This window comes from Entelurus aequoreus, linkage group LG06 (assembly GCF_033978785.1).
Source record: "Entelurus aequoreus isolate RoL-2023_Sb linkage group LG06, RoL_Eaeq_v1.1, whole genome shotgun sequence".
Taxonomy (NCBI): domain Eukaryota; kingdom Metazoa; phylum Chordata; class Actinopteri; order Syngnathiformes; family Syngnathidae; genus Entelurus; species Entelurus aequoreus.
The window spans coordinates 33,603,385-33,675,473 of NC_084736.1; the positions used below are offsets into that span (position 1 = coordinate 33,603,385).

The 72,089-nt window shown below is 40.2% G+C and overlaps 2 protein-coding genes and 1 long non-coding RNA gene across 3 annotated transcripts in view; all 3 read left to right on the top strand.

The window, feature by feature from the left end:
* Positions 1 to 1,783: 1,783 nt before the first annotated feature.
* Positions 1,784 to 27,177, top strand: LOC133651522 (cytoglobin-1-like). Its single transcript, XM_062049480.1, has 4 exons — positions 1,784 to 1,918; positions 1,978 to 2,120; positions 20,130 to 20,361; positions 26,486 to 27,177. Exons 2-4 carry the CDS (start codon positions 1,978 to 1,980, stop codon positions 26,636 to 26,638), a joined length of 528 nt encoding a protein of 175 aa, XP_061905464.1. The 5' UTR covers positions 1,784 to 1,918; the 3' UTR covers positions 26,639 to 27,177.
* A 2,411-nt stretch (positions 27,178 to 29,588) lies between these two features.
* Positions 29,589 to 56,640, top strand: LOC133651523 (uncharacterized). The gene is made up of 4 exons (XR_009826428.1): positions 29,589 to 29,798; positions 46,566 to 46,639; positions 54,739 to 54,782; positions 54,854 to 56,640. It is a non-coding gene; the product is annotated as an uncharacterized LOC133651523 (long non-coding RNA).
* Positions 56,641 to 68,165: 11,525 nt separating this feature from the next.
* The window catches only part of LOC133652151 (ATP-dependent DNA helicase Q5-like), a 60,791-nt gene continuing 56,867 nt past the window's right edge, over positions 68,166 to 72,089 (top strand). The window contains exons 1-2 of the mRNA XM_062050578.1: positions 68,166 to 68,312; positions 68,496 to 68,617. Of these exons, the coding sequence (XP_061906562.1) occupies positions 68,201 to 68,312; positions 68,496 to 68,617 (234 nt within the window). The 5' untranslated portion in view covers positions 68,166 to 68,200. The remainder of the gene's footprint in view (positions 68,313 to 68,495; positions 68,618 to 72,089) is intronic.

Genomic DNA, 72,089 nt, shown 5'->3' on the forward strand with positions numbered 1-72,089 from the left:
TGTAACCAAGGAAATGAAACTCAAAGTGACGGAGTAAAAGTAATGTTTCTTCTCAAAAATAGTAAAAAGTATGTTACATTAAAACTACTTTTGGCAAGTACAGTTCATCAAAAAGTTACTCAAGCAAATGTAACGCGTTACTACCCACCTGTGGCTGTCACCTGTAACCAGAAAATGAAACTCAATGTGACGGAGAAGTAACATTCCTTTTCAAAATACTCAAAAGTAAAAAATATGTTACGTTGAAACTACTTTGGCAAGTACAATTCATCCAAAAAGTTACACCAGCAAATGTAGCGTGTTACTACCCACCTCTGGCCGTCACGAGTAAGGAAATGAAACTCAATGTGACGGCGTAAAACTATCGTTTCTTCTCAAAAATATCCATCCATCTTCTTATGCTTATCCGAGGTCGGGTCGCGGGGGCAGCAGCCTAAGCAGGGAAGCCCAGACTTTCCTCTCCCCAGCCACTTCGTCCAGCTCCTCCCAGGGGATCCCGAGGCGTTCCCAGGCCAGCCGGGAGACATAGTCTTCCCAACGTGTCCTGGGTCTTCCCCGTGGCCTCCTACCGGCCGGACGTGCCCGAAACACCTCCCTAGGGAGGCGTTCGGGTTCTCAAAAATATTCAAAAGTAAAAAGTATGTTACATTGAAACTACTGTCAAGGACAATTTAGCCAAGAAGTTACTCAAGTAAATGTAGCGCGTTACTACCCACCTGTGGCCGTCACGTGTAACTAAGGAAATTAAACGTAATGTAATTGAGTAAAAGTAAAGTTTCTTCTCAAATACTCAAAAGTAAGTGTTTCATTAAAAGTACTTTGGCAAGTACAATTAAGCCAAAAAGTTACTACAGCAAATGTAGCGTGTTACTACCCACCTCTGGCCGTCACGTGTAACCAAGGAAGTTAAATTCAATGTGACAGAGTAAAAGTAAGGTTTCTTCTTCTCAGAAATACTCAAAAGTAGAAAGTGTTACATAAAAAAACTTTGTCAAGTACATCCATCCAGCCATCTTCTTCCGCTTATCCGAGGTTGGGTCGCGGGGGCAGCAGCCTAAGCAGGAAGCCCAGACTTTCTTCTCCCCAGCCACTTCGTCCAGCTCTTCCCGGGGGATCCCAAGGCGTTACCAGGCTAGCCGGGAGACATAGTCTTCTCAACGTGTCCTGGGTCTTCCCCGTGGCCTCCTACCGGTCGGACGTGCCCTAAACACCTCCCTAGGGAGGCGTTCGGGCATCCTGACCAGCTGCCTGAACCACCTCATCTCGCTCCTCTTGAAAAGTTACTCCGGCAAATGTAACAGAGTAAATGTAGCGCGTTACTACCCACCTCTGGCCGTCACGTGTAACTAAATGGTAAATGGGTTGTACTTGTATAGCGCTTTTCTACCTTTTTTTTAAGGAACTCAAAGTGCTTTGACACTATTTCCACATTCACCCATTCACACACTGATGGCGGACACTAAGGACATGCCCAATTAAACAAAAGCCTGTCCTATTTCTCCCAGATTGTTTAATTTAGGTGTGCTTTTACGTTTACGTCGGTAGGGGCTTTGCGTGGAATTGGCTATGATTCCAGGTTAATCTCCTAAACTGTCAAGAATGTGTCTTGGCGTAATCTCACATTGTATCCCTGACAGAGGATTTTTTTTTTTTTTTTTTTGTGCAACTTCTATCTCATGTTTTCTTTAAACAGCAAGTGAGGTGGGCAGAGGGGAGGACAGGAGAGGGAGAGCGTGAAAGCGAGAGTACAGAAGCTCCTCCTCGTTCTCTGCGTGTGTTTTCTTGTGTTTTCTCAGCCCGCTCCTCACTCACACTATATCGCTCAGCAGAGATCCAGTGCCGGGGAGCAAGCATTCTCCTAAAGCGGGGAAAGGGAAGCAGCTCGATCGCCCTCCTCGCGCTCTTTCACCAGGAAAAGGTAGAAACGGAGTGTTTATTTTTGGCGGGGACGGATATATTTCTGCATGTTGTTGTTAGATGGAGAGGATGCAAGGAGAGGGAGAGGTGGACCACCTGGAGCGACCGAGTCCGCTGACTGAGAAGGAGAAGGTGATGATCCAGGACTCCTGGGCAAAGGTCTACCTGAAGTGTGACGATGTCGGTGTGGCCATACTCATCAGGTATTTACTTTAACCCTCCTGATGATGACTATATACCGCATTGTAGGGCTGGGCGACATGGACGAAAAACTGTCGGGATGTATAGATCGGTAGGTCGTGAGTTCAAACCTGGCCAAGTCATACCAAAGACGATAAAAATGGGACCCGTTACCTCCCTGCTTGGCACTCAGCATCAAGGGGTTGGAATTGGGGGTTAAATCCCCAAAAATTATTCTCGGGCGTGACCACCGCTGCTGCTCACTGCTCCCCTCACCTCCCAGGGGTGAACATGGGGATGGGTCAAATAGGTTAATTTCACCACACCTAGTCTGTGTGACAACCATTGGTACTTTAACTTTTTAAACTTATTTTTACTTAAATTCGATATATTTTCCGGTGAAAGTATACATATAAAGATATTCATTTTTGAGCGATATTCAGTGAAATTGAAGTGAATGACAACTGTACTGTAAACACTTTTATTAACCCAGTTAGTCTAGATGGGTATTAACAGCACAGAAAATAAACTAAGTAGCACAATTACACAACATAAATAAAATGGAAAAATATTATTTCTATTTCAAATAAATAACATAGCTGTGCAAATAATACATTTGCAGGCAGGCACTTCCTGGTTCGATGACCCGCCCTATCTTGCCTCTGATTGGCCTATCCCTAACCAATCGTGACTCATCATAGTAAACGACCAACCAATCATGGATATTCTCATAGTGCAAGTACATCTTGGAAGGAGGAAGGGGAGGGGTTTAGTAGCCCATGGAGGGGGATAACAAGGAACACAACAGATAAGTGCCGAATGGTCATTTTAACGTGATATAAATTATATCGATATACCAGTTAATTTTATTTTTTATGCTGCTTTGCAAGACCCGTGTCACATGACTTCAAACTTGACACCTCATTGGCTGCTTCTTAAACAGGATCGATTGCTTCAGTCTTAATTTACCGGAAGAGAGTCTTGCTTTTTGAAGCAACATATTTTTACACTGAATTTTTATACACTAAATTATTTTAAACTGAATTTTAAAACACTGAATTTTTCTTCAATGAAATTGTGAGCCTAATTTGATGTATAAAAAAAAAAAAAAAAAAAAAACTTTAAACAAAATTTAAACACAAAAAATTCAGTTACATAAAAACAATGTCAAAAAAAAGCTTGCGTAATTAAGACACAAATTGACCTGGATAGATATCAGCAAAAAAATATCTACTTGCATTTCAACTTTCGATACAAGCAGTCCTGCAGCATGTTAACATGTGAATGTCCTCCAATAAGCACACAAGTTCTTCTATTTTAGCCATTTACAAAAGGTAAACATGCTAGGGCCAGGGCCCCAGTTTCAAGGGCTCAAGGGACAGACAGCGAAATTTGGATGTTTCGTCAGGAAGTGCCTCCGCAGGTTATATTTCTTTCAAACTTAGTTTACTTAAATACAAAGTAAACACATCAGCTTTCACACTGCACTGTCAATAAATTAAGTATCCTTCCCTCGCTACTCGTTACTGGCGTGTGCAGATAGTTAACAGCATGAAGAAGCAGAAGCTCCTGAAGGTTTTGTTGCGGATTAATGTTCCTCCTTTTGAATTTATTTTTTCCTCATTTTTGTTTCTTTGCACTTTTTCCTTCATTTACATTTGTAAGACTGAAAATATAGACATAAACATTAGGAAAGTATAACGTGTATTTGACATAATATCCATTGTGTATTTTACATATATAAAATAGGTGTTAATACATTCACACAAACTACAGATGTTTACACATACACAAATTAAACGTCAAACATTGCACACAATGAATGTGACTCGACACAATTAAACCTAAGGTGCAGCGTTATCGCCCTTTACTAGTCAAATTTAGCGCTACATGTATTAAACGAGCTTTGATCGGCAGTTATTCGCAGACAAAACATGACCATGAATACAAAAGACATCACAAAGACAGCAATTTCAATACAAAACCAACTAAATATCTTTATGCACAATATCTACTCACAAATGTTTACCCAGTTCCTTTATGAAGCTTCTACCATTGTTGCTGCTTGTCTGGATCAATGTGTCCGTCGCTTAAAAGGTCCCACTGGAAACAATGACTCGAGCGCTTCATACTTTGTTGGCCAGTCGTTGTTAAAAGTCAGATTTTCGCAATTGATTTAGATTTTTTTTTCTTCTACTCACCCCACTGTTGCTTCACTGTGACACATATGCCTCGCTGCTGCCCCCTGCAGGGAGGCGAGAGCACTGCATACATGATCAACCCCGGTTTGAATAGTTTCATCAAGCCTAGTTGGGTGATGTTTGGCAAGCCAGATGAAAAGCTTTGACGGGCCGAATGTGGCCCGCGAGTTAAATAGGCCTGTGCTAAGCAATTAGCTACGAGTACTAGTGGCTGAGATAGACTCCAGCACCCCCGCGACCCCGAAGGGAATAAGCGGTAGAAAATGGATGGATAGCTAGCAGCTACACGATAGTACACAAGCTAAACGTACATAATAAATGTACCTCAGCGGTTTAGAGCAAGGGTTCTTAACCTTTTTGACCCCAGGGCCCAACTTTTCCACTACAGATGGGGCCCAGGGCCAACTGAAATATTAACACTGATTTAGTAATCTCACTCTGTCAGCCTTGTCAGATGATATGAAAGTATGTGTTAACCGCAAAGATTATTTATTTACCACATAGACCTTGGATCAGGCTGATTAGAAAAATAAGTATATACTGCATAAGAAAATCATAATAAACTCAATTAATAATGAACGTTTCTTAACTAAAGGGTCAATAAAATGAAAGTGCAAGTGAAAATACTGCTTCACCTCTTCCATCATAATGTTTGCACTTAAACTCCTTGATTTTAGCTCCAGACTTCTCTTTGTTTTTTGTCATTACTGCCACAAGTGGTGGAAAAGTGTATTATGGACCACAGCTGAGAGATATTTTTGGGGCCTTTTTAGGGGCATTTGTGGCCCAACAATGGGCCCCATGGTTAAGAAACACTTGTTTAGAGGTGCCATCCAAACATTTGAGGGTTCCTGGTTCGATTCCAGCTTCCGCCATCCTAAAGTCACTGCCATTGGGTCCTTAGGCAAGCCACTTTACCCACCTTGTTTCCAATACCACCTGCACTGGTATACATTTAGCTTACCACCGCCATCTTCCATGTGAAGCGCTTTGAGACACATATGAGAAAGGGCTATATAATTTGTCATAAACAATATTGCAGTGTAAAACAGCACATTTGTCAATATAAACAAGTATAGCCGCATATTATTTACACATACAAAGTCTCAAAGAAGAATTATTTAACAAACGTGTGTGCGTCATTCAATTTACTGCCTCTAAGCCTAACTGCATGAATTATTGTGACCAGTAGGTGTCACCAAAAAGACAATTACCACTCCACATCAACTTAAAGACGGCATAAGTCCTTTCCAGACAGTTAATGATAAATAGGTTAGTACTTTTTATATCTACCATTGTTCTGTCAGATTGATTTCACTCGATTGTGTATGAGTTGTGTTGATCGGATCAATACTATACCGGCCAATACTCTATATGTTGTATCAGGACACTCCTAGTTTTAGCTGCGCATATGGTAACATTAACCCTGTTATGTCATAAGCAATGTCAATAAGCCCACAAGGTTTGTCTTTTCTCTTATTTTAGTCAAGTAATTTACAAAAGCTAAACATGCTAGTCGGAGATAGCAGCTACACAACAGCCTAGCGCACAATGGCGCACAAGCTAGACATCCGTGATATTTGAACAATATTGCAGTGTAAAACAGTGTTTGTCAATGTCAAATAATTACAGTTGCATATTGCTTACACATACAAAGTTGTTAGAAAGTATCCAGTAACAAACGTGTCTGCATTGTTCAATTTCACGCAGTCATGAGCTAAATAACTTCATGAATTATGGTGGCCGCTGGATGTCGCCAAAAAATAGTTACCACCCCACTATTACATATTTACTGCATATGTTCATTCCAGATGGTTAACAATAAATAGGTTAGTGTTTGTTCTGTTTGACCAATTTTACTGGATCAAACCTTTTGTAACATTTTACACTATTAAAAGTATCTACTATGACTTGTGCTGATATTGTAGCGTATCAATGTACGTATACTGTGTGTATATGTATGCATGTGTATTGCAATATATGTATGCATGTATGTGTATTGCTATATATGTACTGTATGCGTATGTATATTTATATAAGTATGTAAAATGACTACAGAAGAAAATTTCCAAAAAATTATAATACATTTAATTTTTTGAGCCCTTTTCTAAAACTAAAAAAAGTTGTACATGGTAAAAAATGAGTGTGTACAATAGTGAATTTAATAAAGCTTGAAAAATCTAAGGGAACCGAACATATGCAGTTTAAAAATGCATTCAGAAAGCAAGAATACAATATAATGTGAAGGATTAAAAATGTCATAAGCTAAAAGGTGTGCGTAACAGCTTGTATTTAAATTAATCTTGAAGTCGGCGGGCAGTGTCACGGATGTGTAGCCAAAGTGTTGCACAAGGAGTGGGCGGCAACACAGAAGGCTCTGTTCCTCCAGGTCTGGTGTTTGGTTCTTGGGACGGTCAGGAAGTTTGCATCATTAGTTCCTAATTAGTTCAAATGTATCGGGTCATTCTGATGTGTCCCTGTTACCGAACGCTACAAAGACTATGTATCTTTTGGAGCTCTGGAGTTCACACCATGTCTAAAAAAAAAATAAAAAAAATAAATAAAAAAAATTTTTGTGCATGTAATATTCTCACTGCTCATAATCCTATTCGTCCAATAGTAGATGCAAAGGGATAAACAATAATCCATCAGTCAGACACCCTTGGCTCTCCAAGAGCTGCCTCCCTTGGAGTAGGGTCTATTCTAAATGCCAGGCTTCCCGCCGTGCCTCCACTCTTATCACATGGCTTTCACGCCCAATGAGGATGTTTTCCTGGCAATCTGCGCCCCTGAATGTTGTTAAGCCGTCATGTAAACATCGTCTAAGAGTGGCCACCATGCGGTCTGCTGCAGTTTATTTTGGAGGGCTGAACAGCTGCTGCTGTTGCTTCACTGGGTAAACTCCAATCAGTCCGGAAAATACTTTTTTGGTAGTCTTTGGATTCATCGCTGACAGCTTTTAGGTCAAAGTTGAAAGGGACGTTGGATGGAATGTGAACCTCGTAACTCCTCCCACTCACCTTTAGTCGCCTATGTATTTACAGATGTGGGGATATATTGGGGCCTAGAAGGGCAACATCAGTAAAAACTCTCAGAAAATCCAAAGCAAGAGCTGCATCACGACTCAGAGCTGTTGATTGACAATATTTACTATTTTTATATTTTGGTGACGACATTGCTCTGCATGGAAAAAAGAAGAATACCCGAGTGTTATCATTAGATAGTATGTTTTGAGTGCCTTATGACTGAAAACTGTATCTTGATGTATGTTTTTTAAATCAGTCGATATTGATCATTTTATGAGCTTTGGCGAAACATATATTAAATGTAAACATTTCTATTTCAAAAGTAATCTTCCACTGATTATAATCCCCTCGGGTATCGAGGCAGAAAGGAAATGTCACTACAAGCATGGAAAACACTCAATATAAATAGTATTAAAATGAAGGTGCAAACATAAGGAATGTGTAAGAAAATAGTACAAAATATGAAAATGTAAACATGGTGAAACCTGAGAGTAACTATTTTCTGCAGGTTTCGTGCCAGGAAGTTGCAGCTGTGCTCTAAAGGGTGAGGGCGGCTAAGGTGGTGTGGTATTAGCGGTCTTGCCTTGCGTCATTTACAGATCACATTGGTCTGACTACGGTCCCTTTGGGGAAAAAATCCAAAAAACTCTCCAGGTGACTTTACCTCTTCAATCCACAATTTCTTCATTTTGATTTTTCTCTTTTCACTCCATGAAGAGAATTAACTGCCAGACAAGCAAACTTGATAGTTTTAAAGCCCTAGAGTGAATGTATCCCAAATACAGGGCTTCCTCAGTAATCTGTTTCAAAGGGGCCATCAAAATTGTATGAAGTCTTTTTTTTCTCCCATAAGAAATAATGTATGTTCAATTGATCCGTTACATGCACTAAGAAAAAATAACATACCTTTACGCAGATTGTCCCTTCAATCACTGATTTGTTGTTCATTATGCTCTTGTAGTAGTAGTGTGTGTATTACATGTTTGCTGTGTGATGTCGCCTCCCCCTATTTGGTATTGATTTGGGACGGCGTTCCTCGTTGGTAGAGCGGCTGTGCTAGCAACCTGAGGGTTCCTGGTTCGATCCTCGGCTTTCACCATCCTAGACACGCATTTGTCAAATTCAGTAAACAAATGTTTAAAAAACAAATGTACATAAAGGTACCGGTAATTTTTATGTATTTTCCGGATTAGAGCTCACTGATATATATAAGCCGCACCCACTAAAATTTTGAAGAAAACATTATATAAAACATATTAGCCTCACCGGACTACAGGCCGCAGATATATACATTGTGAAATGAGTTATTTACACAAATATTTTGTAAATTTTAATGTACATACTTTTATTTTATTTATTTATTTTTATTGTTTCCAAACGGTGTCTGTAAAACAGCTGATCAAACAAAACTGAAATCATCATGGACCCACTAGCTGCGGAAGCTAGCTCTCCAATCAGTTAAACAGATTCGATCACTCCACGGTGACCTTTTGGTGAAGTTACTGAGGGATTTGTGAAACTGAAACCATACAAAAAGAATGTCGTAAGTTATAAATACTGACACTCAAATGTGTTAGCATATTAGCTAATGCTAACATTGCTAGCTTGATTACATTAGGATAGCACGTACAAATATGCACACGCTCTTACAGACATCACACATGGTACGGTTTAGTAAGTAAGAATTGTTTGTTATATTGTAAAACTTACAAATGTTGCTTGGAGTGATGAATGGAGACTCCATACGAGCTGAAATGCTAGAAGAAATGGCGTTGCTACTTCCAGTTGAAAGCTCCATCCAAACAAGGACAATGCAGCCACTGGAGCACCTGCAGTGAGCAAACTCGTCCAAAAGATGGCATCATAGTAAAAACCAATAAGTGTCTGCTTGTTTTTTGGGGGGTTTTAAAAACTGTTGCATAAAAATAAAAAAAATCCATAAATTAGCCGCACTGTTTTGAAAGCTGCAGAGTTCAAAGCATAGGGGAAAAGTATGAATTTAAAGCAATTAGATTACTTGTTGCTAGTAAATGTAACAGTTTCTCACATTGTTATTATATAACACTGTACTTTATAATGATACTTAAAATACTAAGAAATGCAATTTGCTGCAGTGGAGGTGATTACTTTTAACTTAGCGGCTCCACACTGTATGGAGACACATAATTAGCTGCTAGCCACTTGTCAGCCGGGGTACCAGACGGAATCAGCGGTTGTAATCGGCATTAAATGACATAAATCAGCAATGGCCGATTGAATACTTTTTTCACGAAAATGGGTCGATACATCCCTACTTTTAAGCCACCCATCAGTCAGGGAGGCCGGAGGCAAGGCTTGAGCCAACCGCAGCTATATGAATTAACGTGTACCCCGACTTAAACAAGTTGAAAAACGTATTCGGGAGTTACCATTTAGTGGTCAATTGTACTGAATATGTACTGTGCAATCTACTAATAAAAGTTTAAATCAATGGACTAAACGTCTTGCCATGCAATTAAATATTCCGCTCCATAGTTTGTGGATGAAAACCCTTTTGAAAAGGGTCAATGCCTCGGAATTGTGGAGAGAACGGGTTCTGCAGTCTGTCTAAAATGCAACGATAACATTTCCTTAAGGAAAAGTCTAAAAAATGTAGTTGGTTTCAGTGTTTAAAATATCGTGGAAATACATTTTCAAATATTCGGGCTTCATGGCGGTCTCATCCAAGAAGGTTCCCGACCCCTGCACTATAGTAAACGTTTAAGCCTCCTGGTTGCAGATGTTATCTGAAGGAGCCAACTTTGTCGCTGCCTGTGAAATTAAAAAGCCTCTCTGGGTTCAGCTCTGGGGTTCATCTTGAACAGATAAGGGAGGATTAGGACGCCCATGGCCATATCAAATACTAATGAGGCTATTTATATGCAACCACAGGTGGTGCAATTGCAAGCGCCAAAGATTAAACGTCACGGTCCCTCATTAGTTTCGTCGAACTGGAGCTGCACATCCGCTCTTCACCCTGACCAAGAATTTCAATCCACAGATGAAACTCCCTCCATTAGTACATAGAAAATGGAATGTGATAACGAGTTTGGACGGCCAGGTGCTTTGACCCGCGGAGGTGTTGATGTTTCAAGGCCACCTCAGTTGACCCGACTTTGACTTTGTTGGTGTAACGTGCGACAAAGCCAAGAAAACATTAGTTCCTCGTGTGAGAAGGGATGTGTGACGAAAGGTCGGGATTTAGCAGAAAACAGTCTCTCACAGCGCAGGGTAGAATGCCCAGTTTGGATTTCTTGCCAAATCCGATCTTTCAACGTAGTCTTTTACATTTCCAAAAGAAATGTCGAATGTAAATGCGTGCAGACGTGACGTTATGAAGGAACTAAACATGGCCCCGATTCGGGTACCTCTCAGTCATGGCGCATTTGTGGCAAGTTCAAGGATTTTGTGCAATCAGTCAACATTTTCGGAATGGATATGTTGCACGTAGAAGATTAAGAAGGAAAAAGGCAAGCATTTTGTGGGACACTTTCTACGTCTGTTCCGAAAAACGTGTGTGCGAGCAGACGGCGACAGGATTGGTGGGACATTAACATATGTTCACTTGTTTGTTTTGTAACCGTCTATTTTGGCGTAGAACTATGACTCGTATCGGTTTTTGATGACTTCTAGTCGGATCGTCGCAACACGATCCTTCACCTTTTTTTTTGCTCATTTGCATTGTTGGGACTAACGCGTTACTGTAACGCCGTTAGTTTCGGCTGTAACTAGTAATCTAACGCGTTATTTTTTTATATTCAGTAACTCAGTTACTGTTACTACATGATGCGTTACTGCGTTATTTTACGTTATTTTTGTATGTAGTATCGGCTAGAAACAGAAGGTCTGAGTGTTTTATTGCAGCGCTGCAGTGTCGTCCTTCTGAATCTCTTGTGTCACAAACCGGAGGCGCACTCTGTGTGTGTGAGTGTAAACCGTTGGCCAACCAAAAAGTAACCACAGAACACTGGTGTTCTGTGGTTACTTTTTGGTTGGCCAAGCGGACGTGACGACAGGCTGTCCTCACTCAGGTCCGCACGGACCTGGAGGGGGCGTGCCTTAAGTCCGGCTGGAAATCCGGAGAAATTCGGGAGAATGGTTGTCCCGGGGAGAGGCACTGAAATTCGGGAGGGTTGGCAAGTATGAGATATTCTCACTTCTTTTCTTTTGTCGAGCACAAAGAAAAGAACATTCTAGTTAAATGTAAATTGTGTCTTGGATCAAAGATCCTATCTACTGCCCAAAACAACAATTCAAATCTGCCTGGTTAGGCTTTGTGTATGTCATGTGTGCCTTCCTTAGGTGAAGCCAGGTTTACAGCTATGTTGTTGTTATGCTGTTTGTTACTTATGTATGTTATGTTGCAGCTATTTCAAATAGTTTTGTCAATTTGTTCTGGCCCTTGGAAACATATCTTTGTGTTGTATGTAGACCACATTGCTTAACAGAGTTCAGTGATGCAAATGCATGTCAAGTTGATCAACAGATTGTATTATTCCCCAGTGCAATAACAGTACTGAAATGAAGGCTAAAAGGGCATTAATGGGAGCTTTAAAAAAGAAATTTTTTTAAAAAAAGTAACTAGTTACGTTTCACAGTAACTCATTACTTCTTGGTGTAAGTAACTGAGTTAGTAACTGAGTTACTTTTGAAATAAAGTAACTAGTAACTAACTAGTTACTGGTTTTCAGGAACTAACCCAACACTGCACATTTGTCAACTATTCTGCAACCGTCGATTTATGACGTCCAATTGTGATACGTATCGCTATTTGATAACGTATGTCGGATAAACGCAACACGATCGTTCGCCTGTTTTTTTTCTCATTTGTCAACTATTTTGCGACAGTCTATTTTGGCGTAGGATTTTGATGGTTATCGGTTTTTTGATGACTTGGTCGGATGAACGCAACACGATCCTTCACCTGTTTTTTTGCTCATTTGTCAACTATTCTGCAACAGTTGATTTTATGACGTTCAATTGTTATATGTATCGCTATTTGATAACTCATGTCGGATGGAGACGATCCAATTGTTTGCCTGTTTTTTGCTCTATTGTCAACTACTACAGTCTATTTTGATGTAGAGTTTTGATGCGTATTGCTTTTTAGTGATTTCTGGTCTGATGAATGCTACCCGATCGTTCACCCATTTTCTGCTCGTATGTCAACTGTTTTCCAACAGTCTATTTTGGCATAGTGTTATGTCGAGTAATGCTATTTGATGACATTTATGTCCGATAAACACAACACAATCCTTCGCCTGTTTTTTTGTTAATTCGTCAACTATTTTGACGTAGAATTATAATATGTATAGTTATTTGATAACATGTCGGATGAACACAACCCACTCGTTCGCCTGTTTTTTTTGCTAATTTACCTATTTTGCAACAGTCTATTTTGGCGTAGAATTATATGTATCGCTATTTGATGTGTATGTCGGATAAACGCAACCTGATCATTCGTCTGTTTTCTACTTATTTGTCTACTATTTTGCCACCCTCTATTTTGGCTTAGTATTATGACTCGTATCGCTATTTGACGACTTACAGTATATGTCGGATGAACACAACCCAGTTGTTCACCTGTTTCTTTGCTAACATGGTAACTATTTTGCAACTGTCTATTTTGGCGTTGAATTATGACATATCGCTTTTTGATGACTTCTGATCGGATCAACGCAACCCGATTTGTTAATCTGTTTTCTGCTCAATTGGCAAATATTTTGCAACCGCCTATGACGTTCAATTATATGTATCATATATCAAAACATATGTCGGATGAACACAATCCGATTAATCGGCTGGTTTTTTTTCTTCATTTGTCAACTATTTTGCCACAGTCTATTTTGACGTAGAATTATGACGCGTATCGCTTTTTATGATTTCTGGTCGGATGAATGCTACCTGATCGTTTGCCCGTTTTCTGCTCGTATGTTAACTGTTTTCCAACCATCTATTTTGGCATGGTGTTATGTCTCGTAACACTATTTGATGTTTGTCAGATAAACGAAACACGATCATTCGCCCTGTTTTTTTTCTAATTTATCAACTATTTTGCAATTGTCTATTTTAGCGTATAAATATATGTATTGTTAGTTGATAAAGTTTATGTCGGATAAACGCAACCCAGTCGTTCGCCTGTCATTTTTGCTAATTTGTTAACTGTTTTGCAACTGTCTATTTTGGCTTAGTATTATGATGCGTATCGTTGTTTGATGACTTACAGTATATGTTGAATGAACACGACCAAATTGTTCATCTGTTTCTTTGCTATTTGTTAACTATTTTGCAACCATCTATTTTGGTGTAGAATTATTACGCATATCGCTATTGATGTTTGTCAGATAAATTCAACACGATTCTTCGCCGTTTTCTACTCTTTTGTCAACTATTTTGCAACAGTCTATTTTGGCGTTGAAATATATGTATCATTATTTGATAACGTATGTCGGATAAACGCAACCTGATAATTTGTCAACTATTTTGCCACCCTCTATTTTGGCTTAGTATTATGACTCGTATTGCTATTTGACGACGTACAGTATATGTCAGATGAACACAACCCAGTTGTTCACCGGTTTCTTTGCTAATATGGTAATTATCTTGCAACTGTCTATTTTGGCGTTGAATTGACGCATATCCCTATTTGATGATGTACACATACAGTATATGTCGCATAAATGCAACACGATCGTTTGCCTATTTTTTTGCTAATCTTTTCATATTTTGAAGGAAGGTCAGTTTTGTAGCTTCTGTAACAAGCTAAACTGTTTTCAGATGTGTGAACATGATTGCACAAGGGTTTTCTAATCATCAATTAGCCTTCTGAGCCAATGAGCAAACACATTGTACCATTAGAACACTGGAGTGATAGTTGCTGGAAATGGGCCTCTATACACCTATGTAGATATTGCACCAAAAACCAGACATTTGCAGCTAGAATAGTCATTTACCACATTAGCAATGTATAGTGTATTTCTTTAAAGTTAAGACTAGTTTAAAGTTATCTTCATTGAAAAGTACAGTGCTTTTCCTTCAAAAATAAGGACATTTCAATGTGACCCCAAACTTTTGAACGGTAGTGTATATGTATCATTATTTGATAACATATGTCTTATAAACGCAACCCAATCGTTTGCCTGTTTTTTGCTAATTTGTTAACTATTTCGCAAAAGTCTATTTTGGCATTGAATTAAGATATGCATCACTATTTGATAAAGTATGTCCGATAAACGCAACCCGATCATTTGTCTGTTTTCTACTTATTTGTAAACTATTTTGCAACTTTCTATTTTGGCTTAGTATTATGACACACATCGTTATTTGAAGACGTACACACAGTATATTTCGGAAAATAGCAACACGATCGTTCACTTGTTGTTTTGCTCAGTTGTCAACTATTTTTCAACTGTATTTTGGCGTAGAATTATATGTCATTATTTGATAACGTATATGTCGGATAAGTGAAACCCAATCGTTCGCCTATTTCTTTGCTAAGTTGTTAACTATTTTGCAACAGTCTATTTTGGCGTTGAATTATGTTGCGTATTGCTATTTGATGACGTACAGTATGTCAGATAAACTCAACACTATAGTTTGCCTGTTTTCTACCCATTTGCCAACTATTTTGCAACCATCTATTTTGGCATAATATTATGATGCGTATCCCTATTTGACGTACAGCAGGGGTCGCCGATCGCAATCGACCAGTCGATCTTTGGGACCTTACAGCTCAATCACGAAAATATTACAAGAAAGAAAAAAAGTATTAATATGACATTTGTGACACCCGCACCTGGAGGGTGACAAACACGCATTTTAACCCCTGAACACACCCGCAAGCCTTGCCTCTCGCTCTCTTTTCAGCGTCTCATCCAGCTGCTCTCGACACCGTGGCCACACCGCGAGCATGGCCGGACACTTCACCTGCTCGTCTCACGAACGCACATTGCATGACGTGCTCATAAATCGAGTTGCAACAGTGCATTAAGGTTAATTGTTAAAACGCATCGCACATTTTCTAGCATGTGAGGACTTGCATTTTGGGGATGCATCATTGGAAAGACACCCACACTTTCTGGGCAGCAATCAACCGGCTTCCTCTCTCCAGTAATGCGGTACTCTGCTGGAAGTTCTGCCGCGTCTTCCACAAACTGTAAAGTTCCCGTAAAGGCGAGCGGCCTATTGGGACTTGCCGAGGCCCTTCCGTCGGTCAAGGAGCCCACCGTCGTCAACATCACTCAACTGCAACAGGAAGCTGACAAATACTAGAATCTGTGAACATTGCTCCAAAGTATGGATTTTGTGTTTATTTAAAACCCGCCAGGTGAACAGCTGATTTTACTGCTGATGTAAGCTGACTCGCGTCCCATATGTGACCATATGAACAATTTTACTACGGTACTAGGACTATAGTGGCCATAAACCGTTAGCTTCTCCAGCAGGGGTGCCCACAGTGCCATCCATGACTCCTTTGTTTAATTGCAAAATAAAAACACCAACAAAAATTGGGAAAACAACGATAAGCACAATGAGGGGGAAAAAACAAAATGTTGTCATCTATATACGTTAGGTCAGGAAAAAACAGGCCATTTCATCCCTACAAGCCTGTTTCACAGGTTTCCCTGCTCGTCAGGGGATTTTTCTGTATTTTCCCGAAAATTCCGCTCTACCCCGGTATTGTGTGTGTCTCTCTCTCTCTCTCTCTCTCTCTCTCTCTCTCTCTCTCTGTCAGGGGTATATCTTGCGCTGGTTTTTGTCTGAGACCAGATATCTTGGGCTTAAAAAGGTTGGTGACCACTGACGTACAGTATAGGTTGGATGAACCCAACCCGATTGTTCACCTGTTTTCTGCTCATTTGCAACCGTCTATTATGACAGTGTTGTGACGGGTATTACTATTTGGTGGCGTATATGTTGGATGAACGCAACCCGATCGTTTAGACCAGGGGTAGGGAACCTATGGCTCTAGAGCCAGATGTGGCTCTTTTGATGGCTGCATCTGGCTCTCAGATATATTTTAGCTGAAATTGCTTAAAGGCCTACTGAAACCCACTACTACCGACCACGCAGTTTGATAGTTTATATATCAATGATGAAATCTTAACATTGCAACACAGGCCAATACGGCCGGGTTAACTTATAAAGTCACATTTAAAACTTCCCGGGAAATATCCGGCTGAAACGTCGCGGTATGATGACGTATGCGCGTGACGAAGTCAGTTTAACGGAAGTTATGGTACCCCGTAGAATCCTATACAAAAAGCTCTGTTTTCATTTCATAATTCCACAGTATTCTGGACATATTTGTTTAATGAACAATGAAGGCTGCAAAGAAGACAGTTGTAGGTGGGATCGGTGTATTAGCAGCGGACTACAGCAACACAACCAGGAGGACTTTGTTGGAGCGCTAGCCACCGACCTCACCTTGACTTCCTACGTCTCCGGGCCGCCAAACGCATCGGGTGAAGTCCTTCGTCCTTCTGCCGATCGCTGGAACGCAGGTGAGCACGGGTGTTGAGTAGATGAGGGCTGGCTGGCGTAGGTGGAGAGCTAATGTTTTTAGCATAGCTCCGTGAGGTCCCGTTGCTAAGTTGCTAAGTTAGCTTCAATGGCGTCGTTAGCACAGCATTGTTAACCTTCGCCAGCCTGGAAAGCATTAACCGTGTATTTACATGTCCACGGTTTAATAGTATTGTTGATTTTCTATCTATTCTTCCAGTCAGGGGTTTATTTTTTTGTTTCTATATGCAGTTAAAGCACGATGCTATCACGTTAGCTCGTAGCTAAAGCATGTCGCCGATGTATTGTCGTGGAGATAAAAGGCACTGAATGTCCATTTCGCGTTCTCGACTCTCATTTTCAAGAGGATATAGTATCCGAGGTGGTTTAAAATACAAATCCGTGATCCACAATAAAAAAAGGAGAGTGTGGAATCCAATGAGCCAGCTTGTACCTAAGTTACGGTCAGCGAAAAAAGATACGTCCATCACTGTCTCAAGTCCTTCACTGTAACGTTCCTCATCTACGAATCTTTCATCCTCGCTCAAATTAATGGGGTAATCGTCACTTTCTCGGTCCGAATCTCTCTCGCTCCATTGTAAACAATGGGGAATTGTGAGGAATACTAGCTCCCGTGACGTCACGCTACTTCCGGTACAGGCAAGGCTTTTTTTTATCAGCGAGCAAAAGTTGCGAACTTTATCGTCGATTTTCTCTACTAAATCCTTTCAGCAAAAATATGGCAATATCGCGAAATGATCAAGTATGACACATAGAATGGATCTGTTATTCCCGTTTAAATAAAAAAAAAAAACATTTCAGTAGGCCTTTAACACGATAAGTAATGAATAATTCTGTGAGTAATCAGTGTTAAAAATAACGTTCAAAATATAAAACATTCTCATGCATTTTAATCCATCCAACAGTGTTCTACCGCTTCTGTTCAAGAAGTTGCATTAATGGTAAGTATTTTATTTATTATTGGTTAGCTTCAGAATAACTTGTTAAAAAGAATAATAAATGATAAATGGGTTGTACTTGTATAGCGCTTTTCTACCTTCAAGGTACTCAAAGCGCTTTGACAGTATTTCCACATTTACCCATTCACACACACATTCACACACTGATGGCGGGAGCTGCCATGCAAGGCGCTAACCAGCAGCCATCGGAGGCAAAGGGTGTGTCTTGCCCAAGGACACAACGGACGTGACTAGGAAGGTAGAAGGTGGGAATTGAACCTCAGTAACCAGCAACACTCCGATTGCTGGCACAGCCACTCTACCAACTTCGCCACGCCGTCCCTAATAATAAGAGACTTATTATACTGTAAAATGTTGGTCTTACTTAAAAATGCACGCATTTAGTTGTATTCAGGGTTAAAAAATATAATATGGCTCTCACGGAAATACATTTTAAAATATTTGGCTTTCATACATGGCTCTCTCAGCCAAAAAGGTTCCCGACCCCTGGTTTAGACTGTAGTCTCATCGCAAACATATCTGATTCATATCCACATACGAAAGAAGCCTGGGTTGGATTGTAAAAATTCACAATTGCACTGTTCATATTGACATGAAAAAAATCTGATGGGGGGGGAAATCGGAATTGACCTGCAATGTGAACAAGTCTTCTGACATTAGGCGTGAAATGGCGAGACATGCGTATTTTCCTGCCTCAACAGTGCAGAAGTATATTAGATCACGGTTGAAACGACACTTGAATGACTGCAATCTAAGGATGTACTTTACACCAACACCCATCCAAACAATAACGTTATCCTGTTACCATTAGGTTCACGCAGTTGGAGGCCTACATTACTTTCTTTGTGCCAATACCTACATTCCACAGCTGAAACCTGCTGTGAAACTACATTCCTTCAAGCCACAATCATGTGTTGTATTGGATCTCAGGGTGATTTTGTTTTAAGTGTAAATATTGTAGAAAGACCGCTCCTGCCCAATGAAGCGGTCAGCACATTTAAAGGGGAATTGTATTTTTTGGGGAATTTTGTGTATCATTCACAATCCCCATGTAAAACAAGAGCACATGTTCTTCTTTTTTAGCATTCTAAACCGTAAAATATGGCAAGTGCGAGGTGGTTAACAATGCAATTAAGGGAGTAAACTATTCCGCCTTAAGTCCTCTGAAAAAACATGAATATTATAATCTATTTTAATGTCCTTTTGTGTTCTTTGATGTTTCCCTCTTACACATGTTTGTGTGCTATGGCTATGAGGTTTTTTTCCCCTTGGCCTCAGTCTGGACCTCCCATCCAGGGGCCCAGGCTTAGAATGATTTTTTTGTTTACCTGTTTCTCACCTTTTTTGTAATGGGCACCGGAAAATGGCAGACCAGTCAGCGATCCTGTTCTGTCTCCCTGTAATGTTTGTCTGCTCTTGAATGGGATTGTGCTGAAAATCTTAATTTCCCCTCAGGGATTGTTAAAGTATTTCTGATTCTGATTATTAACCAAGTATTAGCGATATTCTTATTATAAGAGCTATTTCAGACAAACTATTTTTAGCGCTAACTAGCTTATGCTGCTATATTGAGCTTCTGCATCACCTCTGAGTTGGTGAAAGTGAGTGACATCCATTTAGAAATTTTTTTATGAAAGATTTGTTGGTTGTAGTTGTCTGCTGTGGACTGCAGATTTAACATAAAGCAGGGGTCTCAGACACGCGGGCCGCAATTGGCCCACGAGACGTTATTTTGCGGCCCCCACCTTAATATGAAACTTTAATGTTAGTGTGGCCCGCGAGCATTCTTGCCAACCCTCCCGATTTTTCTGGGAGACTCCCGAATTTCATCCGCTCCGTCACACAACATAAACACAACAGAACAAATACCCAGACTCCCTTGTAGCCCTAACTCTTCCGGGCTACAATATACACCCCCGCTACCACCAAATCCCGTGGGTGCATCCCCACCGAAAAGTGGAAGATGCAATATTTCTTTGTTGAGCACTGGGGCACCCCGACGTGTCTTATTTCACAGAGAAATTTGCGGTGCACAAGGAATACAATTTGAAACGTCATTATACAACTAGACATGCTGAAGAGTATGCAAAATACCAGGGAGATGAGAGAGTGAACCGGGTTGCAAATTTTAAAACCAGTCTACTGAAGCAACAAGATTTCTTCAAGAAAGCAACCGAAAAGAGCGATGCAGCAGTCAAGACCCCTGACATAAAGGGTTTTAACTTGACAGCCCTTTTTGTTGGATGTTACTGGTGCAGGAGCAAAAGCTTAACTGCCATATCTCATTCCTCTCTCCCGCTTGGCAGACTGTTTGTGAACTTCCCCTCATCCAAGCAATACTTCAGCCAGTTCAAAGACATCAAGGAGCCGGAGGAGATGGAGCGGAGCGCCCAGCTTAGGAAGCACGCATGCAGAGTCATGAACGCCATCAACACGCTGGTGGAGAACCTGGACGACCCCGACAAGATGGCCTCTGTGCTGAAGATGGTTGGCAAAGCCCATGCTCTTCGACATAAGGTGGACCCGGCATATTTTAAGGTAATGTGTATTTTCCGGACTATAGAGCGCACCGGTATATAAGCTGCACCAACTAAATTTCGGGAGCAAACAATAGTTTTCCATAAATTAGCAACAGACTATAAGCCGCAGCACTCGTTGAGGTCTACATAACATGTAATGATGGTTCTTTGGTCAACATTTTGCATAGATTTTGTTTTAGAGACCATCTTCAAGCTGCTTTCCGACTGTTTCTTCAGAATGCATCGTTTTATGGGTGGTTTTATTTACGTGCCGTAGCCCTCCTTCAGGCCAATCAGTCTCCGCCCTGTTGGAATATTTTGACGCTTCAATATTGAGTCTGCTGACAGAAGTTATAACTATTGTATTAGAAATTGCAGCAGTGGAGGATGCATGTGCATTTACGAGCCAGTCTGACCCACAACCGGAAGATAGAGACAAATCAGAATTTTATTGACTTCAACTGATTAGAAACGGCAGCTCCGCGCAATGCTCCTTGGGTAAACCTCTACCATATGAAGATATCTGCTGACGTAACTAAGGCAAAGTACGTCACAAAAGTTTTAAAATTTTACGTTCTGAAATGAGTTATTTTCACAGACATATTGTGTAAATGTTTATTTGCATACCTTAATTGTTTCCAAATGGTGTCTGTAACATGGCAGTAAAACGGCTGATCAAACAGAAGTCATCGTCATGGACCCACTAGCTGCGGAAGCTAGCTCTTCAATCAGCTACACAGACTCAATAAGTCCACGGTGACGTTTTGGTGAATTTACTGAGGAATTTGTAAAAATAAAACCATACAAAAAAATGCCATTGTTAGTTAATACTAACAAAGATACTTGTTAGCATATTAGCTAATACTAACGACGCTAGCTTCATCACATTACAATAGCACGTACAAATATGCATGAAAACACTCCCACAGACATCACACATGGGACGCTTTAGTAAGTAAGAATTGTTTTTGTAATATTGTAAAACTTACAAACGTTGCTTGGAGTGATGAACGAAGAATTCATAAGAGTAGAACCGCTATGGACGGCTACAAGACTGAACAGCGCTTGTACTTCCGGTTGAAAGCTCAGTCTAAACAGAAGGGCAAGGCAGCACTGCAGTGTTTGAACACTTCCAAAACATGGTGCCATAGGAAAAACAATAACACACCTATTCAGTGTCTTTATTTGATTGTTTGTTAAACTGTGTGCATTATGGCCGTCAGAGGAAAAATCCATAAATTAGCCGCAGCGTTTTATAAGCATCACGGTTTAAAGTGTAGGAAAAAAGACGCTTAGAGTCCGGTTTTTACGGTACATTAAGCTAAGGGATTTTTTACCAAAGTCATAGGCAGTAATTACACACAAACACATTTACATGAAGAGACTGATTCTAATGTACATAACATGTGTAGTAGGTAAGGTTGTATTTAAGCCTCATTCCTGTGAGAATCCTGCATTAAGAAGTGGGAATATGCAGGGCAAGCTGCAGTGTGCACAAACAACCAACAGGTAGCATCTGTGAGCAGATCATCTTTCTCTTTCGGACTTAGCAGGCCTTCACGCATTCTTCATTCACGCTTTTAAGTGACTGATGAGGCACAAGCTAACCCAGACCCACTGTAATGGTAGTGTTTGGTCAAATCATCTTTATACGACCATTTTAAGCCACTTTCCAAGTGTCTCTGCTAACAGGCCACCTTGAAAGGTAGGTCTTGTTTACAAGCAAATTAACTCCTCCGCGCTCCGCCCCCTCCAGGTGGTTGCAACTGCGTTTAAGCCCTATCAGCCGTGTTGTAGTTTTAGCAGTAGATATCTGTACCGAAAACTATCATAAGTTAGCACTTTACGCTCCTTGGCAACAATGTAGGATTTTAGCATCCAAGTCAGTCTGCCAGAATATTGCTTTATACAGTTGTGGTGAAAAGTTGTACACTTGTAAAGAACATAATGTCATGGCTGTATTGAGTCTCCAAGAATTTCTACAACTTTAATTTTTTTGTGATAGTGTGATTGGAGCACATACTTGTTACAAAAAATATTCATGAAGTTTGGTTCTTTTATGAATTTATGGGTCTACTGAAAATGTGACTACATCTGCTGGGTCAAAACATGTCCCTTGGCAAGTTTCACTGCAATAAAGCGCTTTTGGTAGCCATCCATAAGCTTCTGCTGGAATTTTTGACGACTCCTCTTGACAAAATTGGTGCATTTAGCTAAATTTGTTAGTTTTCTGACATGGACTTGTTTCTTCAGCAACATGGACAAAGATAAGACCTTCTGTGGTCAGATGAAACAAAAATTGAGCTGTTTGGCCACAATACCCAGTAATATGTTTGGAGGCGAAACGGTGAGGCTTTTAATCCCAGGAACACCATACCTACCGTCAAGCATGGTGGTGGTAGTATTATGCTCTGGGCCTGTTTTGCTGCCAATGGAACTGCTGCTTTACAGAGAAAATGGGACAATGAAAAAGGAGGATTACCTCCACATTCTTCAGGACAACCTAAAATCATCAGCCCGGAGGTCGGGTCTTGGGCGCAGTTGGGTGTTCCAACAAGACCCCAAACACACGTCAAAAGTGGTAAAGGAATGGCTAAATCAGGCTAGATTTTAGGTTTTAGAATGGCCTTCCCAAAGTCCTGACTTAAACATGTGGACAATGCTGAAGAAACAAGTCCATGTCAGAAAACCAACAAATTTAGCTGAACTGCACCAATTTTGTCAAGACAAGTGGTCAAAAATTCAAGCAGAAGCTTGCCAGAAGCTTGTGGATGGCTACCAAAAGCACCTTATTGCAGTGAAACTTGCCAAGGGACATGTAAGCAATTATTAACATTGCTGTATGTATACTTTTGACCCAACAGATTTGGTCACATTTTAAGTAGTCCCATAATAAATTCATAAAAGAACCAAACTTCATGAATGTTTTTTGTGACCAACAAGAATGTGCTCCAATCACTCTATCACAAAAAAATAAATTGTAGAAATTATTGGAAACTCAAGACAGCCATATGTTTTTTACAAGTGTATGTAAACTTTGAGTTTGAGTTTATTTCGAACATGCAAGCATACAACATGATACATCACAATTTTCAGTTTCTCTTTTCAACATGTTCGAAAAGGAGTAGGAAGAAGCAGAGCTTGTTTAATCATACCCCCTTTCTTTAATATAACAGTTGCTAAAACTTTTGTTCACTTCCTGTTCTCAATTTATTCACAATATACTCCATAAGTAATCACAATAAAAATAAATAATTAAAAAATAATTGGTGAAGTAAGTTACATTTCATATGATGACCATGACTGTATATAGCCTGTTTGTCTCCTCTACCTGTAGTCCAGTTAAGCTAATGTATCATTGCATTTGTCAGTCTGTGATTGGACCGTTTCATCGCATGACCCGTTGCCATAAAGTGTAGGAACCGTGACTAAATGTAGTTTTGGGTAAATCCTTCTGTATACTGCCCATCAGACCGTGGAAATTTCTCAGCCTAATTCTGTGCTCCATGTCAGGTCCAGCTATGGTCCTGCTGGGCCTGTGTCTGAGTAGTTTACATGGTCACCACACAGAAAAGTGAAGTAGACGCTTCTTACTTCGAATCATCTAAGATGATTCGATGGTGGAAAGGCCAAGTAGTTCTCCAGCGCACAAGATGTCTAGGATGCCGTCATGGAGGAGTGGAAGAGGATTCCAGTAACAACAACATTTGCCGCTGTGGTCATTTTCATTCCCAAGAGGATTAGGGCAGTGTTAGATAACAATGGCGCTCACACTAAATATTCACACCACTGTGAAGTGTATTGGCTTGTGTCCCTTGCCAAATATTTACACAATAAAGGCTTTTGAGCGGAGCTATTTTCAGAGCACAGTAAAAATCTATACTGCATTCTAAGCAGCTCTTTAAATTTTTCCCCACGTTTGAATGATATTGTATCATCTGGGGAAGTACCGCAGTGATGTGACTCACTTTTATAAGATACTGTATCTCTATTTAAAAATTCTATTTATTTAAAAATTAAAAAGTAGGATAAAGACGCAAACAGGTGAAAGGTAATAGGAAAAAGTTGCAATGTTGACTTATTTTTAGTCCTGTCCAGCCACTTGGACAAATCATATTGTTGATGTACAAAACCCAAAACCAGTGAATTTGGCACTTTGTGTAAATGGTAAATAAACAGAATACAATGATTTGCAAATCGTTTTTAACTTGTATTCAATTGAAAAGGCTGCAAAGAAAAGATATTTAATGTTGCAACTGAGAAACTACATTTTTTATGCAAATCATTAACTTGGAATTTAATGGCAGCAACACATTGGTAAAAATGCCCCTGTGCCAACTTTTTACCACTGTGTTACATGGCCTTTCCTTTTAACACTCAGTAAATGTTTAGGAACTGAGGAAACCAATTTTTTAAGCTTTTCAGGTGGAATCCTTTCCCATTCTTGCTTGATGTACAGCTTAAGTTGTTCAACAGTCCGGGGTCTCCGTTGTGGTATTTTAGGCTTCATAATGCACTACACATTTTCAATGGGAGACATGTCTGGACTACAGGCAGGCCAGTCTAGTACCCACACTCTTTTACTATGAAGCCACGTTTTTTAACCCGTGGCTTGGCATTGTTTTGCTGAAATAAGCAGGGGCGTCCATGGTAACGTTGCTTGGATGGCAACATATGTTGCTCCAAAACCTGTATGTACCTTTCAGCATTATTGGTGCCTTCACAGATGTGTAAGTTACCCATGTCTTGGGCACTAATACACCCCCATACCATCACAGATGCTGGCTTTTCAACTTTGCGCCTATAACAATCCGGATGGTTCTTCTCCTTTTTGGTCCGGAGGACACGATGTCCACAGTTTCCAAAAACAATTTGAAATGTGGACTCGTCAGACCACAGAACACTTTTCCACTTTGCATCAGTCCATCTTAGATGAGCTCGGGCCCAGCGAAGCTGGCGGCGTTTCCGGGTGTTGTTGATAAATAACTTTCACTTTGCATAGAGTTTTAACTTGCACTTACAGATGTAGCGACAGACTGTAATTACTGACAGTGGTTTTCTGAAGTGTTCCTGAGCCCGTGTGGTGATATCCTTTACACACTGTCGTTTTTTGATGCAGTACGTCCTGAGGGATCGAAGGTCCGTAATATCGCTTACGTGCAGTGATTTCTCCAGATTCTCTGAACCTTTTAATGATATTATAGATGATGAAATCCCTAAATTCCTTGCAATAGCTGGTTGAGAAATGTTGTTCTTAAACTGTTCGACAATTTGCTCACGCATTTGTTAACAAAGTGGTGACCCTCGCCCCATCCTTGTTTGTGAAGGACTGAGCATTTCATGGAAACTGCTTTTATACACAATCATGGCACCCAAATGTTTCCAGTTAGCCTGTTCACCTGTGGGATGTTCCAAATAAGTGTTTGATGAGCATTCCTCAACTTTCTCAGTCTTTTTTGCCACTTGTGCCAGCTTTTTTGAAACATGTTGCAGGTATCAAATTCCAAATGAGCTAATATTTGCAAAAGATAACGTTTTCCAGTTCGGATGTCAAGTATCTTGTCTTTGCAGTCTATTCAGTTGAATATAAGTTGAAAAGGATTTTCAAATCATTGTATTGTTTTTATTTACCATTTACACAACGTGCCAACTTCACTGTTTTTTTAGGTTTGTATTTACAAACCACAACAGCGACCACCCTCTCGCACCTGACCCATCAGCCACGGGCGCATGCATCACAAACCTAGGCGATAAAACCACCAGCACCACCCGATCAAATCAAAATGACCTAAATACTGCGACTGACAACTACACAGAGACAAGACCATGGAGACCAGCCAGCGCCAGACTGCCAGTCAGCCCAAACGTCAACATGCCAAACAAGAAGGCAATGTTGACTCTAATAACACAAATATTCCATGCAGGCTTTGTTTTTCTTAAACTGTCATTGGTCACAAAATAACAAATCAAAATCAATGTTATAAATGATTGACTTATTCAAGGCTCCAATTTTGTCTAATCAAATATTCCACAGTAAAACTATTTTATGGGGAAGTTAATTTGGCATGTGACACATGCTAACATTAATATCAAAGTATCACCAAGCCTTGTTTGAACAATTGTCTTGAACGTGTGTCTTCCAGATCCTCAGTGGTGTTATCCTGGAGGTTTTAGGCGAGGTCTTTCCCGACGTCATAACCGCGGAGGCGGCGGCGGCGTGGACTAACTTCTTGGCCACGGTCTATGCCGGTGTCACGTCTGTCTACAAGGAAGTGGGCTGGGCCTCGACAGGGTGAAGGTTTCACTGGGTTACGGTACGGCACCCTGAGACCTCTGACTGTGTGACCTGGTAGCAGTATGACTATAGACCATACATGACTATATAGAACATGACATATCTCCGAAACAATATCGTAATTTTCAGGCTATGGAAGAACACGTTATCTCTCCCAACGCCAGCTGCTTTTATGCACCTGGATCAGACTAGAAGTGACAAAACTGGAAATTGCTGTTACCGCAAAAAGAAAAACCAAACCATTCCGAGCGAGTAAAAGTGACAAAATTTGCACAAAGGACACATTTGAATCGTGGAGTGTGCCTTGCGCCACCAACGTGTACAGTGAATATCCTGACATTAACATGTAAATATCCAACTTTCTTGAACGTTGCGTGATGTTTCGCTCAAGTATGTCACCACTTGTGTTCGCCATGCGATATTACTGCGGCTAGCAAGACATTTTTAAATTTCTAACAATATCCATTGTAGATTTTCTCATGATGACACACCTTTGTATCGATATTTACCAGCATTTTCAAATAAACGCAAAAAAGAGAAGACTCTGTCTTATTATTTTAATGTGTTTAATTAGTGGTTTATGCTGCCAATACATATACCGATCGTCCGTAGGGATGGGTACCAATTACCGGGACCTTGGAATCGATACATGAACATACTTATACCAATTTCCGATACTTTTGTGTGTCAAACACTGTTTTTGATAATAAACTCTCATTGTCTATTGCAGTGGTTTTTCAACCACTGTGCCACGGCACACTAGTGTTCCGTGAGATATTGTTTGGTGTGCCGTGGGAGTTTATATAATTTCACCTAATTGGGTTAAAAGTAGTTTTTGCAAACCGGTAATTATAATCCGCAAATGCGCCGTTGTTGAGTGTCTGTCTGTACTGTCTAGAGCTCGGCAGAGTAACCATGTAATTCTATCAGCAGGTAGCTAATTGCTTTGTAGATGTCGGGAACGACGGCGATGGTTTGCAGGTAAAAAGGTATCTAATGCTTATACCAAAAATAAACAAAAGGCGAGTGCTGCTAAGAAAAGGCATTGAAGCTTAGGGATGGTGATGCAAAACAGAACTGGCTGCAAAGTAAACAAAAGCAGAATGCTGGACGACAGCAAAGACTTACAGCGTGTGGAGCAGCAGACGGCGTCCACAAAGTACATCCGTACATGACATGACGATCGACAACAAAATAGGAGCGCAAGACAAGAACTAAAACACTACACACAGGAAAACACTAAAAAACTCAAAATAAGTCACGGCGTGATGTGACAGGTCATGACGGTACACTTTGAGACGAGCTGTAGTTGCATGGTTGGTTATGGTTTAAATTCATATCAAACAATTGCGAGAACGACTTTTTATTATCTGCTGCTGAGTTTAATTTTTTTGTTTTCTGCTGGTGGTGTGCCTCAGAATTTTTTCAATGGAAAAAAAAATGTGCCTTGTTTTAAAAGGTTGAAAAACACTGGTCTATTGCAACATTTAAAAATTAGCTTTTAGTGTGTCCCGTATTTTCCGGAATACATTTTTGAAGGGAAAAAAAGTCCATATTAGCCGCACCGGACTAAGTCGCAGATATATACATTTTGAAAAGCGTTATTTACACAGAAATATTCTGTAAATGTTTATTTACATACATTAATTGTTTCCAAACGGTGTCTGTAAAACAAACAATACAGTAATGCTAACGATGCTAGCTTCATTACATTACGATAGCACATACAAATATTCATGGAAACACTCCGACAGACATCCCACTTGGGACGGTTTAGTAAGTAAGAATTGTTTTAGATATATTGTAAAACTTAAAAATGTTGCACGGAGGGATGAATGAAGAATCCACACGAGTAGAAAAGCCATGCACGACTGGAAGACGGAACGGCACTTCTACTTCCGGCTCAAAGCTTTAACTAGGCATTCACGCAGCAGCACCTCCAGAGAGCAAACTCGTCCAAAAGATAGCGCCATAGCCCAAACAATAACACACCATTTAAGCGTATTGTTTGTTTAATAAACCATGAACATTATGGCTGTCAGCGAAGAAAAATCCATAAATTAACCCCACTCTTATCAGCCAAAGTTCAAAGGTGTAGGAAAAAAGTAGAGGCTCATAGTCCGGAATGTACCGCAGTTTATGGTGTTTATTTGTTGCCCCCTAAAAAGTTTTAGTACTGTAAGTATTGTACTTTTTACGCATCTTACTTGTAGTTTTCTTTAACAAATTGTGGAGGCGTTAATCGCCATGTAAAAATCGCTAATGCTAATCAGTAGCATGTCAACAGCAAAGCCAATGTATATTAGCGTCAAGCTAATTCATGGATGTATCCGCCCTCGCCTCACATGTCGTGTACTGACTGACATACTGACACACAAACACTTGTTGCTATATTGTCCTCTCCATAACTCTTGTTGATCTATTTATCAACTTCCCGTGAATATCTGCTTACTTCCTGCTGTAACGTGCTTCCATCTACACTTCTTAAACTTGACTAAGCACTTATTTCTTAGTGTAGCTGAGCGGTTAGCTATTAGCATAACTACTCCTGACTTGGTGTGTAACGTGTTAAGCCTCGTCCTACAGTGCTAACGATACTTAAGATATGAATAAAATGCAGTTTATTTGCTGTATTGCAGGTGATTAATATTAACCTGGTGGAGCGGCGCCACACTGTGTATAGAAATACATACATACTTCAAATAGATACAGGTGGCGTTAAAAGGCATTAATCGACATTGGCAATCACATTTACCAAGAGGGAGCGCTCAAGTCTCAATCTAGATACTTTTTAAGAATAGCCTTGTTGTGAGTGCGCTCTTTGTTCCTCTGTGCTGTTCTGACAACATGGCGGTAAAAAAAACCGCCACAGCAGGCGAGTGTTTGCCTCCCGCTCCTGCCAGCCAGATCCAACCCCTCCTTGATCCCGGCTAATCCTCTGAGCTAATCTCCACCATCGGTGAGTCGAAGCCAACTGGAGAGACAGGAATAGTCCGATTGTTACGCCGCAAACTTTCGCCTTTTCCTGTTCGGGGCTCTCGACGCTGCAGACCTGACCGGCAGGAAGGAGAGCCTCCACAGGGGACCATGTGCACCACGCTGATGGTCCTGACCAGCATCGGGCTCATCTTGCGGCACAGATTCTCCAGCAGAATCAACCCGTGAGTACATTCTCTTCTAGTATCATTTTAGCACACCTAAAACTGATGGATGAAGCTTAAAGTACAGTTTAGTCGGGCGGTCCTGTGTGTTTTATTATGAATTCTGCCATGGAGTCCCGTCTATTCCAAATTATTGTTAAACACTACGACAGGAGGGCCCAAACTTTTTGTCTCCAAGGGCCAGAGTGAAAATTATTTTTAACATGCGACTGCAACACGAGTGAGGACTTTAGCCTCGTACCGCCATTAATAGGTAAGGTAGTACAGGCCGTCAGGTTCTATAGTTCTCTTGTTAGCCCAGGGGTCGGCAACCCAAAACATTGAAAGAGCCATATTGGACCAAAAATACAAAAAACAAATCTGTCTGGAGCCGCAAAAAATTAAAAGCTGTATATAAGTGTTATAATGAAGACAACACATGACGTAAGTGTCTATATTAGCCATAATAGCCTACTATCAAACTGACCTTAAGTCTTATAATGAAGGCAAAACATGACGTAAATGTCTATATTAGCTATAATAGCCTACTATCAAAAGTACTCTAAACGTCTTATATAACAGTGAAAAGGTGATCAGAAGGGGTCCAAGAGACACTACAGGGCTGTTTTGAGGTAACTGACTGGCAGGTGCTCATGGAGCCTCATGGAGAGGACATTGATGGGCTCACAGAGTGCATCACAGACTATGTCAACTTCTGTGTTGACTCAAATGTCCCATCAAGGACGGTCACCTGCTACCCAAACAACAAGCCGTGGGTGACCAAGGACATCAAAGCCCTACTGAATGAGAAGAAGAGGGCATTCAATGCTGGGAACAGGGAGGAGGTGAAAAGAGTTCAGGGGCTGCTGAAGACCAGACTCAGGGAGGCCAAGGAGAACTACAGGAGGAAGCTGGAAGGGAAGCTGATGGACAACAACATGAAGGCGGTTTGGAGAGGTATGCAGACCATCACCGGCCTCAAACCGTCGGGGGGTAGGGGGGTGGACGGAGACAAAGAGAGGGCCAATGACCCAAACCAGTTCTTTAACAGGTTTGACACATCGGCTCCGACAAGCTCCCCCCCCCCCCCCCCCCCCCCGAGACATGCCAGCCGGCCCCCTGACAACTTCAGCGAACCAATCCATCCCCACCTACCCTCCTCACAGCCCCCCAACTCCAATGACTACCTCCCCCCACTTAACACCTCACCCTCAACTTGATGAAACCCCCCCTCTCCCAATCACCTGAGACCCCCCCCAGCGAACTAATCCATCCCCACCTACCCTCCTCACAGCCCCCCAACTCCAATGATTACCTCCCCCCACTTAACACCTCACCCTCAACTTGATGAACCCCCCCCCCCCAGTGTGTCTGTCTGCAGAACTGGTGAATGCACAGCTAAATAAGCTACAAACAGACAAGGCCGCGGGTCCTGACTGTGTGAACCCCAGGGTGCCTGCGCCCCACAGCTGTGTGGTGTGCTCCAGCACATCTTCAACAAAGTCCCCACACTATGGAAAACCTCATGCGTGGTCCCCATCCCCAAGTGCACGCGACCCAGTGTGTCGGACTACGGGATGGTGGCTCTAACCTCCCATATCATGAAGACCATGGAGAGGTTGGTCCTGGAACAACTCCGCCCCACCTGGACCCACTCCAATTCGTCTACCAGCCCCGACTGGGAGTGGAGGACGCAGTCATCTACCTGCTGAACCGAGCCCACACTCACCTAGACAAGCCTGCGAGCAGTGTGAGGGTCATGTTTTTTGTTTTCTCCAGTGCTTTCAATACCATACGGCCTGGGCTACTGGGTGTGAAGTTGTAGATGGTGCAGGTGGAGGCCCCCTTGGTGTCCTGGGTTGTTGATTACCTGACAGACCACAGTACGTGCGACTGCAGGACTGTGTGTCTGACAGGCTGGTCAGCAACACCGGGGCCTCGCAGGGGACAGTCCTCTCCCCCTTCCTCTTCACCATCTACACCACCGATTTCCATTATCACTCAGAGTCCTGCCACTTTCAGAAGTTTTCTGATGACTCTGCGATAGTGGGGTGTATTAAAGATGGTGATGATGAGGAATATAAGGCACTTGTGGAGGATTTTGTCACATGGTGTGGAAAGAACCACCTCCAGCTTAATGTGACGAAGACCAAGGAACTGGTTGTGGACCTGGGAAGGAGGAGGAGGAGTACTCCGGTGACCCCTGTTTCCATAAGGGGGGGGTTGAAGTGGACATGGTTGAGGATTATAAATACCTCGGAGTACACATGGACAACAAGCTGAATGGGTCAAAACACGCTGAGGCACTCTACAAGAAGGGACAGAGCCGCCTCTACTTCCTCAGGAGGCTAGGATCCTTCAACGTCTGTACAAAGATGTTAAAGATGTTCTACAAATTGGTGGTGGCGGGCGCCTTCTTGTACGCCGTGGCCTGCTAGGGCAGCGGGCTGAGAGCGAGGGATGCAAACAGACTGGACAAGCTGGTAAGGAAGGCCAGTAATGTGGTGGGAGTGGAGCTAGACTCTCTGGCGGTGGTGTCAGAAAGGAGAAGTCTAGCAAAACTCCTTGCCATTATGGACAACACCTCCCACCTACTACACTCGGACCTTGTGGAGAGAATGAGCACGTTCAGTGGAAGGCTCAGACTCCCAAAATGCAACACTGAACGACACAGGAGGTCCTTCATACCGACAGCCATCAGACTGTATAATGCATATGTTCCTTCTTGAATGCACTTATATGTAGAATATATATATATATATATATATATATATATATATATATATATTTTATTATTATTATTGTCTATTGTGAGCGAACTGTGGTGCTGAATTTCCCCCAGGGATCAATAAAGTACTTTCTATTCTATAAGTCTTATAATGAAGACAACACATGATGCAAGTGTCTATATTAGCTATAATAGCCTACTATAAAAATGACTGTAAAAGTCTCAAGTCTTATAATGAAGGCAATACATGACGTAATTGTCTGTTAGCTACATCAGCCTACTATCAAAATGAATTTATAAGTCTTATAATGAAGACAGCACAGGATGTAAGTGTTTCTATTAGCTATAATAGCCTACTATCACAATGACTGTTGCAGGCTGAAGCAAATCTTCGTTGACAGAAATGTTGAAATTTATAATCTATTCGACACATTTTTACAACATTGGCAAACATTAGTAAAACTTCTCAGAGGGTGAGATAACGCCTGGAAATTACTGGCTTTAATGGGCAAAGGTATAGATGTGTGTGTCCAAGTTAAATAAAATGGCAGACTGTCTTCTAATAGATGTATTATAATCTTTGGCAAGCTAGGTAATGTTTGCTGTGGTCTGGAACAACACGGCACACAAACTGAGCTCAAATATACCTACAAACGAGGCATATTGATGCAACATGTACAAACAGCTAGCCTAAATAGCATGTTAGCATCAATTAGCTTGCAGTCATGCACTGACCAAATATGCCTGATTAGCACTCCAACAAGTCAATAACAATGTCAAAGCGCACCTTTGTGCATTCACGCACAGCATAAAACTTTTCGTGGACAAAATGAGACAAAGGAGTGGAAGATTTTACATGTAAACAAACTGTTTCATCACAGTCCACACTATGTTGAGTTCAAGGACCGCCGAAATTAGTAGGACAAAACTATGTTTACCAAATACTCTCATCAGTGAAGCATACACACAAAAATATTAAACAGTGGGCTTTCTAACAATTGGGAAGGTTTGTGTCATGTTTGTCCAACAAAAAACATACTAAAACAAAAAAAAAATTTCCCTCATCTTTTTCCATTTTCAATCCTTTTTTAAAAAAATGCTCCAGGGAGCCACTAGGGTGCCACTAAAGAGCCGCATGCGGCTCACGAGCCGCGGATTGCTGACCCCCTGAGTTAGCCTGTGTAAAATAAAAATAAAAATAAAAAATCATACATTTTACAGTAAAAAAAAAACTAAACTGACAGCTTAGTCACTAGAATTTTACCGTAAAATTTACAATGACTGTTACTTTTTTTAATGTAAAGTCTATGGCTTTTTTTTTTTTAACATTACATTACTGTAAATTGAAAAATGGTACCAGTCTAATTTTTACGGTAGAATTTTGTCCACTGAGCTGCCAGTTTTTGCAGAATAATCTTCGGTAATTTTTTTTTACAGTCTTATGTCAATTGAAAAACTGTACCACTCTTATTTTTACAGTAAAATGTTGGCGACTTAGCTGCCAGTTTTTCAGAGAAAAACATACAGTATTTTTTTTTTTAAGTGCATCACTATAAATGGAAAAACAGTACCACTGTTATTTTTAACCTTGAAATTCTGGCGACTGATTTCCTGCTTTTTTTACCGTTAAATCTACGGTCTTTGTTTCTACAGTGCTTAACTGTAAATGTAAAAATTGTCCCGCCGATTATTTGGCGACTGACCTGTTGGGTTATAGGTCAAATCTACTGACTTTTTTCAGTGTAGTCTATTGGACTTGCCATCAATGATTGTGCAGCTTGAAAGAAGTCTGTATAAATAGGTGTTAAATTTGTTAGCCACCCTTTGGGGGGGCCAAACAAAATGACACGACGGGCCAAATTTGGCCCAAAGGCTCCACTTTGGGCATCCCTGCACTAAGACAAATATGTAACTCAGTAAAATTCTATTTTCACTCACCAATTTAGATGAAGGCTGATCCCGGACAAGCCCCCACAATTTGTTCCTAGAATATTATTTGTACCACTTCACATTTGAACTGATACGGTAACAAAACCCAATACGTGGGAATCGATACCGGTACTCAACGATACAAATTTTTGGTACTTTTGTGTGTGTTGATAAATATTGATTATTTTAATAAAATCTAAATTTAAATAATAAAATCTAATTGTTTATTGCAATTTAATAATGAGCTGTCCAGTTGTTATATATTGTTTTATTACATTTCTGACTTTCAATTACATTTTCAAGACATTATACGGCTGTAGTGCATAGTTTTTGTTTTTCTTGCGCCCAAAAAAGTGTTAATACTATAAGTATTGTACTTATTACGCAACAGCTGTTAGAATGTAACGTGCATCTTTGTTGTTTTCATTAACAAATTTGGAGGCGTTAAAATCGCCAGGTAAAAGTGCTAATGCTAATCAGTAGCAAAGCCAATGTATATTAGCGTCAAGCTAGCGCTTCTTTGGAAAAGTGAAGCCTTACTTTAAAGCGGGTTTTTTTTTTTATCATTTTCCATGTTAGCTTTGAAAATTGCAACATTACCTAGAGGTACAAGGTCCACTCTTGTCCAGTTGTTATATCTTGTTTTATTATCAAATTTTTGAGTTCCAATTACAGTTGCATTAGATGGCAGTAGTGTATATTTTTTTTTGCATCCTAAAAAGTCTTAATACTGTAAGCATTGTACTTATTACGCACCAGCTGTTTGAATGTAACGTGCATCTTTGTTGTAGTTTTCATTAACAAATTTGGAGGCGTTAAAATCGGCATGTAAAAATGCTAATGCTAATCAGTAGCATGTCAGTAGCAAAGCCAATGTATATTAGCGTCAAGCTAGCGCTTCTTTGGAAAAGTGAAGCCTTACTTTAAAGCGTTTTTTTTTTTTGTCATTTTCTATGTTAGCTTTGAAAATTGCAACATTACCTAGAGGTACGAGGTCCACTGTTGTCCAGTTGTTATATCTTGTTTTATTATCACATTTTTGAGTTTCAATTACAGTTGCAGTAGATGGCAGTAGTGTATATTTTTTGTTGCACCTTAAAAAGTCATAATACTATAAGTATTGTACTTATTACGCACCAGCTGTTTGAATGTAACGTGCATCTTTGTTGTAGTTCTCATTAACAAATTTGGAGGCGTTAAAATTGCCATGTAAAATTGCTAATGCTAATCAGTAGCAAAGCCTCAAGCATCAAGCTAGTGCATTTTTGGAAAAGTAAGGCCTTACTTTAATTAAGAGTGTTTTTCTTTGTTGGCTTTGAAAATGGCAACATTACCAAGCGGTACGAGGTCCGCTCTCAGCATACTTGCCAACCCTCCCGTTTTTAGCGGGAGAATCCCGGTATTCAGCGCCTCTCCCGACAAACTCCCGGTATTCAGCCGGAGCTGGAGGCCACGCCCCCTTCAGCTCAATGCGGACCTGAGTGGGGACAGCCGTTCTCACGTCCGCTTTCCCACAATACAAACAGCTTGCCTGCCCAATTACGTTATAACATATACGGCTTTTAGAGAGTAGAGTGCACAACAAGGAGAGAGAGTTCTTGGTTTCTTATGTGGGTTTAATGTTAGGCAGTTTCATTAACGTCCTCCCAGCGCGGTAACAACACACAACATTGACAACAACAGCAGTCACGTTTAGTCTACCGTAAAGCAGTTCGTCTGCCGTAAACAGCAATGTTGTGACACTCTTAAACAGGACAATACTGCCATCTACTGGATAGCCTGCAGAACACTGAAATTCAAGTATTTCTTTATATCTCTGTATAATAAAATAAATTAAAAAAATTTAAAATATATATATATATATACTGTGTATATATATACAGTACCTCCCGATATCTGAGGTCTCAAGGTTGGCAAGTATGTCTCTCAGTGCTGCTGATGTGCGAAGAGGCAAGTAGGGGGTGACGTCATGCGCAACCCAGGTACGGAAACATGGCAGCGTTTGATTTCACGTAGGACCGGCGAGATTCGGTCAATGCCAAAAAAAGTATTGGGTTTGGTACCCATCCCTAGAAGACATTAACTGACCATCTGACCCTTGTGTGCATTAAAAAACAAATACAAAAATGCAGTTTTACTATTTATAGTGATTCTTGTTTTTTCCTGCAAAACTGGCGCCTTAGGAGAGTGGCTCTCACAGGAAGTGTGTGCTTGTACGCTCACACAGCAACACAAAACCCTGCAATCAGCTCTTATAACACCAGTGTCAGTCAGGTGTGACGTGTGTACTTTACCCGTCAGACAACACAACAGGGCAAGACAAGTGGGTCACGGGTGTTAAATTTCACACTCTTTCCACGGCTCCCTTTCGCACGCATTATCCCAAAATAGCCACTGCTTTGAAAAAATAGCCTTTCACAATCAATGACAAAACAGAGAAAACGGTTATATTTTGTCGGGGGAAGAAAAGCAGATAACATACATGACACAAACTACAGTCATTTTTTATAGCAACTTTTTGGCTTTAAGAAACAGTAAAATCAAGAAAAACTGTCATAGTCAGTAACAGTTTCTGTAAAAAAAAAAAATTATGGAATCACCCTGTAAATGTTCATTTCCAAAGATAACGCCCGCGTCAGATGAAATGTGTTCGAGTCTGCAGTTAAAAAGGAGTGTCCACATTTGGGCGAGCTGTTGCAACATGTGCATTGACATGAATCAAGGCTCCAACACGAGAGATTTAGACCAAGGAGAGGATTATCAAAGTTATTCAAGAAGGTTGCACGAGATGTTGACTGTTCACAGAAGTAAAGAAATAAATGATAAATGGGTTATACTTGTATAGCGCTTTTCTACCTTCAAGGTACTCAAAGCGCTTTGACAGTATTTCCACATTCTCACACACTGATGGCGGGAGCTGCCATGCAAGGCGCTAACCAGCAGCCATCAGGAGCAAGGGTGAAGTGTCTTGCCCAAGGACACAACGGACGTGACTAGGATGGTAGAAGGTGGGCATTGAACCCCAGTAACCAGTAACCCTCCGATTGCTGGCACGGCCACTCTACCAACTTCGCCACGCCGTCCCCGAGTGTGGAGCAAGTACCAATAACATGGGAAGGTTGTAAAAGGCGAGCATATTGATAGACCAAGGACAACATCGGGGAAATTTCAAGCAAAATGTCTTGGAAAAAGTGAAAATGCACAGCAAAACAAAGCCTGGGGGAGAACTGTACAAAAAAGCGCAGAAAAGAAATAGGATTTAAACACAGAAAATCTGAAGAAAAGCCGTCATTAACATCTAAAAACAAGGCTCCGAGTGGCTCCTGGAGCTTTTTGAAAAATGTAGGAAAATGGAAAAAGATGAAAGGAAAAAAATATATTTTGTTTGGATATGGTTTCTGTAGTAGGACAAACCTTCCTAATTGTTAGAAATCCCACTGTTTATATTAAACATGCTTCACTGATGAGAGTATTTGGCGCAGGCCGTTTTCTCCTACCCATTCGGCCGGGCCTTGAACTCACCGTAGTTTGTTTACATGTAGAACTTTATGCCACTCCTTTTTCTCATTTTGTCCACCAAACCTTTTACACTGTGCCTGAATGCACAAAGGTGAGGTTTGTTAATGTTATTGACTTGTTGGAGAGCTAATCAGGCATATTTGGTCAGTGCATGTCTGCAAGCTAATCAATGCTAACACGCTATTTAGGCTAGCTGTATGTACATATTGCATCATTGTGCCTCGTTTGTAGGTATATTTGAGCTCATTTAATTTCCTTTTCTTATGTCCTCTGCGTATTTAATTTATATTTGCATGTCTCATGACACATTATCTGTATGTAATATTGGCTGCATTTCTGATAGTTGTTTGTGCCATGTTGTTCCAGACCACAGCAAACGTTACAGCAGTTTCCTTTAACTTGAACACCCACATCTATACTTTTGGCCATTCTAAGTCAGTCAATTCCAGGAGTTATCTCACCCTCTGGGAAGCCTCTGTTAATGTTTTCCAATGTTGTGTCGAATAAATATTCAAATTTCAACATATTTTCGGGATCCACCATGACAGGGCGCGTGAAGAAGTCTCAAGAACGCAAAATTGGTGCCTTTAAGCTGAGGTGTCTCGGTGAAACTGATCTCCAAATTAACACCGACTGAAACACACTTGATGTGGGTGGTTGATGGGCCTTTTGTGTGCTTGTTAGTTGCTAGATCTCTCTAAGCCCATTCAGTAATGAAGCTGTCCTTGGGTTTTTTTTCTACTTACTATTACTATTTATTTATAATTTATTTGTTTGAACCTAAGATTTACAGATTTTGATCATAATTATTTTTATTTATTATTATTACTATTTTTTTCCTTTTTTTATTTTACTTGGAGGAAAAAACAGCATTTGTTCAATTTTTTTCTATTTTTGCCTGAAAACAAATTTAAAAAATGTTTAAAAAAGAAAAAACAGCCATCACCCATCAGACTGTTTTTACTTCACTTTCGATGATCAGATCTCCTTCCAAACTGATGTGAGGATTTGAGGTTGGGGTCTGAGCACCACGTGATGTTGATATTGACACCAACATCGCCCCCTTGTGGTGGAAAATTATAACAGTCGTAACTTCCTTCTACATGCTGCGATCTTTCTAAAAGGCCTGCTGATTCCACTATTTTTTTCCCGAGGGGTTATTTGTTAATTGACATTTTACATGTAAAATAGGACCCACCATCAAGGGCCTTGCCAGGGGTCCAGGACCATTAGAACGAGTGCTGGACCACGGCCCCATGGGTCTTTTTTAATGTGAACAACCGTGACCGTAGCACTTAAGGGAAAAATCATGTAAGTTAGCGAGCTGCTGGTTCTAACTCCCCATTTGGGTTCCAGGGCTAGAGTGCCTAATGAGCGTATAAGGAGGGGCGGCCCTGGCCAGAAGTGACAAAGGTTTTGGTTTACAGTGCACAGATTATTTACAGGGCAGGGAACAGGTGGCTGACAATGTTGATTTGTGGCCAACTATTACTGGAACTTCTAAAGTGGAATATGAAAATCTATGTATAGGTCTTGGCCATCTATGTCAGTGTAACCTCAAAAGGTGTAGCTTTACCCAGCAGCGTGTGGTCAATACGGCTCTTGTCGTGATCCCAGGGCGCAGAAAAGGCAGGCGAAGTACACGCAGAAGGTCGTTTGATTAGGAACCAGGCAAAAGAAGCAGGAACTCAGAAGCAACAGAGCACTTTGGCATACACTAAATAATAAATGAACACTGAAAGAGATGGGACAATATAGAAAACAGGTGTCAAACTCAATGCACATTGTTTTATGATGCCTGGAAATAATGTGTCAACAGAATACTAATCATTTTTTAATAAATGTATTCGTTTTATCTGTTTTGACAGAAAAAAAATATATGTACCTCATTCACCTGCATATATTTGTATTCAATGTTATCTAAAACACAACAAATATTATTTCATCATCCATTCCATTTTAAAAAAAATCAAAATAATCAAATATGTGCTTCACTTATGTATGAATCTGTAATCATGTTGTTCATGTTAATAATGTAATGCTAGTTACATTTTTATGAATTTAAGGTTGGAAAGTAGTTCTAATCTGTAATAATAATAATCAACTATTAGTTTTGTGTTTCCAAATGTAACAAATATTACATTACCATACATTACAACTTTTTTATGTTAAAATAAAAATAAATATCTGATTGACTTATAATTTCAAAGCAAGTTATTAATTAAATTGAACATTGTAGAAATGACAATACATTTTAAGGTTAAGAAAAAAATGTACCCTTAAAAAAAGACATGGTACATTTTTTCCATTTATAGTAATGCAAAACTGTAAAAGAAAAACATCGATATATTTTACAATTAAAAAAAATGTCTGCTTAGTTGCCAGAATTGTACTTACATTTGTCTATTTACAGTAGTACATTACAAAAACAACCATCAATTTTAAGATAAAAAAAAACTGTCCGCTCAGTCGCCAGAATTTAACTGTAAAATATCTATTTACCGTAATGTGCAAATAAAACGATCATAGATTTTACGAATTTTTTTTAAAAACTAACTGCTGTCCCCAGAATTTTACTATAATAAAAACCGTTTTCCCCTGAAAAAGCCATGGTACCTACTGTTTGTGGGATGGGCTCTCTGGAGGCTGGGGCCGTACTCTGGCTCCCGCACACACTGGGAGTCAAATGTATTGTACATGCAAATTCACATATACTCACACACATACATACACACATACATAGGTACCTACGCTCCCACATACATATACAAATACAGTACATATTTACACACTCAAAGTTCGTACATCCACACGCACATTCATTATACAAACATACTGTATACACATACTGTACATATACATTCACTGTAAAAACATACATATACACATACTGTACATATACACTCACTGTACAAACACACACATACACATTCTACACATATACATTCACTGTACAAACACACACATACATATACTGTACATAAACATTCACTGTACAAACACACATACACATACTGTACATATACACTACCGTTCAAAAGTTTGGGGTCACAATGAAATGTCCTTATTTTTGAAGGAAAAGCACTGTACTTTTCAACGAAGATAACTTTAAACTAGTCTTAACTTTAAAGAAATACATTCTATACATTGCTAATGTGGTAAATGACTATTCTAGCTGCAAATGTCTGCTTTTTGGTGCAATATCTACATAGGTGTATAGAGGCCCATTTCCAGCAACTATCACTCCAGTGTTCTAATGGTACAATGTGTTTGCTCATTGGCTCAGAAGGCTAATTGATGATTAGAAAACCCTTGTGCAATCATGTTCACACATCTGAAAACAGTTTAGCTCGTTACAGAGGCTACAAAACTGACCTTCCTTTGAGCAGATTGAGTTTCTGGAGCATCACATTTGTGGGGTCAATTAAACGCTCAAAATGGCCAGAAAAAGAGAACTTTAATCTGAAACGTGACAGTCTATTCTTGTTCTTAGAAATGAAGGCTATTCCACAAAATTGTTTGGGTGACCCCAAACTTTTGAACGGTAGTGTACATTCACTGTACAAACACACATACTGTATACACATACTGTACATATACATTCGCTGTACAAACACACACATACACATTCTATACATATACATTCACTGTACAAACACACATATACACATACATTCACTGTACAAGCACACATATACACATACTGTACATATACAAGTACATATGCACACATACGCTCATGCACATAATCACGTTTCATCAAACATACATTAACGTTGTTGCCCTAGGGTAAACTGGGTATAACACATGGCACACTGACAAAGCTTAACCTATTGTTACTATAACAATCTACAAGGTTAATGTAGGTTGCTTCTCTTTCTTCCCCTCCATTTTTCTGCATTCTTTCGTATCTCAAGTTATCATTACGTACATGTATTGTTGCATTTGAACAATTGTATTGTTGATAATAAAGGTAAAGTATTGGTATTGTTTATTATCAATAGCACTATTTCTATTGGTATTCATATTGCTCCATTTTTAGTGTAATAATGCTCATTGTCATTTCTGTATTATTTTTTATTTTCGCTAACTGCTTATTTGCTATTAATTTTACCATCATATTTGTACATGTCGTATTTGCTGATGTTGCTCTGTTGTTGTTGTTGTTGTTGTTGTGTTTGCTGTTGTTGTTTTTGTCTCTCTGTCTTATCCCCCTCTTGTCCCCACAATTCCCCCCTCTGTCTCCCTTTTTTTCTCTTTCTATCCCCTCCTGCTCCGGCCCGGCTGCACCAAATGATAATATAAATACATTTAATAAAGTCAAAATACAAATAAGGCAACAAGAGAAGTATCCTACACTTCTCTTTTGTAAAGTAAATCTGAAAAGCCGATATGGGCATCTACATCTGCTATATGATTTGCCCGAGAAGCTGGGCAGGACATTAAAAAAAAAAAAAAAGCCATGGTACCGTTTTTTCCAATGCAACACTTTAAAAAAATAACAATCATAGATTTTACGATTTGAAAAAAAAATGGCTGCTTAGTTGCCAGAATTTACAGTCGTACACTCAAAACAACCAGAGATTTTAAGATTTTTTTTTAAAAACTAACAAATTTTACCGTAAAAAAATATAGTACCGCTTTTCTATGTACCGCAATACTGTGCTAATACAACAATCATAGATTTTACGATAAAAAAAACTAGCCGTTCTGTTGCCAGAATTTTACCGTAAAAAACAGTTTTCCCCTGAAAAAGCCATGGTACCGTTTTTTTTCCATTTACAAAACTGTAAAAAATAAATAAAAACTACAACCAAAGATTTTACGATTAAAAAAACAAAACAAAAAAAGAAAAACCGTCGCTCTGTTGCTAAAATTTTACGTACATTTTTTCTATTTACAGTAATATACAGCAAAACAACCATGATTGTATGATTAAAAAAAAAAAAAAAACGGGCTGCTCAGTCATCGCCCAAATTTTTATGTAAAAAAATTATTTTTACATTTACAGTAATATACCATAAAAATACTGTAAATTGTACGATAAAATTCAGGTGACTGAGCGACATTACGCATTACGTAAAAAAAAAATGCATAAGCAATCGTGTATAAACATGTATTTCTCACTCTTACAAGCGGACCCCAAGGGCGGCCATATTTGCGACGTGACCCTTGAAAAAAAATAGTCAGACACCCCTGAAATAGATCAAATTAACGTCGAAGAACTGCTGCGCTGTCAGGACAAGGAATTAAAAGTAAAGGTGTTTTAAAACGCAGAGACCAAACAGGAATTAGAAGCAAAATAAGAGCACCAGGACAGGAAACAATTCTAAGCACAGGAAAGTAGAAAACCTTGTCATGTGGGATTGGGACATCTTGTCACACGTCAGATCTGATCCAATTTCGAGTACCGATCCGATACTTTGACCAAAGATTATAAAACTGAACGTGTTTAATAGCAAGTAACGAAAGTAAACACAAGAACCCATTTTTATAAAGCTTTAAATTTGCTTGTATTGTTGTACAGCACAATCAATGCATTAAATTTGGGGTATTGAATATTGCAAATTATTTATTTAACAAAATAAAATGTAAACAAAAACATTTGAATCATTCGGGTTTTGCCTTCAAAGCCTTCCTGCATCCAGAGACTTCCTCTATTACTTTGTAAACAATAACAAACACAACCAATTACAAGGGGAAAAAAATGATTCATCTTATCACTTTTGTATTCAGTACGTTTATGTACTGATACTATACTAGATATCGATAGTATCGACATCTGGATCGATCAGCGCGACTTTACATTGAAGCTTTAGCGCAGGGGTGTCCAAACTATATATATGTGTATGTAAGTGTGTGTATGTGTGTGTGTGTGTGTGTGTATATTTATATATATAAATATGTGTGTATATGTTAGGGTTGTACGGTATACCGGTACTAATAAAGTACCGCGATACTAATTGATTGAAATCGGTACTATAATGCCTTGGGAAAAAAAGGTGTTATAAAACGTGACAGGTAATGTAGTTGTTACACCTGTCCTGCTGTTTGCTCCGGTGCAGACCGTAGTAGAGGAGCACAGGGCACACGTTCCCTTCAGTTCAGCTTACTCCACAATGGGTCTGATAAGATCCGCTTTCCGGTCCGAATTCAAGGCCGCCAATTTGTGACAATTTGGTTGCTTTATTATTAGTTTTGCAAGACACAAGCGGACCTATTCATCACTTTACTGCGCAGTGCACGTGCTCCTCTGTCTCTCTGTACTCACCCACTCACTCACTGACTTCACTCAGCCAACACGTGACATTCTCACAAAAACACATACTGTAGTGTACGCTACTACGCTACTCTCATGAGTTAACAGCTTCTCTGCTGTGCACATGTAGATACATAACATTTACAAACCCCAAAACCAGTGAAGTTGGCACGTTGTGTAAATGGTAAATAAAAACAGAATACAATGATTTGCAAATCCTTTTCAACTTATATTCAATTGAATAGACTGCAAAGACAGGATATTTAATGTTCCAACTGGTAAACTTTATTTTTTGCAAATATTAGCTCATTTGGAATTTGATGCCTGCAACATGTTTAAAAATAGCTGGCACAAGTGGCAAAAAAGACTGAGAAAGTTAAGGAATGCTCATCAAACACTTATTTGGAACATCCCACAGGTGAACAGGCTAATTGGGAACAGGTGGGTGCCATGATTGGGTATAAAAACAGCTTCCATGAAATGCTCAGTCATTCACAAACAAGGAGCTCATCTAAGATTGACTGATGCAAAGTGGAAAAGTGTTCTGTGGTCTGACGAGTCCACATTTTAAATTGTTTTTTGGAAACTGTGGACGTCATGTCCTCCGGACCAAAGAGGAAAAGAACCATCTGGATTGTTATAGGCGCAAAGTTGAAAAGCCAGCATCTGTGATGGTATGGGGGTGTATTAGTGCCCAAGGCATGGGTAACTTACACTTCTGTGAAGGCACCATTAATGCTGAAAGGTACATACAGGTTTTGGAGCAACATATGTTGCCATCCAAGCAACATTATCATGGACGCCCCTGCTTATTTGAGCAAGACAATGCCAAGCCACATTCTGCCTGTAGTCCAGACCTGTCTCCCATTGAAAATGTGTGGTGCATTATGAAGCCTAAAAGACCATAATGGAGACCCCGGACTGTTGAACAACTTAAGCTGTACATCAAGCAAGTATGGGAAAGATTTCTACCTGAAAAACTTCAAAAATTGGTCTCCTCAGTTCCCAAACGTTTACTGAGTGTTGTTAAAAGGAAAGGCCATGTAACACAGTGGTAAAAATGCCCCTGTGCCAACATTTTTGCAATGTATTGCTGCCATTAAATTCCAATTAAATGATTATTTGCTAAAAAAAAAAATTAAGTTTCTCAGTTGGAACATTAAATATCTTGTCTTTGCAGTCTATTAAATTGAATATAAGTTGAAAAGGATTTGCAAATCATTGTATTCTGTTTTTATTTACCATTTACACAACGTGCCAATTTCACTGGTTTTGGGGTTTGTACATATGGAAAATTGTAAATTGTTCTTTGAGTGCAACAAGAAAAGCCCAATGTGTTTTAATGCCCTTAACTTTACATTATATATAACCTTCAAAAATTGTTCCTTGAGTACAATAGGAAACAAACGTTTATTGTATTGTAAGATTTTCTGTTAAAATAAAGCCAAAATTGGCACTTTTTCGCAGTTCCCTTTATTTGTAAAAGTATTGGTATACATTTTGGTACCAAATTGTACAACCCAGGAATGAATATATATATATATATATATATATATATATATATATATATATATATATATATATATATATATATATATATATATATATATATTTGGATATTAAAACAAAGTTTTGTAATCGATCAGAAATATCAAGCAGCTAAAATGTGCTAAACATGGATAAGTGTGTTTTGCATTCTTCCCATCATGCACTATAATGGCTTTAAATAAGTGTCATTTAGAAATTGTTTATGGTGTTTTTTTTAGTTTTTCATAATATCCACAAAGTTCAGTGAGTAGGTTGTGTTATGTGTGACCAAGTGTTGACTTTTATGTGAGTTTAATTTTTTTTTAAATTGGACCATGACTAGGGAAGGTTGTTTGGACTGTCGTATAAGTAAATGCTGTGTTATGACTTCTAAATACATTCAAGGGTCTTTGATCTGATTTACTCACTTTGTCCACAAGATGGCAGAAAATTTGTGGCATTCAGGGACTGCACGGTAATTAGGATCAATTTGATGTGATGCTTTATCAAAGATGCTAGCGGGCATTTAGCGGATACCTTCTTGTGTCAGTGTGTGCGAGTAGCAGACTTAGTCATTCATTTTCCATCTACTCCTCCAGTGATAATGGTACTTTAAAAAAAAAAGGTTGTGCCAAGCCGTTTTTTTGGCGAGACATGCACCCTCCCGCACGTCCGTAAAGACGAACATGAAATGTAACATTTGTGTCTCTCACGCGAGCACAATGACCTGACGCCTTAGCGGGATGGGGACGTCTCCATGGCAACATTCACAAACATTTGTGACAATAAAGTGTCAGAGTCGGAATGTACTTGTCACTGCGTGCAGGCAGAAGGAAGAAGAAGTGCCGTACGAGAAGAGCAACCAAGCAGCAGACAGAAAATGACAGTGACAAACACCAGGTATGGACAACAAGTCATTTTGGTCTTCCTTTTTTTTGTGTGTGTGTTCCACTTCCTGCCTGCCCTCATGCTCAGCCACCTGAGCACTGATTCTCCACACCTGCTCTTGATGAGTGATTAGGTAGATCGCCTGTTCCTTAAACCCTCCTGATTAGTGATTATCTACCAGTGTGACCTTCCTTGCGATGCTCCCCTGCGATCTGCTGTCACACACATGCTGGTGCGCCCTCATTACGTGCCTTTTACTTGCACGTCGCCTGCCGTCTCTGCCTCGTGGGGTCACGCCAGCAGCCTTTGTGCGATTACACAAACAAAAAAAGTACTTTATGAGGTCAGACAACGCATGGAGAATTAAGGAATGTGATAACAAACATTTTACAGTGTAATAATTGCACTCTCTGTATTATGTAATCAATAAAATATATAAGCAGCGTGCTATCTTCAAAGTATGCTAACTTGTTCTACGTAATGTTCTAAGATGGCAGCATCAGGTATCAAAATCAAGTTTTTTAGGGCTAAACAACATTAGCTAAAATGCTAGTACAATACATTTGCAGGGAAATGTTAGCACGGTAATATAGGACATGTTAGCGTACTTCTAAAATGGCGCCAAGTATCAAAATCAATATCATATGGTGTTAACATACAACATTAGCTAAAATGCTAGTACAATACCCAAGCATGCTAATGTTTGCAGGATAAAATTCAAAAGGTTAGCCTATTTCTAAGATGGCGCTAAGTATCAAAATCCCGATTATTTAGGTTTAAACTGATAAAATTAGCCAAAACGCTAGCCTAAAATGTTAGCAAAACCAAAAGATTTTGAGATAGCAAGAGTAACTCCCCTCTTTAAAAAAGGAAGCAAACTGGAACCTGGCAACTACCGACCTGTTTCTATTCTCAGTTCTATTTCGAAAGTAATGGAGAAAATAGTTTATGAACAGGTCGATAGTTACCTTGCCACTAATAAACTCATGTACAAATTCCAATCCGGCTTCAGAACTAACCACTCCACTGACACATGCCTTCTCTATCTGACCGACCACATCAAACATGAGGTGGACGCGGGCAAATACTGCGGCATGGTCATGCTGGACCTTCAGAAGGCCTTTGACACCGTTAACCACGCTATACTGTTGGACAAGCTCAGAGCAATCGGATTTAACAAAACCTCTTGGAGCTGGATGCAATCTTACTTGGAGGGGAGGGAGCAGGTGGTAGAGGTGAACGGCACTGTGTGTCCCCCCCCCTCCCCCTGTCGGTGAGCTGTGGAGTCCCCCAAGGCAGTATATTGGGACCTTTACTGTTCCTAATATACATAAACGACTTGTCATCGGCATGCGACTGTGAATTGTTTTTGTTTGCGGATGACTCTGCCTTGCTGGTATCCGGCAAGGACAAGTCACAGGTGGAGAAAATCCTCAGTGCTGAGCTCTGTAGAACTTGCACCTGGCTTGCTGACAACAAGCTATCCATACACTTGGGTAAAACGGAATCCATCCTGTTTGGGTCCCACATCAACCTTAAGAAAGTCAATGACTTCACCATAAAAGTAGGTGACATTGTTATCACCAGGAAAGATGAGGTCACCTACCTAGGTTCCATTCTAGAGGCTAACCTTTCCTGTGATAAAATGGCAACCAAGGTAATCAGAAAGGTTAACCAACGAACGAGATTCCTCTATAGAATCTCCTCTCTGGTCAACAAAAGCACCTTGAGGATTCTGGCGGGAACTCTCGTTCAACCCTTTTTCGATTACGCTTGCACCTCCTGGTACCCTAGCACCTCCAAAACCCTCAAATCTAAACTCCAAACATCTCAGAACAAGCTAGTCAGGTTACTTCTAGACCTCCACCCCAGATCCCACCTCACTCCTACCCACTTCTCCAAAGTGGGCTGGCTCAAGGTGGAAGACAGGGGACAGGGTTAAACAACTTGCACTGAGCCTAGTCTATAAAATCCGCTACACCTCCCTGATACCGAAGTACATGTCAAACTACTTCCTTAATGTAAATGACCGCCATAACCACAACACCAGGGGGTGCTCCACTAACCACGTTAAACCCAGATTCCGAACTAACAAAGGTCTTAACTCATTCTCTTTCTATGCCACATCAATGTGGAATGCGCTCCCAACAGGTGTAAAAGAAAGGGCATCTCTATCCTCCTTCAAAACCGCAATAAAAGTTCACCTCCAGGCAGCTACAACCCTAAACTAACACCCTCCCCAGATTGCTAATAATCAAATGCTAATAATCAAATGTAAACAATCAAATGCAGATACTTTTTCTTATGCCTTCTGATCTCTCTATCTCTCTCTTTCTCTCTCTCTCTCTCTCTCTCTCTCTCTCTATGTCCACTACTTGCTGTCCATATCCTACCCCCCCCCCCCCCCCAACCCCCCTCTACACCCCTGATTGTAAATAATGTAAATAATTCAATGTGATTATCTTGTGTGATGACTGTATTATGATGATAGTATATATGATAGTATATATCTGTATCATGAATCAATTTAAGTGGACCCTGACTTAAACAAGTTGAAAAACTTATTCGGGGGTTACCATTTAGTGGTCAATTGTACGGAATATGTACTTCACTGTGCAACCTACTAATAAAAGTCTCAATCAATCAATCAAAAAGCATACTAACATAGAAGAAGTTTGCATACTTGAAAGATGATGCCTAGTATCAAAATACCTGATTTTTAGAAAACCACTGTCAGTAACTACAGTTTGTTGCTACATCTGTAAGTGCAAGTTAAACCTCTACTATGCAAAGTGAAAGCCATTTATCAACAACACCCAGAAACGCCCCCGGCTTCGCTGGGCCCGAGCTCATCTAAGAGACTGGTGGAAAAGTGTTCTGTGGTCTGATGAGTCCACATTTTAAATATTTTTTGGAAACTGTGTATGTCGTGTCTTCCGGACCAAAGAGGAAAAGAACCATCCGGATTGTTCTAGGCGCAAAGTTGAAAAGCCAGCATCTGTGATGGTATGGGGGTGTATTAGTGCCCAAGGCATGGGTAACTTACACATCTGTGAAGGCACCATTAATGCTGAAAGGTACATACAGGTTTTGGAGCAACATATGTTGCTATCCAAGCAACGTTATCATGGACGCCCCTGCTTATTTCAGCACGACAATACCAAAACATGTGTTACAACAGCATGGCTTCATAGTAAAAGAGTGCGGGTACTAGATTGGCCTGCCTGTAGTCCAGACCTGTCTCCCATTGAAAATGTGTACAAGTAAAATGTAGTTACCTAAAATACCATCATAAAATGTTAGCATAATAATGTTAGCATAATAGCGTTAACATGATAAACTACATAGGAAAAGTCAGCATACTTTTAAAATGGCGCCAAGTATCTAAATCAGTTAATTTTAGGTTCAAATGAATAAAATTAGATAAAAATCTTGCAATGAATGTTATAACATAGTAAGTTAGCATACTTAAAAGATGGCAGGTATCAAAATCCCTGATTAAAATGTTCAAATGAATAAAATTAGCTAAATACTAACATAAAATGTTGGCATACCAAGGTTAGCATAGTAACATTAGAATGACATCATAAGAAAAGTTAGCATACTTTTAAGATGGCGCTAAGTATCAAAATAAATCAATTTCAAATTCAAACAAATAAAATTAGATAAAAAGCTTGCATAACATGTTATCATGTTAACATTAGCATGATAACGTAGAACATAAACATACTTCGAAGATGGTGGCAAGTATCAAATTAATTTAATTTTAGGTTCAAACGAATAAAAAAATGTTTAAAAGCCAACATGAAATGTTAGCATGCCCACATTAGAATGACATAGGAAGTTAGCATACTTCGAAGATGGCGCCAAGTTTCAAAATCTGTGTATTTTAGGTTCAAATAAATAAAACTAGCTAAACACTAGCATAAAACGTAAGCACGCTAAAGTTAGCATATTAACGTTCACATGATAACATAAGAAAAGTTAGCATACTTTTAGGATGGCGCTGAGTATCAAAATCAATGAATTTTAGATTCAAACAAATAAAATTAGATAAAAAGCTTGCATAAAATGTTAGCATGCTAACATTAGCATGATAACATGGCAAAAGTTAGCATACTTTGAAGATTAATTTTAGGTTCAAACGAATAAAATTAAAAAACATGCTAGCATAACATGTTAGCATGCTAACATTACAAAGACAACAAGCATCATTTTAAGATGGCGCTAAGTGTCAGACAAAAGTAGCTAAAATGCTAGCATACAATGTTAGCATTCTCCAGACAAGGGCAGAAAGTGGAGCAGTGCACACATGCATAACTAGCTAAGACTTGTCCCACATTTAGCTTGTGACCGCTGACTAAAACTCTTCTGGCGCTAAATGATTCAGAAGCTGAACAGTGAACACCAATCCATCATCACGCTGCAGGCTCATTATTGCATCTCTACATCTGCTGAATGATACCATAGGGCTGGTACTTTTCACATTTGAACCGATACGGTACCACTTTCTGCTATCTGGGAATCGATACTGGTACTCAACAGTACCAATTTGTGTGTAAATATTAATTGTTTTTGATGATAAAATCTATTTTTATTGCCACATTAAGAAATGAGCCGATACTGATAATCAACCGTCCAAATTGCGATTTATATTTATAAAAATTTTAAATCAATTCATGATTCACAAAAAAATATTTTAAAAAAAACAACTTTCAAATCAAAACAGGAAGTAACGTTTTCCTAATGAAAGCAACAAGCAGCACTAGCATGAACTTAGAAAGAGGCAACATCACACAGCAAACAACATGCCCCGTAAATTCTGGACTATAAGCCGCTACTTTTTTCCCTACACTTTGAACTCTGCGGCTGATAAGAAGGGGCGGCTAATTTATGGATTTTTCCTTGGCTGACGCACATAATTTTTTTTTTTTTTTTTTTTTTAAAGTGAGAGGATTTTTATTTATTTCTTTGTGCTTTCAACCGGAAGTATCAAAATCCATTAGTTTTAGGTTCGAATAAATACAATTAGCTGAAATACTAGCATAAAACGTCACGTCATGATAACGTTAACATTATAATATTGGGAAAGTTAGCAGTATTTTAAGATGGCAACGATTATCAAAGTCAATTATTTTTAGAATCAATTGAATACATTTTTAATAAAATGCTACTATAACATTTTTAGCACACTTCTAAGATGGCGCCAAGTATCAAAATCCATGATTTTTAGGTTGTTTTTTTTTATAAAATGCTAGCATTAAATTTTTTGCATGCTAATGTTAACATGCTAACATGTGAGAAGTGAGCATACTTCTAAGATGGCGCCAAGTATCAAAATCCATGATTTTTAGGTTTTTTGTTTTTTTAAATAAAATGGTAGCATTACATTTTTAGCATGCTAATGTTATCTTGCTAACATGTGAAGTGAGCATACTTCAAAGATGTTGCTGGTATCAAAATTCCTGATTTTTAGGGGGGTTTTTTTATTTAAATGCTAGCATTAAATTTATAGCATGCTAATGTTAGCATGCTAACATGCGAGAAGTGAGCATACTTCTTTCCATGATTTTTAGGGTTTTTGTTTTTTTTTTTCATAAAATGCTAGCATTAACATTTTTTGCATGTGAGAAGTGAGCATACTTCTAATATTGTGCCAGGTATCAAAATCCAAGATTTTTTTCTTATTTTTTTTTTTTAATAAAATGTTAGCATTACATTTTTAGCCTGCTAATGTTAGCATGCTAACATGCAATATGTATCCAATATGTCGGCAAATATCAAATACCTTGATTTTTAGTTTTTTTTTTGTTTTTTGTTAAAATGCTAGCACAATGCATTCATTAGCAGGCTAACGTCAACATTATGACATAAGAAAAGTTAGCGTACCTCTACGATGGCCCCAAGTAATAACCTTTTGAATTTTTAGGTTCAAAAGATTAAAATTAGCTCAAGTAAAAGCATAAAACGATAGCATACTAATGTTAGCATAATAGAGATGTCCGATAATGGCTTTTTTGCAGAATATACGATATTCCGATATTGTCCAACTCTTAATTACCGATTCCGATATCAACCGATACCGACATATACAGTCGTGGAATTAACACATTATTATGCCTAATTCTGTTGTGGTGCCCCGCTGGATGCATTAAACAATGTAACTTTACCATGAATTGATTAACATGGACCCCGACTTAAACAAGTTGAAAAACTTATTCGGGTGTTACCATTTAGTGGTCAATTTTACGGAATATGTACTGTACTGTGCAATCTACTAATACAAGTTTCAATCAATCAATCAAAAACAAGGTTTTCCAAAATAAAAGAACAACTTCAACTCCAGTTATGGAAAAAAGTGCCAACATGGCACTGCCATATTTATTATTGAAGTACTTTTTTTTTTTTAACATGCCTCAAAACAGCAGCTTGGAATTTGGGACATGCTCTCCCTGAGATAATCCTAATACCCACTACAACTATGGGAAATACTATACTTTGACTTTCATAAAGTGCATTATTTTTAAAAAAAAAATTTAAACTTGCCTCAAAACAACAGCTACAAAAACAATGAAGGCACACAGCTTCAGTCCAGAGTATACTAGACGTCCATGTTTTACCGGATATGTACCGCTCCGTACAGCGGCGTTTGAAAAAGTCATTCATTTTACTTTTTGAAACCGATACCGATACTTTCCGATATTACCTTTTAAAGCATTTATCGGCCGATAATATCGGACATCTCTAATAATAATGTTAGCATGATAACATCCCATCCCGTCCCATGTGTGATGTCTGTAGGAGTGTTTTCATGCATATTTCTGGGTGCTAAGTAATGACGCTAGCGTCGTTAGCATTAACTAATATGCTGCTGAGCTAACAAACACATCTGAGTTAATTTTTTCATTTTAAAGACACACACTCTGCTCTCATGAAACATCTCAAGATGTACTTGATTTTTTACAGATTTTTTTTTTTAATTTACACATTAATTACATTACCTAGTAATTAATTACATTTATTAAAAAGTAATTCAATCACTTTTTTGCATAGTAACAATAGGTGAGTGTTTTTCATAACTACTACTGTTCTCACCACTTAAAAATTCAAAGTATGTACTTACAATAAAGGCACACACACTCTGCTCTCATGAAACATCCCAACAGCATATGCCAAATTGTATTTATTTTTTTACATAACGCATTAATTACTTTACTTAGTAATTAATTACATTTATTAAAAAGTAATTAAATTACTTTTTTGCAAAGAAACAAGCAACTTTAGTTACTTTTGAAAAAGTAATTTTTACAATGACAGTAAATAGGTGAGTGTTTTTCATAACTACTACTGTTCTCACCACTTAAAAATTCAAAGAATGTACTTACAATAAAGGCACACACTCTGCTCTCATGAAACATCTCAACAGCATATGCCATAGTTTTTTTCATGTTTTCTTTTAACGCATACATTACTTTTACCTAGTAATTAATCACATTTGTTAAAAGTAATTCAATTACCTTTTTGCAAAGTAACAAGTAACTTTAATTACTTTTGAAAAAGTAATTTTTACAATGACGGTAAATAGGTGAGGTTTTTTTTTCATAACTACTACTGTTCTCACCACTTAAATATTTAAAGTATGTACTTACAATAAAGGCACACACTCTGCTCTCATGAAACATCTCAAGATGTTCAAAAAAAAATTACAGATTTTTTTTTTACGTAACGCGTTAATTACTTTACCTAGTAATTACATTTATTAAAAAGTAATTAAATTACTTTTTTGCAAAGAAAGAAGCAACTTGAGTTACTTTTGAAAAAGTAATGTTTACAATGACAGTAAATCGGTGAGTGTTTTTCATAACTACCACTGTTCTCACCACTTAAAAATTCAAAGTATGTACACTTACAATAAAGGCACACACACTCTGCTCTCATGAAACATCTCAACAGCATATGCCAGATTACATTTATTTATTTGATATATTATAAAGGTATGTACTTACAATTGGACTCCTTTCTTATGGGGTTAATATCGGTATTGTATTGGAAGTGAAACCCACCAAAAACCCCTCAAACATTTTTCCAATTGTGTTCTTGTTTTTCCGTAGGACGACGAAACATGTGAGCAATTATGGAGTATTGTGAGCAACAGGTGAGCACCAAAAACTGTATGCAAAATGTAAAACTCCACTCCTCCCAGACAACATGGGTGCTCTTTTTCAGGTTTGTGCGATCACGTCCAGCGCCAGCGGTCCCTGAAACATGTCGGCGTGCTCCGCCACTCAACTGGATGGTAGCGGTCTGCACCAGAGTCCCACCGGGACGGAACTACAACAACATGTCTGATCTTCCGTGCAGATACCCTCTCTTCTACAACAACAAGTAATTTTTTTGGGAGCAGTTCCAGTTTGAAGAGTCCTGTGTTTGTGCGCCAGATTGCTTTTAATTGTCGTTTGATGCTGGGCCTACACCGGAGTGTGAACGTGTTTACGGCTAAAATCTCCGAAACTGAAACCGAGTCTTCTCGTAAAAATGACAAAATCCTTAATTTGTGGGTTTGTTTTCTTCAAGCCTAATGCATTTTAGTTTGTTTTTTTTATGCACACGCAGCTTAGGTGCTGCTTTTTAATTGGCTCGCAGTTCCTCTGAAGTGACCTGAGCTCATCAGAAAGGTCGAGTAAATCTTCAAAATTGATTGTTCTTGCTGACTATGTGAAGAAGGAATTTCCTGAGCATGAACTGCCGCTTGGAACGAGGATTAGTGTTAATGCAGGTCATGTGTGCGTCTTTGCAGGGGTCCCATTTTGCCGGGAATAAGTCAAAATTCAAACGGAATTTTACCGCAAACGTGTTGCTAGCCGCCTTCTGCTCCGTCACTGACAAGAATATAACGGCATAGTTCCCCATGAGTGCTGGTCTTGTAAAACAGACATACCAGGTTCAATCCAGCTACTACCATACTTTTTGGGATATACAGTGCACCGGTATAAGCCACACCCACCAATTTTTAAATAAATAAATAGTTTTACATATATTAGCCTCACCGGACCATAAGCCGAAATATTTTGTAAATGTTTATTTACATACCTTATTTGTTTCCAAACGGTGTCTGTAACAGGGCAGTAAAACGGCCGATCAAACAAAACAGAAGTCATGGTCATGGACCCGCTAGCTGCAGAAGCTTGCTCTCCGATCAGCTAAACAGACTTAATAACTCCACGGTGACGTTTTGGTGAATTTACGAAACCGAAACAATACAATAGAGACACTCGTTATCGTGTTAGCATATTAGCTAATGCCAACGAAGCTAGCTTGATTGCATTACGGTAGCACGTACAAACATGCATGACAACACTCCTGCAGACGTAACACATGGGACGGTTCAGTAGGTCAGAATTGTAAAACTTGGAGCGATGAGTGAAGAATCCATACGAGTAGAAACGCTATGGACGAATAGAAGACGAAACGGGGTGTACTTCTAGGAGGAAGTATATGCCCTGCAGTGAGCGAACTCGTCCACAATATGGCGCCGTAGCACAAACGACACACCTTTTCAGCGTCTGTTGAAAAATATTTGTTGGATACAAAACATCATGGCCGTTAGCGAAGAAAAATCCATAAATTAAACACACCATTTTGAAAGCCACAGGGTACAAAGCGTTGGAAAAAAGTAGCAGCTTATAGTCCACCAAATGCGGTCATTTATGCTCAGTGTGGTATTTCCAGTATTTGGAAAATTACTTTTACAAAGTAATTATAGTTACTCTGCCAAAAAAGTAATTTAATTTCTCACATGATCACTCTTTAGTAATCTAATTAACTAAGAGAGTAAGTAAATATTGCGTTACTTAAAAAGAAACGTTAAATATCTGGCAAATGCAGCTGAGATATTCCATGAAAGCTGTGAGTGTGTGTGTGTGTGTGTGTGTGTGTGTGTGTGTGTGTGTGTGTGTGTGTGTGTGTGTGTGTGTGTGTGTGTGTGTGTGTGTGTGTGTGTGTGTGTGTGTGTGTGTGTGTGTGTGTGTGTGTGTGTGTGTGTGTGTGTGTGTGTGTGTGTGTGTGTGTGTGTGTGTGGGCGTGCGTGCGTGCGTGCGTGCGTGCGTGCGTGCGTGCGTGCGTGCGTGCGTGCGTGTGTGTGTGTCTTTTAAAAGGCTAAGTGACGTGTGACATCAGCGCCCAGACAAAGCAGCATTAGCTCTGCTTTGTTTGTTAGCTTAGCAGCGGCATTTTACTTGTAATAACAGCAGCCATGTTGAATGTTTTCACTGGATTGTGTTAGCGCTAGCTAATAAAGAGATTGAATCTGCTTCCACGACTGTAGTCTTCTTGTTCACAAACGTGGTATTGTAGGATTGCAAGCTTGTCACTTCATTGATTTGTTGTTCATTATTCCCCCGTAGTAGTAGTAGTGCGTGTTGTTTGCTGTGTGATGTTGCCTTTTCCTATTTGATACAAGCTCATTTTAGTGTGTTGCTGGTTGTTGTTGTCATTCGTAAAAAAGTTACTTCCTGTATTGAACTTGAATTAGTTTCAGCACAAAACATGCATTAAATTCAATTCAAATTTGATTAAAAAAGATAATCATACATGAATAAAAAAAGTGTGAAATATTTCTGTGTTAAGACAAAAGTCTGCTTGGGGCCCCAATTTATCTAAGGGCCCCTGTTTCGGTATCAGGGATGTAACTATAAACAATATCAATAATAATTAAGTTAGTTAGTATTATTAATAGTATTAGTATTACCGTTTTAAATTAAAATGATCGATAATAAAACGTGACTGATAACTTTCAATTTGACTGGCTCTCGCTAGCTTGTTAGCTAGCTTAAATGCCAACATGAAAACAAGAGACACGAACGTCTTTCCCCGTCAAGAAAGGACATAGCACAATTGAAACGTAAACAAACACGTTAGTTTCGGAGTAATTACGATATTTGATTGTGCACATCCGACATAGAACAAAGCGATCGATCGGAGGGATACGACGTGGGCGTTTTTGTTTTTTTTATAACTTTATTAACAAAGACGAAATGAGAAAAATGTCAATTTCAACGCCCAAATAAAAATTGTATTAAATATTTTAATGGATTTTTAGTTCTTCTGCCAATGTCAATTTATCGTAGGTTTTTTTTTGTCAATTTATTATGGTTTTTTTTTTATTAAAACTTGGTTACCAGAATTCAGTATCTATATAAAATTATTATAAGCACATTCAGAAATACCGTGATAAAATAAAAACCGTCACAATAACCGGATTGTGACATTTTGATATCGCTACCTCCCGAATCTGTACAATCATTTTGTGAGTCGATGCTCTTTGCGTTTGCTTTGATTCTCAAACTGCGGTACGTGGACCCCATCTAGTGGTCCGTCAAAGGATCGCGTCATGGAATATTCACACATAGTGTTAGTGTTCAAACTGGCCGTAATGTCACAGTGGCCGAAATTTTTTATAAAAAAAAACAAAAACAAGCAAAAACACTGAGAGGGTGTTTTACTGTTTGTGCTATGGCGCCATCTTTTGGACAAGTTTTCATTTCGTGAAGTATCAAAATCCATAAGTTTCAGGTTAGAATGAATAAAATGAGCTGAAATACTAGCATAAAACGTCATGATAATGTTAACATTACAACATTGGAAAAGTTAGCATTATTTTAATATGGTAACGAGTATCAAAGTCAATTATTTTTAGGATCAATTGAATAAAAGGTTGATAAAATACTAGAATTAAATTTTTAGCATGCTAATGTTAGCATGCTAACATGTGAGGAGTGAGCATACTTCTAAGATGGTGCCAAGTACCAAAATCCATGGCTTTAGGGTTATTTATTTTTTTAAATAAGATGCTAGCATTAAACTTTTAGCATGATAATGTTAGCATGCTAACATGCAAGAAGTATTGTGAGCATACTTCCAAGATGGCGCCAAGTATCAAAATCCATGATTTTTAGATGTTTGTTTTTTTTTTTCGATGCTAGCATTATATTTTTAGCATGCTAATGTTAGCATGCTAGCATGTGAGAAATGAGCATACTTCTAAGATGGCGCCAAGTATCAAAATCCATTGCTTTTAGGTTGTGTTTTTTTTAAATAAAATGCTAGCATTACATTTTAAGCATGATAATGTTAGCATGCTAACATGCGAGAAGTGATCATTCTTCTAAGATGTCGCCAAATATCAAAATCCATTATTTTTAGTTTTTTTTTTTTTTTTGCTAAAATGCTAGTATAATGCATTGGCAGGCTAACGTCAACATTGTGACATAAGAAAAGTTAGCCTGCTTTTAAGATAGCCACAAGTAATAACATTTCGGATTTTTAGGTTCAAATGATTAGAATTAGCTAAAACAAAAGCATTAGCATACTAATGTTAGCATAATAATGTTAACATGATAACATCCCATCCCATCCCATGTGTGACATCTGTAGGAGTGTTTTCATGCATATTTGTGCGTGCTAAGTAATGACGCTAGCGTCGTTAGCATTAGCTTTTTTTTTTTTTTTTTTAGCTAAAATGCTAGTACAATGCATTAACAGGCTAACGTCAACAATATGACATAAGAAAAGTTAGCGTACTTCTAAAATGTCCCCCAAGTAACAACATAGGCCGAAAAATATTACAAACCCCGTTTCCATATGAGTTGGGAAATTGTGCTAGATGTAAATATAAACGGAATACAATGATTTGCAAATCCTTTTCGACCCATATTCAATTGAATGTACTACAAAGACAAGATATTTGATGTTCAGTCTTTCACTGTTTGGACACAGAAATATATCCAATGTTTTCCTGTTGGCGTTATTATTATGGTATGTCCAATGATATCAAGGTACATAACTAATTACGTGATTTATAAGTACATCCCTTGTCTGTAAATGTTTGGTGAACTAAAGATGACCTCGTGAATACAAGATGAGTTATGTTGGTACTCGCTGGGCAGATGAAATACGGCCAGCTGACAAAGTAAAATGTGCTTTGCTGGATGACAAATTGTTTGAGTGCAGAAGAAAAAGAAGATAATGACGTCATCCACACGGTGCACGTGACCAGACTTGCAGGATGGGGTCAAGAGGGTCACACACTTGAGGGATGAGGGGAAGTTTTATTTGGCTAAATGATGTTCGACTCAAAGTCTTACTGAGGTAAATATAACAAATATTCAAAGAACTCCTTTCCATGCATTCATTCTCTGAGTTCTACCGCCATCTGGTGGTCCACTAACGACAACATGTTCCTGATCCCCTCCGAGCTTCTCACACACTTCTTTATCATGTACAGTATTATTTTATATACTTCTTTATCATGTACAGTATTATCTTATATACTTCTTTATCATGTACAGTATTATTTTATATACTTCTTTATCATGTACAGTATTATTGTATACACTTATTCATTAATTACAGTATTATATTATACACTTCTCTATTATTTACAGTATTATATATTCTTCTTTATCATGTACAGTATTATTTTATACATGTATTTATTATTTAAAGTATTATTTTATGTACTTATTTATTATTTAAAGTAATATTGTATATACTTCTTTATCGTGTACAATATTATTTTATACACTTATTTATTATTTAAAGTGTTTTTGTATGTACTTTTGTATCATGTACAGTATTCTTTTATATACTTTATTATTTACAGTATTTTATATACTTTATCATTTGCAGTATTGTTTTTTTAAATACTTTATCATTAACAGTATTATTTGATATAGTTCTTTATCATTTGCAGTATTGTTTTTTATACTTTCATATTATCAACAGTATTATTTTGTATACTTATTTATCATTTACAGTATTTTATATACTTCTTTATCATTTGCAGTATTTTTATACTACTTTATTAACAGTATTATTTTTCATACTTTGTTATTATTAACAGTATTATTTATATACTAATTTATCATTTACATAATTTTTTTTATACTTTATTATTAACAGTATAATTTATATACTAAATGACTGGTACTGGTAAATGACTTTTTGACACCAGCCATCTCGCAGATTGTGTTTATATTTTCCCTCCTAGCCGGTAGAGCTCTCAGGTGGGCCACGGCTGCGGTCGACCGGAACAATGTTCTGGGCACTGACTGTTCCGCCTTCCGCTCTGAGTTCCGGGCCGTCTTCAACCACCCGGTGGACGGGGGTGGGAAGGTTTTTGTAATGGGAAGAAAATTGGCGTGACAGCATTGTATGGTTCATATTTACAACTGTCACGCCAAATTTCTTCCCCCTACAAAAACATTCCCCCCCTCATTTACTTCAGTGATCATGTTTCCTCTTACGTCATTGACAGCGATTGATAGCACTTCGGCTTTGACTGCCCGTCGCTGGAAGGATACTTCGTCTTTGACAGCTGCTGGAATCTGAAGAAATCGATTATTGTTTTTTTTTTTGTACAGGCGCGAAACAGGACAGTCGCATGCCGGTTAAGGACCCCCGGCAACTTTGTGATTTTATTGGACGCAGCCCCGGAAGTAAATGGGGGGGGAAGGTTTTTGTAGGGGGAAGAAATTTGGCGCGACACAACCATACAATCTTGCAAGATGTGCCATTTGTTTCCAAATGAATAGAAAGTGTGCACTTGAGCAACTTAATTAACCCTTTTTCAAATCCATGGACAAGTTCTTGTTCATGGTGAACAATTCCAATGACTGACAGCAAGTCGCACAACATTCACATCTCCAACACAACGTCATCCATTTTAGGAGCAGACTTATTTTTCCCAACGTTCACATTTAAAGACGCAGAGGTGCTAAAAATGTTTGCTAGGACTGAATCCAAAGTCAAATATGTGCCAATGGAGCTGCTTGGTGGCTATGGTGACATGTTGTCTCACTCCCACACCTGGACCAGCACAGACACGATGGTGGCCACCACCACCAGCAGGGCCGAGGCGCCGGCCTGGCCGGGTGCGACGGACTTGGGTAAGGCGTCGTTGCACTTCTCGGTGCCGCAGCACAGCCGGAACTTCTCTTTAGCATCAGTATCGGTATCAGTATCAGTAATAACGGGTGCATGCATTGGACTTCGCATGCAGCCCTTGATGATGACACCTGCGGCTGCTAGTAGCAACATAAAGGTTGGTATCAGTATCAGATTGATATCAACATGATTTTTCACAAATATATTTTTGTTGTTTTTCTGTTTTATTGCCATTATAATCACAATGAAGACAAAATCACTAAATCTAAAAGATTCTAAAATGACAATATCATGCAAATATATCAGAGGGTCACAATTGATGCTGATAAAATACTATGTGATATTTTTATACATCCTACTAATATATCAATTTACATAAATGTAACAAATATTAATCTTACCAGACACACCTTTACAGGTATATAATAATGGCAGTGATTCGTTTGCATCATGTGTGAAGGTGAAATAAAAGTGTGTGTACGATTTGCGATTGCATATCATCATAATTAATATGTCGTATTTTAGTTGCAGCTGCGTGCGCAGCATTTCTCCCGCGTCTCCTGAGAGGAAACTTTTGTGGAATGTGTGCAGCTCATATTCCACATTTCATAACCACACAAACTATGTATCAGGACCAGTGTTGGGTTAGTTACTGAACACCAGTAACTAGTTACAGTTACTAGTTACTTTATTTCAAAAGTAACTCAGTTACTAACTCAGTTACTTACACCAAAAAGTAATGCGTTACTGTGAAAAGTAACTATTTAGTTACTTCTTTTTTTTCCCTTTTTTTTTTTAAGGCTCCCATTAATGCCTTTTAGCCTTCATTTCAGTACTGTTATTGCACTGGAGAATAATACAATGTGTTGATCAACTTGACATGCATTTACATCACTGAACTCTGCTAAGCAATGTGGTCTACATACAACACACAAAGACAAAGATATTTATTTCAGGCCAGAACAAATTGACAAAACTATTTTAAATAGCTGCAACATAATGGCACTTTAACTTTAAGTAGATAGGATCTTTGATCCAAGACACAACTTACATTTAACTAAAATGTTTTTTTATTTGTGCTCGACAAAAGAAAAGTATTGAGAATGTTAAGACACTCGACTTCTGGCTTCGCCATGATGTCTTGTTAGTTGTTATGAGAGTAGCGTATGTATGTGTGTGTGTGGCCCTTTAAGATATGACAACATGTGAGGTGAGTGACGTCAGTGAGTGAGTGGGCGAGAGAGGTGAGGGAGCGGCGACAGTGAGTGCGTGCAGGTGCTCTAGCTTAGTGGATGGCTGCGTCCAATAAAGTCACAAAGTTGCAACAAACCGCCGGCCTCGTCATTCACCCTCAGCTGTAAAGACCCACTGCCGGGTAAAGTGAAGGTTAGCCCCGAAGTACATAGGCCCTGGAGGAACGTCTCCCCTGCGCTCTTCAACTATGGTATGGGAGCCCCCCCGCCCTCACCCACAGAAAGCATGCCTCTTCTTTTCCACCGCAGCGCTGCAATAAAACACACTCAGATCTTCAACAAATGGAATATTCCATTATTATCAGAAAATGAACAGAAAAAACATTTATTGTCTTAGAAAACACCATACTTTTATTAACCTCCAGTTTTATATTTAACCGTCTTTCTTTTATATAGCTTACAGCTAGTAGAAATCAGGATCTAATTAAATTTGAAAAACTACCAAAAGTTAAATATCGTTAAGTAATCGTCAAAAGAAATGCAAAACAAAGATTTGTCTGAGAAAACACCATACTTTTAAGCACCTTTTAGTTAAACAGCCTAGAAGTGTCATCAAATAATATCACATCCGCATAACATTGCTGTTTGGTATCGTCCATCCATCCAGCCATCTTCTTCCGCTTATCCGAGGTCGGCAGCAGCTTAAGCAGGGAAGCCCAGACTTCCCTCTCCCCAGCCACTTCGTCCAGCTCCTCCCGGGGGATCCCGAGGCGTTCCCAGGCCAGCCGGGAGACATAGTCTTCCCAACGTGTCCTGGGTCTTCCCCGTGGCCTCCTACCGGTCGGACGTGCTCTAAACACCTCCCTAGGGAGGCGTTCGGGTGGCATCCTGACCAGATGCCCGAACCACCTCATTTGGCTCCTCTCGATGTGGAGGAGCAGCGGCTTTACTTTGAGCTCCCCCCGGATGGCAGAGCTTCTCACCCTATCTCTAAGGGAGAGCCCCGCCACCCGGCGGAGGAAACTCATTTCGGCCGCTTGTACCCGTGATCTTGTCCTTTCGGTCATAACCCAAAGCTCATGACCATAGGTGAGGATGGGAACGTAGATCGACCGGTAAATTGAGAGCTTTGCCTTCCGGCTCAGCTCCTTCTTCACCACAACGGATCGATACAGCGTCCGCATTACTGAAGACCCCGCACCGATCCGCCTGTCGATCTCACGATCCACTCTTCCCTCACTCGTGAACAAGACTCCGAGGTACTTGAACTCCTCCACTTGGGGCAGGGTCTCCTCCGCAACCCGGAGATGGCACTCCACCCTTTTCCGGGCGAGAACCATGGATTCGGACTTGGAGGTGCTGATTCTCATCCCAGTCGCTTCACACTCAGCTGCGAACCGATCCAGCGAGAGCTGAAGATCCTGGCCAGATGAAGCCATCAGGACCACATCATCTGCAAAAAGCAGAGACCTAATCCTGCAGCCACCAAACCAGATCCCCTCAACGCCTTGACTGCGCCTAGAAATTCTGTCCATAAAAGTTATGAACAGAATCGGTGACAAAGGGCAGCCTTGGCGGAGTCCAACTCTCACTGGAAACGTGTCCGACTTACTGCCGGCAATGCGGACCAAACTCTGGCACTGATCATACAGGGAGCGGACCGCCACAATCAGACAGTCCGATACCCCATACTCTCTGAGCACTCCCCACAGGACTTCCCGAGGGACACGGTCGAATGCCTTCTCCAAGTCCACAAAACACATGTAGACTGGTTGGGCAAACTCCCATGCACCCTCAAGGACCCTGCCGAGAGTATAGAGCTGGTCCACAGTTCCACGACCAGGACGAAAACCACACTGTTCCTCCTGAATCCGAGGTTCGACTATCCGGCGTAGCCTCCTCTCCGGCACACCTGAATAGACCTTACCGGGAAGGCTGAGGAGTGTGATCCCACGATAGTTAGAACACACCCTCCGGTTCCCCTTCTTAAAGAGAGGAACCACCACCCCGGTCTGCCAATCCAGGGGTACCGCCCCCGATGTCCACGCGATGCTGCAGAGTCTTGTCAACCAAGACAGCCCCACAGCATCCAGAGCCTTAAGGAACTCTGGGCGGATCTCATCCACCCCCGGGGCCTTGCCACCGAGGAGCTTTTTAACTACCTCAGCAACCTCAGCCCCAGAAATAGGAGAGCCCACCACAGATTCCCCAGGCACTACTTCCTCATAGGAAGACGTGTTGGTGGGATTGAGGAGGTCTTCGAAGTATTCCCTCCACCGATCCACAACATCCGCAGTCGAGGTCAGCAAAACACCATCCTCACCATACACGGTGTTGATAGTGCACTGCTTCCCCTTCCTGAGGCGGCGGATGGTGGTCCAGAATCGCTTCGAAGCCGTCCGGAAGTCATTTTCCATGGCTTCCCCGAACTCCTCCCATGTCCGAGTTTTTGCCTCCGCGACCGCCGAAGCCGCACACCGCTTGGCCTGTCGGTACCTGTCCGCTGCCTCAGGAGTCCTATGAGCCAAAAGAACCCGATAGGACTCCTTCTTCAGCTTGACGGCATCCCTCACCGCCGGTGTCCACCAACGGGTTCTAGGATTACCGCCACGACAGGCACCAACTACCTTGCGGCCACAGCTCCAATCAGCCGCCTCGACAATAGAGGTGCGGAACATGGTCCATTCGGACTCAATGTCCAGCACCTCCCTCGTGACATGTTCAAAGTTCTTCCGGAGGTGGGAATTGAAACTCTCTCTGACAGGAGACTCTGCCAGACGTTCCCAGCAAACCCTCACAATGCGTTTGGGCCTGCCAGGTCTGTCCGGCATCCTCCCCCACCATTGCAGCCAACTCACCACCAGGTGGTGATCGGTAGAAAGCTCCGCCCCTCCCTTCACCCGAGTGTCCAAAACATGAGGCCGCAAATCCGACGACACAACTACTAAGTCGATCATGGAACTGCGGCCTAGGGTGTCCTGGTGCCAAGTGCACATATGGACACCCTTATGTTTGAACATGGTGTTTGTTATGGACAATCTGTGACGGGCACAAAAGTCCAATAACAAAACACCGCTCGGGTTCAGATCCGGGCAGCCATTCTTCCCAATCACGCCTCTCCAGGTTTCACTGTCGCTGCCAACATGAGCATTGAAGTCCCCCAGTAGAACGAGGGAATCACCCGGGGGAGCACTCTCAAGTACTCCCTCGAGTGAATCCAAAAAGGGTGGGTACTCTGAGCTGCGGTTTGGCGCGTAAGCGCAAACCACAGTCAGGACCCGTCCCCCACCCGAAGGCGGAGGGAAGCTACCCTCTCGTCCACCGGGTTGAACTCCAACATGCAGGCTCTGAGCCGGGGGGAAACAAGAATTGCCACCCCAGCCCGTCGCCTCTCACTGCCGGCAACGCCAGAGTAGAAGAGAGTCCAGCCCCTCTCGAGAGAACTGGTTCCAGAGCCCTTGCTGTGCGTCGAAGTGAGTCCGACTATGTCTAGTCGGAACTTCTCCACCTCGCGCACTAGCTCAGGCTCCTTCCCCCCCAGCGAGGTGACGTTCCACGTCCCAAGAGCTAGCTTCTGTAGCCGAGGATCGGACCGCCAAGTGCCCTGCCTTCGGCTGCCGCCCAGCTCACATCGCACCCGACCTCTATGACCCCTGCTATGGGTGGTGAGCCCATTGGAGGGGGAACCCACGTTGCCTCTTCGGGCTGTGCCCGGCCGGGCCCCATGGGGACAGGCCCGGCCACCAGGCGCTCGCCATCGTGGCCCACCTCCGGGCCTGGCTCCAGAGGGGGGCCCCGGTGACCCGCGTCCGGGCGAGGGAAATCTGGGTCCATAGGTTTTATTTTTCATTGAGGTCTTCGAGCTGCTCTTTGTCTGATCCCTCACCTGTTTGGTATCGTATCAATTAAAACATAAATATTAGGTACGTCCCCCCCTCAATTAGAAACGTCCCTGTTTCATCACAAACAAAATAGGTAACAAACAAGGGGAAATAGAACAGAGAAAAAAATTCACAATCTTAATGCACCAACAAATCAACAATATTTTAACTGATCCACAAAGTATTGCATAAGATAGCACCCTGGCCCCTCAAAACATGCAAAAACGTGCAGATGTGAAGGAGGTCGGTCCAATCGCCCACTGCGAGATAGTTCAGTTGTGCGCAGGAGGTCGGCCCAGTCGCCCCCTGCGAGATAGTTCGATTGTGACGCGCCATCATGCCATCAGACTTGGGGTTATAGGCAGTGAAGGAATCAATAAAGTACCATCTGGTGGTGCTGGCAGAGTCTCTGGAAGGGACAACCACCCCGGGACCCCTTCCCCCCCACATGGGACTTACGGGCCACTCCAAAATGTCCATGACCACCCTCCTGAGGGGCCGACAAACCTGTGACCACCCCATGGGAACTTCTGGGCCACTCCAGAATATCCATGGTTACCCTCTGGAAGGGGGCAACAATTCTGGGACCCGCCCACGGGGACTTATGGGCAACTCCAGAATGTCCATGGCCACCCTCTGGAGGGGCCAACAAATCTGGGACCCACCCACGGGGACTTCAAGGGCACCGGCGGGTCCGACACGCTCCGCACTGCTCACACCACTGTCGGATGTCTCCCAGCATGAAGGGCCAGCAGCAAGACCGCCGGGAACGCCTCCGTAACCAGCCGGCTCACATCCGCAGCACACACCTCCAAGCTCTCCACCGGAGCAAGCACATGCGCCAATAGGCTGGCCCAGAAGCGGTCCATCAATTGTCTCTGTCCAGCTGAGAAATTCTGGCACCGTCGCCGGGGAAGGGAGCTGTTAAGTCCATTTTTGACATTCATGCCGTGTGAGTGTCTGTCAAACAGCGTCTTGCCGAGCTTAAAAGTGTCGTCGTCACCACACCACGTGTCCGCAAAACAGCCAGGAAGCTTAGCAGCTAACTACACACGTGCAGCTAACTGAAAACTCATGAGTCCTGTGTAACACTTTCTTCTTTTCTTTTTTTTTTTCAACACAGCAGTTAAAATCCCACCGCTGCCACCAATGTAGCCGAGTATTCTGGGTTCGCATATTATGTGTACTAATATAATATAATAATAAAAAAATAAATGGGAGTCATAAGAGCAGGTCCGGTCTCCACCACTTCTTTAACACCTTCTTCCACAACCACCTTTAAAGACCTCTTACGTCACAGCCCTACGGCAACTCTGGAGGGACAAAACTCCTCCTTACCTAACATTATCTGGTAATTTGTGACATCCTGAAAAGTTTGTTACATTAGGTTTTTAGTGAACACATGTTTTATAAATAAAACAAAAACAGGAAAAAAATGTGTCGCACATCGATGACGTCACTAATTTGTTTACGTTTTATTTAAACAAACCTAACATGTGTTCACTAAAAGAGGCGTCTACGTCATCAATGTGCGACAGCACCGTCGATATCTGCCAATGGAGGAGCGGGCGACGTCAGCAACTTTGAAAAAAGCTTTAAAAACCCATTTCGGGTTCAGTAGCTTTAGATCTCAGGTCCAGGAAAATGTTATCAAAGCGGTTGTTCGAGGTATGTCAAACAACATGACTTTTTACGAATTGGCTGCTTGGAATTCACCAAGCTAGTTGCTACACGTTAGCCTATGTCAAACTAAAAAAAGGACATCATACTTCCGTTTCCGATGTCAACATGTTGGACAGGTTGTGTTGTTATTGTTGAGTCTTCAAGGATGCTTGTTGTGTCTTCCTGTAGGTGACAGGGACGTGTTTGTGTGCATGCCCACTGGGGCAGGAAAGTCTCTGTGCTATCAGCTGCCTGCTCTCCTGGCTGAAGGCATCACTTTGGTCATCTCCCCGCTAATTGCTCTCATTCAGGTCAGTGTCACGATACCAGTTATCATTAGTTGATACCGATATCTATTCATTTCCACAGTCTTCGATACCACGATAAGAATAAGAAAACTGATCCCATGTACTTTTAAATTCACTACTTTACGGAAAGGTGTTTCAAAGTGTCCAGTATTTAAGATCACTGTCCTTCAACATCTTTTTGCACAGAATTTAATTATCAGTATCAGCTGCCAAGAAGTAACTATACATTCTAAAATGACAGCAGTCTTCTATAACCTCCCAGTATATCAAAATAAACCATACTGTGCTCCTAAATATGACTATCAATCAATCAATCAATGTTTACTTATATAGCTCTTAATCACGAGTGTCTCAAAGGGCTGCACAAGCCACAACGACATCCTCGGCTCAGATCCCACATCAGGGCAAGGAAAAACTCAACCCAATGGGACAATGAGAAACCTTGGAGGGGACCGCAGATGTGGGGACCCCCCACTGGGCGACCGGTGTAATGGACGTCGAGTGGATCTAGCATACTATTGTGAGAGTCCAGTCCATAGTGGATCTAACATAATAGTGAGAGTCCAGTCCATAGTGGGGCCAGTAGGCGACCATCCCGAGCGGAGACAGGTCAGCAGCGCAGAGACGTCCCCAACCGATGCACAGGCGAGCGGTCCACCCGGGTCCCGACTTTGGACAGCCAGCGCTTCATCCGTGGCCACCGAACCTGTGCCTCCCCCCACCCATGCCTCCACGAGGAGACTATAAAAAAAACAACAATTGTGAACTATTTTACATTACAAAGAAGAACAGCAGTGGCGTTAGGGATGTCTGTACTACCGGGTAGGGTTGTACGGTATACCCGTACTAATGAATTAAAAAAGGTACTCTACGAGGCCTCGAATTTTAACTTTTTAAGGTTGCCTTAAAGGAGGGCCCATATTTTATTTTTGTTGTGATTGGAGCACATACTTGTTGGTCACAAAAAACATTCATGAAGTTTGAGCTGTTTGGCCACAATACCCAGCAATATGTTTGGAGGAGAAAAGCTGAGGCCTTTAATCCCAGGAACACCAAGCCTACCGTCAAGCATGGTGGTGGTAGTATTATGCTCTGTGCCTGTTTTGCTGCCAATGGAACTGGTGCTTTAAATGGGACATTGAAAAAGAAGATTACCTCCAAATTCTTCAGGACAACCTAAAATTATCAGCCCGGAGGTTGGGTCTTGGGCGCAGTTGGGTGTTCCAACAAGACAATGACCCCAAACACACGTCAAAAGTGGTAAACGAATGGCTGAATCAGGCTACGATTAAGGTTTTAGAATGGCCTTCCCAAAGTCCTGACTTAAACGTGTGGACAATGCTGAAGAGACAAGTCCATGTCAGAAAACCAACAAATTTAGCTGAACTGCACCAATTTTGTCAAGAGGAGTGGTCAAAAATGCAAGCAGAAGCTTGCCAGAAGCTTGTGGATGGCTACCAAAAGCGCCTTATTGCAGTGAGACTTGCCAAGGGACATGTAACCAAATATTAACATTGCTGTATGTATACTTTTGACCCAGCAGATTTGATCACATTTTCAGTAGACCCATAATAAATTCATAAAAGAACCAAACTTCATGAATGTTTTTTGTGACCAACAAGTATGTGCTCCAATCACTCTATCACAAAAAAATAAGAGTTGTAGAAATTATTGGAAACTCAAGACAGCCATGACATTATGTTCTTTACAAGTGTATGTAAACTTTTGATCGCGACTGAATATATGTGTGTGTGTAGGAATATGTGTATAACTGTATATATATATATATATATATATATATATATATATATATATATTACATACATACATTCATGCTCTAATTAATTATTTTGATAGTTAACACCTATTAGAACAACAATATTGTAAAATAAAATGACAGCTTCAACATGTATTTTCTTATAATTGATTTATACAGTTGTATAAAATGCAGCTATAACTTATCATAAAATACAAACACAAACATGTATACTGTATATAATTAGATTTTTTATATATATATATACATATATATATATATATATATATATATATATATATATATATATATATATATATATATATATATATATATATATATATATAAACAGTATATATACAGTATCTTACGCCGGCCTAGGGGGACGGGCATGTGCCTATTTGCTTTCTTTCTGCCTTTCCCCTGAATGAATATATATATATATATATGTATATATATGATGAGACGGAGGAGGACCCAGGCCCGGACATTCCCCACAGTGCCTGGAACCTCCAAGCACCACCGGCGCAACCCCGGGGCAGACCGTCGGAGGGGGGACGCGTGGCGTGGAGCGCTACCTGGACACAAGTCGAGGGACTGATCAACCTCGGCTGGGTCGCCCGGGAGAGGGTGTTTGATTAAGACCCGAAACACCCTATGACCCCGGGAGAATCACTGATGTGCCCAGATTGCACCGTAAGGTGTATTATGAAACCGATCCAGTATGGCATCGCCATTGACTTCCAGGAAGAGGCTGGATGACAACCCCGAAAGAGTGGTGACAACTGGAGAGACAGTTGACAGCCCGGAAAGACGGCAACCGGGGCAGGGAGGGGTAGCATCCCAAGCTGCAGCTCCCGCAAGGGAGCACCCATATAACGTTGCGAAAAACCCTGAAGACACATAAGATCAAGATAGGCTGCTTGAGGAAACCCGTGGTGCAACGCACAGGGCCAGTACCTTGTACGGCCCTGATGAGACGGAGGAGGACCCAGGCCCGGACATTCCCCACAGTGCCTGGAACCTCCAAGCAGCACCGGCGCAACCCCGGGGCAGACCGTCGGAGGGGGGACGCGTGACGTGGAGCGCTACCTGGACACAAGTCGAGGGACTGATCTCCCTCGGCTGGGTCGCCCGGGAGAGGGTGTTTGATTAAGACCCGAAACACCGTATGACCCCGGGAGAATCACTGATGATGATATATATATATATATATATATATATATATATATATATATATATATATATATATATATATATATATATATATATATATATATATATATATATATATATATTATTAGGGCTGGGCGATATGGCCTTTTTTTAATATCTCGATATTTTTAGGTTAGGCCATGTCACGATACACGATATATATATCTCAATATTTTGCCTTAGCCTTGAATGAACACTTGATGCATATAATCACACCAGTATGATGATTCTATGTGTCTACATTAAAACATTATTGTTCATACTGCATTAATATATGCTAATTTTTTTAAGTTTCATGCAGAGAGGGAAATCACAACTAAGTCAATTTACCAAAACTGTATTTATTAAACAGTTATTAAGTAGTGGCACAAACATTTATGTCATTTCAAAACAGAAAGTGCAAGATAGTCAGAGACATTTTAAAACAAGCTATAAGTGCACTTTTGTGAATGATGTCACCAAGATGACATATCAAAACAATATCAGCACCTTAACACCTGCTCA

Coding starts and splice junctions, on each gene's coding strand:
- LOC133651522 (XM_062049480.1), top strand. CDS start 1,978: ATGGAGAGGATGCAAGGAGAGGGAGAGGTGGACCACCTGGAGCGACCG. Junction 2,121..20,129: donor GGTGTGGCCATACTCATCAG/GTATTTACTTTA, acceptor CCCGCTTGGCAG/ACTGTTTGTGAACTTCCCCT. Junction 20,362..26,485: donor TGGACCCGGCATATTTTAAG/GTAATGTGTATT, acceptor TGTGTCTTCCAG/ATCCTCAGTGGTGTTATCCT.